At 47.7% G+C, this 60,948-nt stretch overlaps 1 protein-coding gene across 1 annotated transcript; it reads right to left on the bottom strand.

Annotated features, from left to right (window-relative positions):
* Nucleotides 1-1,142: 1,142 nt before the first annotated feature.
* On the bottom strand, nt 1,143-47,227 carry GPR137B (G protein-coupled receptor 137B). The gene is made up of 7 exons (XM_007170775.2): nt 46,630-47,227; nt 26,924-26,973; nt 17,747-17,969; nt 14,992-15,141; nt 12,147-12,275; nt 3,590-3,714; nt 1,143-2,011 (listed from the first exon to the last, which is right to left on the bottom strand). Exons 1-7 carry the CDS (start codon nt 46,996-46,998, stop codon nt 1,900-1,902), a joined length of 1,158 nt encoding a protein of 385 aa, XP_007170837.1. The 5' UTR covers nt 46,999-47,227; the 3' UTR covers nt 1,143-1,899.
* Between the last annotated feature and the right edge of the window lie 13,721 nt (nt 47,228-60,948).

Genomic DNA, 60,948 nt, shown 5'->3' with positions numbered 1-60,948 from the left:
CATAGGATGAGTATAATGATTGCATGATGTTTTGACCTAATATTGAAGAACTGCAGTACTTCCTGAAAGCATGATTTAAAGGATTTTTAAGCATTTGCTGAGTCCGCCTTTAAATTCTTCTAAGTATCACTAACAAAGATAGTATGACAAGTAGGGTGTTCTTAAAGCCATTTAGAATAACAACTTATAATATTTTAAGGTAACCTGAATAATCAGTGCAAATTTTGCTTCAGTGTAGAATTTTCCCTGGCAGTAACTGTTTTAAATACGTGACCCAAATTCTTCCATATACTGAAAAGCAAGAATGTTGTTGTGTGTGATTATGCAGGGTGAAGGTGTTGGTACACATGAAGAACCCAATCATGACCCACTGAAAACTTGAGATCCTGATTTTTAAATACCATCAAGATAAGAGAAGCAGACTTGATGGCTGTGAAATCAGTGCCCGGAGACAAGTTATTCCTGAAGGCCAAACTGGGAAGGAAGACATCAGAAATGGGTTTCATTACGTGGGCAGAACTTACTAATATAAGTTCCTTTTCACCTGCCCCTCCCTCTGTCCCGAGATGTAAGATTTCCTAGGCAGAGCAGAAAGATACTTTCTCTCTGGTAACAATACTTTCTCTAGTACCCTAGCCTCCCTGACAGAGCCACGTACAGTCTCCTATTATAGGCAGTTTTATAACTGCAGGCCACATATATATATAGACTTGGAGATTTTAGAATGACATTTATGGTTGGGGAACTAGTATTTCATGACGTGTTGCACTTAAATGAAAGACAACTTATAAGCAACTGTCTGGAATGCCCTTTTACATGGCTGAGAGGCAGGACTCACGCTATAGGATACTGCAGTGCTACTACCATTTTAAACATGCAGCTTCCAGTGGGCTGCTTTCGGAGCTACTTAAATAAAAAGTATTATTTTAAATATGGTTGGAAACTATAAGAAAACTGTTAGGATTCCACATAGTCTTTTGGCTCAAGGACTCAGGGTTACCTGTTATTAAACCCCTTTTGAGAACCTCTTCGTTGTTCAGTAATGAATGTTCAGTGAGCTGGGAAAGGTGCAGTCTTGCTGAAGTCCTGAGGCGATGGGTATTAGATTCACTGGGCTAACAAACTGTGCAAAAATCTCTGAATACAGCAGAGGAAGTTTAATAGTGTAAGTCAATTCTGTCAATGTTTTTATTAACATCAACTTATCACTGAAGGTATACATTAGTGCCCTGTTGAAAGGAGTACTAAATTTTGGCAAAATTTAGGAGATTCTCTGAGGAACCAACCATCTATGCCTCCACAACTCTAAGGAGCCGATTTACCTACTGTGTAGTCTGCTGACATTCTGCTACAGTGTAACTTTCAACACTGGCGCTGCAATCGGCTTTCTAGCTGTCAACTGTACTTAGAGTCTACCAGAATCTGACCGATCTGAAGAGGTAAGGATTTGAGGAATGCTTTAGTCCAAAAGCCTTTAAAACAAAAAACAAAAAAACAAAAAAAAAACCATCAGACCATGTACTGTATACTTTTAAAGTGAATTATGCATAAAAGTCTGTGCAAACTACAACATATATTGCAGTAACATTCTCAAAAAATCCTAGTATATTTTAGCATTATTAAGTTATATAAAATACATCTTTATAAAAGTACAGAATTTTTTTGAAGTTTAAATTATACTCACTGAAACAGGCAGCCAGGCTCACTTTTTAGTACTAAAATAAGGTTTTTATCAATCTAAATTATTGCTTAGTCCTATGGAGCCATCAGAAACCTGTAACAAAGAAAAATCGAGTCCTATTTCTTAAGGAAACGTGCCCTAAAAATTCAGCTGTCATTAAATTAGTCTTTCTGAAGATTTTCAACTGAGGCATCGTCCATATAACTTGTTAACTGATGCTACCCATGGCTTGGTTTGTCAGGATCCAAAATTGAGTCTGGTTGTAAAGTTCCTACTTGAGCCAGGAAGCTGTTAGTTTGTTGTCCCCAATCATAGCAGTCTGGAGCAAAACTTGAAAAGAAAAAGAGAGATTTCAGTGACGTGAAACATTATGCTGACTGTTGATGACATGCCAATTTTAGGTAGACAGAACTGGGGTTTTGTATAAACTAGACAATCCCAAAGCTGTTCAAAGTAGCTTCTTGAAGCCCGTTTTCCCACTAACAAGTGCTATATGCAGTGGCTAGAAGACCACCTACAAAAGTCACCTGAACTCTATAGAGCCCAGAAGTGTAGTAATACTGCAGCCAATCACTATGTATAACAAAACGCTTTAGCAACAAATTGTATCTGAATCCTAATGGAGAGTATAACTCACTACCTGTGTGTCTTTGGACAAATAACTTCTGTGCCTCGATTTAAAAAATTTTTTTTCTGTGCCTCAATTTTATTATCTGTTAGAATGGGAGTAATATTGGTAACTACCTTGTTGGGCTTCTGTGAGTTAATACCTGTAAAATGTTTATAACAGAATCTCACTATACAGTTAGCTCTCCATAATGTACATTATTGTTGTTCTATCATCATCATTTTCCTCTGTGTAATGGAAAGGGGATCTTTTCTTCTTCCACAGAGGTGGTGAGGGCGCCCTCAGCTGTGTCTCTTCCGGCACGTGAGAGGTTAGGGCTGCTCGAGCAGGTTACAGAGGGACAAACCCAGCGAACAGGCAATGCCATGGGGGACTGGATAAGAGAACAGTTTTAGGGAAGAGAGGTGGGACACCTTTTGACCTCAGAGTCCTGGAGTTCACTGACTCCTTTCCCAATGATCTGTGTTCTTTACACCTGCTGGCGGGGTGGGCTGCTCTGCTCTCTGTTCTCCCCAGCACGATCTTTTATTCTACCATCTGACCAGGATTTCTCTGCTCCCTGATCCACGGAGAAAGCAAGGTATTCTCCCAGCTTTTCCTGTCCCTATAACAAGGACTCCTTTCAGACCTCTTTTAAGGTTTTCTAAGGATTTTACTGTAGTAATAAAGAGCAGAAAAGCAAGCATATCTTTATCATTTTGCCCCAGGGGGAAAAAGAATTTACCTTAATACCTTAACGGTAGGTCTTTAAATTCACAAAGGATTACGTAAGAGAAGCTTTCACTTCTAAAAACCACTCAGCCTGAAGCTGCCCTTTCACAGGAACAGTCCCCGGGGTGCTGGGAGGACAGCAGAGTGAAGAGAGGAGCTTGGCAAGCACTAGGTCAGCCCTTTCTGCTCCCCTCGCCCCTGCTGGCCTTGAAGTCCCAGATTCACAGGCTGAAAGAGGGGACAGGCTGATCGCTGAGCAGTGGAGTGTGGCTGAAGCGTCCCTGGGCTGAGGAGTGGGAAGGGAATCCAATAGCTACCCCACCTCCTGTTTGCAGACCACGACCATGGCCTTGGCAGAGGTCACGAAGCGCACGATCTCAGGAGGTGGGTCTCGACTCTGGCTGCAGTTAGTCTTACTACTCAGATGCATCCCCTCCTTTTTCTGTTGGCCTCACCCTACCTCCGGCTCTGGGGTTTTATGTAGGCATTTCCGTGTAGTCTGAATCCATTTCATTGGCTTGGCCCTCAGCCTCCTAACCACGCCCCTCCAGCATGAACTAGGGTCTTACCTTCCCTGAAGTCCCTGAGGGGCAATGTTCCAGGCAAGGTCATCGTCACTGTCATATCTTCGAGGGTTGTCAAAGAAATAAGATCTGGGACCAAATCCATGGCTGGGGACCATTCCAGGGTTGGTCTAGAAAGACAGTGTAATGGTTCAGTGTATTTTCAGACACTGTGCCTTGCACAAGGCAAAGAGAAATAACATCTCTTTCTCGCAGGAGACTAAAGATGCTCTGTTCACCTGGATGGAGGCACTTGTTCAGCTGGAGTGTTCATTTCAGTTACTTTTTAATTTAAGCGGTATTAACTTTTTCTCTTATCAGTATGGACAAAATCTTCTTTCAGAGTTCTGCTTGCAGCAGTGGATTATCACCGTTTTAATCTCTTATAGAAAAACCAGACAATACCCAAATCAGCCAAACTAGACAGTCCCAAATTAGATATAAACCTGTATAATGATGTGGGCATTCACAACAAATTAAAATAATGAAATGATGAAATTTTGAAAGAGTTTCTTATCCAGTTTCTATAATCTGCTTCTCCTGTTTCTGTCCCCAAGCTGAGTTCACCTCTCAAAAAAAATTACAGTTGTCCACAGGGGATTGGTTCTAGGACCCCCCCCCCCCACAGATACCAAAATCCGAGGATGCTCAAGTCCCTTATATAAAATGATATAGTACAGTCAGTCCTATGTATATGCGGATTCCGCCTTTGTGGATTCAACCTGGCATAAAATCCCACGTTTGTTTGACATCTTTGTACATATCATTAGTGGTCTTTTTTTTTTTTTTGCCACACGGTGCAGCATGTGGGATCTTAGTTCCCCGATCAGGACCTGAACCCGCACTCCCTTCAGTGGAAGCACGGAGTCTTAACCACTGGACCACCACGGAAGTCCCTAGTGGTCTATTTAAAACTTAACCAATAGAGTATGAAAAAAGGTTATCATAGGATGGGTGAATATGTGAATTTCTGCTTTTCTAAGACTCATCTAGCCAAACATAGGAAGCAAAGCAGAACTTATATAAGGTGGGACACCTTCAAATTTACTATTTATAGCAGTTCAAGAATGTCTATACAAAGAATGAAGTTGGACCCTTACCTCACACATATACAAAAAGTAACTCAAAATGGATCACAGACCTAAACGAAAAAGTAAAAATTATAAAACTCTTAGAAGAAAATATAGGGGCAAATCTTCATGACCTACAATTTAGCAAAGGATTCTTAGATATGACACCAAAAACATGAGCGACAAACCAAAAAAACAGATAAACTGGACTTCAAAATTAAAAACGTTTTTCGGTCAAAAGATACCATCAAGTGAAAAGACAGCCACAGAATGAGAAAATATTTGCAAATCATATATCTTTACAAGGGACTTCTATCTAAAATATATAAAGGACTCCTACAACTCAATAGTAAATAGACAACTCAATTTAAATGTGGGCAGGGAATTCCCTGGTGGTCCAGTGGTTAGGACTCTGCGCTCACTGCTAAGCAAAGCACCCAGGTTCTATCCCTGGTTGGGGAGCTAAGATCCCGCCAGCCACGCAGTGCAGCCAATGAAAAATAATTTAAAAATTTTTTAAAAGTGGGCAAAAGATCTGAATAGACATTTTTCCAAGGAAGATATACAAATGGCCAGTAAGTACATAAAAAATGCTTGACATCATTAGTCATCACAGAAATACAAATCAAAAGCCACAATGAAAAAAAAAGAAGCCACAATGAGATCTCTATCAGGGCATCTTTTTTTTTTTTTTTTTTTCACACACACACACTGTATTTTATTTTTACAAGAGATAGATAGACTGACACCAAGCATTGTACATGGATGACCACAACAAATATCAGGGCATCTTGACTCAGAAAGTTAGATAACAGCAAGTGCTGGGGAGGATGGCTGCTGGGAATGCGAAGCGGTGCACTCTCCGTGGGAAGCGGTCTGGCAGTTTCTCAAAAAGTTAAACCTAGAGTGACCAAATGACCCAGCAACTGCACTCCTAGATGTATACCCAAGAGACATGAAGACATACGTACAGAAACTTGTACATGAGTGTTCATAGCAGCATTATTCATAAGTAGCCAGAAGACGGAAACACCCCGCATATCCATCAGTGGATGGATAAACAAGATGTAGCACACCCGTACGAAGAAATGTTAACTGGCCATAAAAAGGAACGAAGTACTAATACATGCTACAATTCGGATGAACCTTGAAAACATTATGCTGAGTAGAAGAAGCCGGTGACAGAAAATGGCATACTGTATGATCCCATTCATATCAAAGTCCAGAACAGGGAAATCTATATTCACAGAAAGTAGATTAGTAGTCGCTTGGGGGCAGGGGGATGGGGAGTGATAGATAAGAGTATGGAGTTTCTTTCTGAGGTGATAAAAATGTTCTAAAAACTGTGGTGATGATTGCACATACCTGAATATACCAAAACCCACTGAATTATACAAGTGAAATGGGTGAATTGTTTGGTATGGGAATTATATCTCAATAAAGCTATTAAAAAATATATATATATATATATGAAATGGAGAGAGATTCTCAAACTTTGCAGTGCATTCAAATCACTTGGGTACTTATTAAATTATTTAAACTGTGGATTCCCAGAACCTATCCCAGAGATTCTGAACTGGGTCCAGAACACGGCCCAAGCATCAGTACTTACACCAAGCACCCCTCGGGATTCTGACGTGGATGGCAAAGAGCCACACCTCGAGTATCCTGTTACACCAGCTCTAGTGACGACAAGTGTGGAGGCTTGTTTATACCAACTGTATTTTGGATACAAATGGTAGTTAACGTTTTTTTAAAATGCCCCACCGACAGTATGTGCCCTTTTAAAGTCAATGAGTATGAGTTAAATTATAAATCTCCCCCCAAAAGAATATTTGACCTTTTTCTCCAAGCAATTACAGAAGTTACAGATAGTAATAGGATTATTATTGAGTCATTAGGAATTTAATTTCTTCTCCAAACGTTATTATGCCAAGTAAAGCCACAGTGCAGCACAGAATTAAAATCATGGACTTCGTATGCTAAGTGAAATAAACAAGTCACAAAAAGAAACAAAAGAAAAATAAATAAAATAAAATCATGGACTTAGGAGCCAGGCTGCCTTGGTTTGAATCCAGGCTCTGCCTCCTACTAGCCGTGGGGATCTTGAGCCTGAGTTTCCTCATCTCAAAATGAGTATAATACTAGATTTTACCTTACAGAGCTATTGTGAGGATTAAAGAATTTAATATATTTAAAGTGCTTAGAACAGTGCCTAGCATCTATAAATGCTATATAACTGTTAGCTATTTTTAGCAAGTTCTGTGTGTAATAATGGCATTAACCCTGGTTGTCTTGCCCAAAGGTATTTTATGAACACTGGTGCTTCACCAAGCCAGATCTGACACTCAGATTACCTGCTAATGAGACTTAACTTCCTGAGCATGATATAAAAATGGGAAAGGGTTTTCTATGTATGATTTTGTATCATGAATTCACTCCCTCAGGATGAATTAGGAGATAATGTCCTTTAGGGCATAAAGAATCATTTTAATTCACTAACATGCTACTGAAGATGAGCAGTTATCAGTGTGGTCCACGGACTGCTGGAGGCCCCCCCCCAGATGCTTTCAAGGATTGACAGGTCATACCTATTTACATAATTAGCATATTAAGATTCGATTTGCCTTTTCCATTGTGTTCACATTGGCACCAATGGCGCAAAAGCAGTAAAAGTGCTGGTGCTTTAGCAGATTTCAAAGCAGTGGCACCAACTGCACTAGTAGCTACCAGGTTCTTCCCCCACTACACAATCACAGTTAGAAAAAGGTTCACTTAAGAAGGTCTTAACGAAGCAGGAAAAACTGACCAATTTTATTATGAGGAAAAGAACCTGTACAACTCTGAGCTGTAGCTACTTTTTTCATGCAACTTGAAAACTCATGACAACCATGGTTTTTCAGAGGTGGGCATCTGGCAGACATTGTCTCAAAAGTGAATGAACTGAGCTGTCAATTCAAGGAAAACATATGACAGTATTTGTTGTCACTTTGTCACTGATCAAATTTGAGCATTGAAGCAAAAATTAAAGCTTTGGAAAACTTGTATTCCCCACCATGAGCTTGGCAGCTTCCCAATATTTAAAGATTTTTCTGATGATCAGTGGTAATATTAATGAATGAGAGATATATTTTTTGATATTGTATTATAAAAACTTAACTTTTGGAAGATCTGTATAACTCAGTAAACCAGAATCTTCCAAATGACCAATGCATGGTATTAAATACAAAACCATGCATGGGTAAAAGATCCATTCAAAGTGCAAGGTAAACCAATGGATGTTAATAACACAACCTGAAAAGTTCAGTGATATGGTTTTAGATTCCATATTGCAGCTAACTTTTAAGAAATCACAACTTGTTGAGTTTGAGTGTATATTAAAGAATATTCACAATTATGCTAATAAAAAAGCTATTAAAATACTCATTTTTGCAACTATGTATCTCTGTGAAGCTGGATCTTCTTCATATACTTCAACCAAAACAACATATCACTACAGACTGAATGCAGAAGCAGATATGAGAATCCAGCTGTCTTCTATTAACCCAGACATTAAAAAGAGTCACAGAATTTTAAAACAATGCTACTCTTCTCACTAATTTGTTTTGGAAAATATAGTTCTTTTTCATAAAAAAATTTTATGGTAACATGCTATGGGTTTATTATTTACAATGAATTAATAAATGAGCATTTAAAATTTTTCTCATACACATACACACCTCCAAACAAACTTTCTGGAGTCCTCAATAATTTATCAGTGTAACCCCAAATAGCCAAAGCAACCTTGAGCAAAAAGAACAAAGCCGGCAGCATCATGTCCCCTGATTTCAAACTACATTATGAAGGTATATCAAAACAGTAAGATATTGGCATAGAAACAGATCAACAGAACAGTATAGAGAGCCCAGAAAGAAACCTAAGAATATATGGTCAATTAATTTACAACAAAGCAGCCAAGAACATACAATGAGGAAAGGACAGTCTCTTAAATAAATGGTGCTGGGAAAACTGGACCACTATCTTACACCATGCACCAAAATTAACTCAAGGGGGATGAAAGGGACTTCCCTGGTGGCACAGTGGTTAAGAATCCTCCTGCCAATGCAGGGGACATGGGTTTGAGCCCTGGTCTGGGAAGATCCCACATGCCGTGGAGCAACTAAGCCCGTGCGCCGCAACTACTGAGCCTGCGCTCTAGAGCCTGCGAGCCACAACTACTGAGCCCGTGCGCCTAGAGCCCGTGCTCCACAACAAGAGAAGCCACTGCAATGAGAAGCCTGTACACTGCAACGAAGAGAGCCCCCGCTCAGCGCAACTAGAGAAAGCCCACGCGCAGCAATGAAGACCCAACACAGCCAAAAATAAATAAATTAATTTTTTTAAAAAAAGGGATGAAAGACTTGAAACCATAAAACTCCTAGAAAAAACATAGGCAATAACCTCCTTGACATCAGTCTTGACAATTTTTGGATCTGACTCCAAAAGCAAAGGAAACAAAAGCAAAAATAAACAAGTGGGACTACATCAAACTAAAAAGCTTCGGCACACCAGAGGAAACCATCAACAAAATGAAAAGGCAACCTACTGAATGGGAGAAAATATTGGCAAATCCTAGATCTGATAAGGGGTTGATATACAAAATATATAAAGAACTCATACAACTCAATAGCAAAACAAAAAACAAACAAAAACAAAAAACCCCACCACAATCTGATTTTAAAATGGGCAGAGGATCTGAACATTTTTCCAAAGAAGATGGCCCACTGGTTACATGAAAAGATGCTCAATATCATTAATGATCAGGGAAATAAAAATCAAAACCACAATCAGTATCACTGCATACCTGTCAGAATGGCTATAATCAAAAAAAAAAAAAGAAAGAAGTGTTGGCAAGGATGCGGAGGAAAGGGAATCCTTGAATCCATGTGCACTGCTGGTGGGAATGTAAATTGGTGCAGCCACTATGGAGGTTCCTCAAAAAATTAAAAACAGAACTACCACGATCCAGCAATTTCTCTTCTGCATATTTATCTGAAGAAAACGAAAACACTAATTCAAAAAGATATATATACCCCCACGTTCACTGCAGCATTATTTACAATAGCCAAGATGTGGGAACAACCCAAGTGTCCACCAATGCATGAATGGATAAAGAAAATGTGATACACACACACTAGAAATATTCAGCCATAAAAAGAATGAAATCTCCTGATAAACCATAATGGAAAAGAATATGAAAAAGAATACATACATGTATAACTGAGTCACTGCTGTACAGCAGAAATTAACACAACATTGTAAATCAACTATACTTCAATCAAATTTAAAAGAAAGAAAAAAGAATGAAATCTCGCCATTTGCAAAAATATGGTTGGACCTTGAGGGCATTATGCTGTGAAATAAGTCAACTAGAAAAAGACAAAAAGAAAAAGGTAAATACCATATGATCTCACTTATATGTGGAATCTAAAAACAAACAAACCCCAAGCTCACAAATATAGAGAACAGACTGGTGGTTGCCTGAGGTGGGAGGTGGGTGAAATGGGTGAAGAAAGTCAAAAGATACAAACTTCCAGTTATAAAATGAATAAGTCATGGGGATTCATGTACAACATGGTGACTATAGTTAATACTGTATTGCATATTTGAAATTAGTTATAAGACTGGATCTTGAAAGTTCCTACTGCAAGAAAAAAAACTGATAAGCTATATGTGGCGACACATTAGTTGGACGTATTGTGGTGATCATTTTGCAATATATATAAATATCAAATTGTTACACTGTAAACCTGAAACGAATAGAATGTTATATCAATTATACCTCAATAAAAACAAACAAAACAACAAATAATAATGTATCAGTGTAAAGTGTCCTGATGCCAAAAAGTTTGGGAACCACTGCTCTAGATAATACCCTAAACAGTAAATATATTCAAACACAATAGCCAAGTAACTCTGTATACATACACAGAGAGTGTGTTAAGGCTGACATGTTTCCCTGGACAATGAGACCTAAGAGTACAAATGAGACCATCCCTATTATTCTGTATTCACGTAATAAAATAGTACTTTGAAACTCAACCAGGATGATTCTTTATACTCTTTTTTTTTTTCTGTCTTTCATTTTAATCAACAGAGATGTGATGGAAAGAACATTAAATATCAAGAGAAAAAAAAACAGTACTTTGAACAATGGTCTTTCACCCCTTAGGACTCAGATGTGCACTCTCTCCTTCAGGCTGCCTTGGGTTTAGGGAGTGTAGTTCCTAAGCCTCTGTCACACTAGGAAGTGGTGAGAAGGCCCATGGAGCCGAGGAGAAGCACAGTGAGCTCAGGGATACTTGTTAAGAGGCTCTTTCCAGAAAGCTTCAACTGTCTGTCTTCAGAGAAGGAAAGAAAACAAGGCACTAGACTCTAGCCTGGAGTCCCCTGCCCACCTTCCCCATGTTTCTCTGCCACTGATGGGGAAGCATTTGGGTCTGACTTTACAGAAGCCTCCAGGTGTTCCCAATGCCAGTAAAGGTCAGACAGAGCACAGAACTGCTGTCCTGAAGCTAAAAACAATAAAAGGTGAGGAAACTGACTCTCAGATCTAGAAAACAGTGCCCACACACTCTGTCTTCAAGGGCCCAGTGGTCAGGCTGTGCTTCTCCACTACCCACCCTGCTCCAGTATTACTTTCTGGGTGTTTTTTCCTATTCCTGGCTCACTAGTGACTATCCAGAGATGAATAAGAAAACAAAACAAAACAAAACAAAATACAAGATAAAACACAAAACAGGTTGGTTACTGTATCTGTGCTTTCCCTGCCACCCACACTGCTTACATTGGCCAAAAACCATTCACTATACTTTTCTGTGGGCTTCACAGATGAGTGATTCAAAATCCTACCACTACTTCCTATGGATGGAATAATTCAGGGAGCAAAGCTTCCAGGAGCCTCTTCACTCTACTGGGTTTGGCATTTTCTGTCCCGCCCCCATAAAGACATTTATATGAAGCTGGTTGAGCAGAAACGTGACCAAACTGGGGGAGTGACTTTAGCATTCTTCACAATAAGGTTGTGTCTCCCTATCACTCCACCCCCCTAATCACCATCCAGCACAACACAGGGGTGAAGAGCTGAATGACCATTCTCTATTTCCCTTTGCTAAAATAAAGCTTCTATCTTTGGTTCACAGCAAGTCAAGGCTCAAATACTAGTGAGTTGGCTGTTTCATTAGAAAACAAAGTTCATCACTGTCTCCAGGCCTCAAGATGCAACTTAAATTTTTTTTTTTTTTTTTGGTAAAATAAAGCTAAACTGAAAAACAAATTGCCCTCAAAAGATACTTAAGGGAAAAGAAAGTCTCAATTAAATAGACAAGGAACTTTTCATATCAGAATAGGATGGAAGAGGCTCTCTGTTGAAAAATCTAAGAAAAAATTCCAACTGTACGCTTTGTGATTAGAATTAGGAGATGTTTTCTGCAAATACAAAGTGGTTTACTTACAAGGTCCTTCGCAGAATTTCTAACTCGAAAGAAGTAGACTACTAAGGTGGTAGGTAGGAGTTCCCACACAAAGAGGACCACTCCGAATACCATGTATCCGGCATCTCCCAGCTGATTCTTCAAATCTGCCTGTTGAAAAGAGAAGAAAATAAGAGAGTCACTAGGTTGAGGGCAGAGGAAATAAGTTTGATTCGATTCTTTCTAACATGACAGAGACTAAATCTAATACAGTGTAATTCTTTCCCCAAAAAATGTGCATGTTGAAATCAGATACTACTAATGGTCCAGGCCTCAGGTGGGGAGTTATTTAAACCAGACAGGATAGATAATTATCTTCTTCAAAATATTCAAAGATAGACACTGCCAACCTCTGATGTTTTATTCCTTCACCCTCCAAGAATCTTCCTTACATCCAAATTAAGTCTCTAAGCTGATTTCCTTTTCTTCAACAACTGAGTAATGAGAATGTTGTGTTGCCTTCTCCCGATTCTCGAGAGCAGTGGAATATGTGTTACCCTTGGGCTCTTCCTTGGGATAAATGTATCAGCTTTTAAACTTCTCTTCACATTAACCACATCCTATGATTTACCCTTTAAAGCTTTACTGCAGGCTAGATTGCCTAGAAAAAAATTCTCTGAGTCCAGGATGTTTACCTGCCGGACCAGTGAGACGGCTGAGCGGATGTGGTGTAGCAGAGCTCTCCTCTCTGTAGGGCAGACGGAAGGTGTGTGAGGTTGTTTCTGGGCAAGTCGATCAGAAAGGCCGTCATTTCAAAGGAAGACTGCGCCAACATCAAACCATAAAGGGCCGATCCCCTGAACGGAATCCTTTTGCCTTCTCTACTACGTCGTGTGTAAAGTACAGTAACCGAAACCAATCATGCTCTGCTTCGGAAAGATTACTCTCACACTCTGCATCTCAAATTCTACTTACATGTCTCAAAAGTGTGTTGTGTGTGCTTCTTCCGTTCTACATAAATAACCCGCAACTTGGGGCCGTCTGTTTTGCTTGCTCCTAGATTATTTTGGTTGCAACACATAGACCTAGATATGTATAAATAAATAGATATACCCAAAACAACAGAATTTTTTTAATTGTGATATTTTAAGTTCATTATAATTATAAGCTCTTAATTGAAAGAAACGTTGAAATAATTATTTTGTTTTAAAACCAGATCTCTGTTGTTTAATGGGGACAGAGTCTCAGTTTGGGAAGATGAAGTTCTGGAGATGGATGGTGGTGATGGCTGCACAACAGTGTCGATGTACTGAATGCCTCTGAACTGGACACTTACAAATGATTAAAACGGTCGACTGGGGCTTCCCTGGTGGCGCAGTGGTTGAGAATCTGCCTGCCAATGCAGGGGACACGGGTTCGAGCCCTGGTCTGGGAAGACCCCACATGCCGCGGAGCAACTGGGCCCGTGAGCCACAATTACTGAGCCTGCGCGTCTGGAGCCTGTGCTCCGCAACAGGAGAGGCCGCGATAGTGAGAGGCACGCGCACCGCGATGAAGAGTGGCCCCCACTTGCCACAACTAGACAAAGCCCTCGCACAGAAACGAAGACCCAACACAGCCAAAAATAAATAAATAAATAAATAAAAAACAAAAAAAAACGGTCGACTGTTTTGTATATTTTACCACAATAAAAATCCTCTATGTGTTATGAATAAGTTTCTAATTTATCATTGTTGAACGTTTAGATCTTTATGTATTTGATTTCTCACAACAGGACACAGCTTCAGCAGTGCTTTGCCCACCTTCCCCCCATCCTATATTTGTGCTGTTCGTTTGGGTGACGGGCGCCGGTGGTTATTGGGGTGGTTTTTATCCTTTCTAATTATAACATCTTGCATGTGCCTCTTCTGGATTTCATCCTGTCCTCACAGTTTTAACTTATCATGGTCATTTTATTCTTTCCTCCAGTCTTAATTCAGTGCAATTCACTGCAAGGTTTGAGCACTGCTGGGATTTTAGAAGTGGATTTGTCTAGAGTTGGGTATTCAGTGTTTTTCCAGGAAAATCTCAGGAGCGTTTGCCATTCAATCCAATAGACTCCTACTATAGACGTTTCTATTTCTTTATCGTAATGGCTTATCTGTGTGGCTCTTTTCCTCAGCAGACACAAACTCCTACTGGGAGGCTTAGGTCTGTTCTTTTTTGTGTCCCCAGCACTTTGCCCAGGGCTGGAGACAAAGAATCGATATTTCTCAAATGAGAGAACACTAATTCTCATTCTTTTTTATTTTGAGCTTTTGTGAACATGGATGCCAGATTATATTTCACTACCTTTGTTCATTTGTTTTATAATTTATGAATTTCTAGAATACATTATAAAAAAGAAAGAGTTTCATATTGAGATATAAAATGGGCTCTTACTAACACCTTAATATTCTTGGTCACTTTTGTCTAGATTTCCTCAAATGCTGTTAGTTTACACGCTCCATTAAAAAAAACTTCATAATTTTATGTATTTTCTGAAACCTGGATACAATTTGTCTTTACCTTTGCAAATTTCACCCTTTAATAACATCATATTACATTTATATGAAAGCACTTAAAAAATTTAAGTACTGCTTGACAAAAGCCCCAGAAAGTAGAAAGGAGAAGTGTGTGTGTGTGTGTGTGTGTGTGTGTTTCCTAGTTTTCTCAGAAGACATGTGAGCTGGGACAAGGCAGGAACTATGATCCCATTTTACAGGTGAGGGTGCAGACACCACCCAGGTAAGTGACTCTCAAGGTCACCCAGCTATTTGGCAGCAGAATCAAGGAGCTTACACCTCTCTGCCACGTGGGATGCTGCAAAGAGCCGCCGATCAGGTGGCCCTCGTCGGCGCCCACTCACCTGGTCTGACACATTGTACCAGTCGTAATCAAAGGAATGGACATTCTTGCTCTGAGAAAACGACAGGATGAACAGGTTGTAGCAGGCTCGGGAGGCGTAGAGCAGGATGACGGTCACACCGATGGCAGTCACCTGACACACGGAGGAGCCCTGAAAGAGCAGGAGCTGTGAGGGGGGCACCCGTTCCGGACCCAGGACCCCAGCCCCCTCCCAGAACACGGGCTGTGTTCGCACCTGCTAAAGCTTCGAGCTCAGAGGCACTGCCGTCTCCTCCGAGCTTCTCCTCCACCCTCAGACCTTAAACCCAACTGCAAACCTCACCTCACGCCACACCCATCCCAAACTTCAAATTATCTTCATAGAGGTGCTTCCAAACCTGGGACTTGATCTGGAGATGCCTGAAAATATGAGCCATTTGCCTAAGGCCTAGGTTTGGAAGAACAAGAAGGTCAGATGGCTTATTTGGTTAAATCTCTAAACGCCGCTGCTCAGCTCCAAGGACCCTGTCAGCTTATGAGCCCAGCGCCCGGCCCCTGGCTTGAGGACAACAAAACCACCTCAGAGGGATGGCGGCTGGCAGACAGCGCTGCTGTGGGCAGTGGGTCTGGGTGGTGAGCACTTCCTCAAGACCCAGCATCTTCTAGGCGGGAGTGCTGGAGTCCCCATGGGACTCAGGGCTTGCAATTCTGTGCAAATGGGTCATCTGTGCCCCTATTCACGAAGCTATCAATTTCCCAAGTCAGTTAAATGACCCCTGGCTAGAAACGGTTAACTAAAAACCTGACATCGATTTTTGAGTTTTGTGTTTGAAAGTCATTAACTAAATCTAAGCTAGTATTTTATTCTGCCAGTGGTAGTTTATTAGCTTGTTTGCCATAGGGGTCATCTAAACGGTACTTTGACAATCTAAAATGTGACCCCTCCTATAAAAATCACAATCCTGTCTTTAAAAAGCCTTCGCTAGCCCTTATACAGGAGACACTATGAATAATAAAGTCAAGGCAAAGTTACGTCTAAAATTTGCTGACATAATCAAAAAACGACGCTGCCACGGTAACTTCTGGGATTCTGCAAGAGTTCAGTCACATCACAGGACGCCCTGATGAAGGCTTTGTATTTTTGAAGTTGGAGGCGCAGACTTTAATCTACTGATCACTCCTGAAGACACAGGATTGTGGAAGGCACGGCTGCTCAAGTCTTCAGACCAAAGATGTTACAGCCACATGGGCCGCGAGGCAAGGAAGGCAGAGGGGATGCCGGGGCACAGCATGACTGAATTTCCGAAGCAGAGGAGCTGTGAAATCACTCAACTGCTTTACACATGAGAAAGCCCAGGCTCCGTGGGGCGACAGGCTGGTGGGCCTGGGGTCGCGCGGCCAGCCAGAGCCCAGGGCGTCCCTCCTGACCTCCACACGCCACCAGGCTTCTCAGGGAGGGAGGGTCGGGGACCAGGCTGGTGAGGGGCACCTCAGAACCCCTGTTCCAGGCAGTGGACCTGCCCCTCTTTGTAACTCTGGGGGAAGAAAAGGAGAAGAGAGGAACCCTAGGGTGGGGGGCACAGCAGCTAAACAAGAGGACGGGCAGGAGCTGCCCTCTCCCAGTGTACGGTCAGGCCACTCAGAGTGGCTGTTCTCTTGTCCTCTGTCCATCCCCTGCCTGACCAGGGCCCGCTTCACCTACACCTACTCACAGGACCGACCTGCCTACATACTTGCCCCAGGGCCGAGCTGGTGACTGTTCTTATCAAGGGGGCGGTGAAGGGCGGGCCCCTCTGCTGGTTTCCCTGGTAACTAAGGAGCCCACCGGATGTCAATCCCCCCCCTTAACTGGTAATCTCCCCTTCCCCCGCCCCGGGAGCGAGCAAAGACTGCCACCAAGTCCCGCCTGCCATCCACTGCACACGGTGGGGTGTTTCTCCAGGACCTTGCTTCACACGTGTAAGCTCCCCCATCTATTAAACCACTGACATCTCTGTTGCTGACTCCGGGCTCTTTCTTTGGTCTTGAAGCTGGTTATGCACAGGGATTGCAGGTCTGTGGGCTGCAGCCCAACACACAGCCTGTCTGGCTCTATCTCTGAACTGTCACCATGAGAGGCCTGATGTCCTGAACCCCGGGAGCAGTTCCCACTCTTAAGGGGGACGCTCTCATGGGCACAGCCAAGGCAGGGGTGAGCCTGGATCTGAGTCTCCCTGCACTAAGACGGGGTGGTGGAGAGGACAGACCCCAGACCCCGGAGCCAGGCTGCGGAGACCGAGTCTTGGCTCTACGTCTCCTGGCTGTGTAACCCGGGGCGAGCCTCCGACCTCTTTTCGCCTCAGTTTCCCTATCTATCAAGTGAGTGATACCTACTCCCATAGAGTTGTGAGGGTTACAGTCGTTTCCACATGCAGCGTGCTTATAAAAGTGCCGGGAACGCAGGGAACGCTAGGTGTGTATTTCTATTAATATTAGGTGCACAATCAATGCCACTGGTCCTTTAAAATGTCACTTGAACCGCTGTATCCATAAACCAGAGTCTTGGCTCTCTGCCAGTAACTCTGCACACCCCCGTACACCGCGAGCCACCCAGAGCCAACTCTCCTCACCTACAAAATTCAAGGAACTACACGGCCCCCTCTTCTGGCCACCACAACCAGGCTCATCATTTGCAGGAGGTCAGGTGTGAGAGGCACTGGGTGAGTTCCGTTTGCAAACCAGGGAACTCTTCTGAGAACCAGTTTAGCGGTGGGATCTCGACCACATGTCCACCTTACCTTAGACTCCAAGTAAATGTTGGCTAAGGACATCTTGGAGATTTTGTAGAGACAGATGGACAGGGAGACGGCACACAGCACGAAGAGCGAGTCGTTGATGGCCACACGCACGGAGACGATCCCTTTCCTCTCCCAGGTGCCCGTCTTCACCAGCACTGCACAGGTTAAATTCACCAGCAGGAAAACGAGGCTGATGAAGAGCGAGGCCAGGTAGAGGGGTAACCTGGGAAGGACCAGAGAGAGACTGAAGGCACCCTTCCACGCATGCTGCCTGTACATTCTGGATCAATCCACAAGGAAACTGTGATTGATTTTTTTTTTTTTTTGGTTAAATGCTAGAAGCAGAACATGCCAAAGTTAACACTTAAGAGCTCAGAGTTTGGGGTTGGTAGATGCAAACTATGACATTTAGAATGGATAAACAACAAAGTCCTACTGTAGAGCACAGGGAACTATATTCAATATCCTGTGATAAACCATAATGGGAAAGAATATAAAAAGAATGTCTATATGTGTATAACTGAGTCACTCTGCTGTACAGCTGAGATCGGCACAACATTGTACATCAACTATATTTCAATTAAAAAAATCAAAAAAAAAAAAAAAAAAAAAAAAAAAGAGCTCGGTTTTTGGAGGGTTCCCGGATGTAAAAGACGAATCAACTACAAACCGTGCTCTCAGGAAGGTCCTTTACCTGGGCCCCGCTTCCCCTGTCCCTGGGAGGCTGTGAGGATCAGAGGAGCTGTATGTACACAGGCTGATGCACCTGCTACTCACAAGGATGCAGAGAGCAGAGCCGGGCTCAGAGGCAGGGCCGGGTTTCGGGGAGAGCGGGAAGCGTCCTGCGCTCTGAGAACCTGGGCAAGATCGCCCTGGGTGAGCCTTAGCGTCACCATCCGAAAGCAGACTAAATAATACCCACCTTGCTGGCTGTTTCTGCAGATCAAGTGAGATCATGCTTAAAAAGGATTTTAGGGAATTCCCTGGCGGTCCAGTGGTTAGGGCTCTGCACTTTCATTGCCGTCCCTGGTCGGGGAACTAAGATCCTGCAAGCGGCGCAGCCGAAAAAGAAAGGGGGTTTTACCGCCACCCCCAAAGTCATCGAGTCCGGGCAGCACCCCCTTTCGCGTGGGAACACTCACTAGCGGACAGTCTGCAGGGAGTAAGCCTCAGCCTCAGCCTCAGCACTTTCCCTGGGGCGGAAGGGGACAGGCTATGCCACTGGCCGTTTTTAACTTGTGGTTTCTCAGAGCTACACGCCGCCTACGTGACCTGTGCAACGTCTAGAGAGAGGCTTCTCAGATTTACCAAAACCGAAATCAGTTCAAGTTTCTCTCTAGGACTGTCCATATCGTGTTTACTTCAGGTAAATATCACTCAAGAGGCAAATAAGGAACAGACTGGTTTGGCTCAAAAACAGACCATTTAAGTTGAATATGTCCGCAAGTCCCAAAGCAGAAAACCAGCAACTAAAAGCGGGCTTGAAGCTAGAAGGTAGTGTTGGGGTCTTCCAAAGCCATCACAGACTGGGGCACAGAAACCTGGATCCTGGTCCCAGCTCCAGACATCACGCCACTGACAGGAGCCGGTGCAGTGACTGGTGGCAGGGGCAGCACAGAGATGGGGCAGCTGCAGTTTGCTTTCCTGCCATCAGATGTCAGGGTGATGGAATAAACCCCCCACTTACCCAAGCTAATCTGAACGGGATTTTATGTCTTGCAGTGAATGATTTACTATCCACTGGCAAAGGCTCTCACGTAATTTTCAGAACCCACATTCTACCAAAGGAACTTGGCCTACCCCATTCCTCCTCAGCCTTCAGATCTTAGCTCAAACATCAGTGCTTCCAAGAAGCTTTTCCTGACACCTCCTGCACACCCAGCCCTCACCAGACGCACACGATCAGGTCTCCCTGAGGTCTGCTTCCTGCTCCCCTGCACTTGAACTTCGCAGACTTATCACCGGTTTATAATGAAGCATATGGACAGCGGTCTGACCACCTGCTGCTTCTACCCGGGCAGTGCGCTCCATGAGGGTCGAGATTTCGGCTCTTTCCTTCACCCCCTCTACCCACACTGTATACCATAGGAGCTCAATAAACATGTCAAAGAGGAAGAGAGGGAAGGAGTCAGCCAGATGAAGAGGTGCACTCTGAATCCAAAAAGCATCAGTTAGCTAACTAAACGAGGGCTGCCCTTTCTTTCCTAAACACACTGCTGCAGCAGATACTAGATCCTCCCCCTTCTTGTGGAAACAATCTAAACTTGAGGGATTGTCTCTTTCAAAGTTAGAGAGAAAGAACTGTGGGTTCTTCCCACTGGAGCCCTGGGCTGGTGGGCTGAGGTAACAAGATGGAGAAGAGGTGGCTCGGGTACCCTGCTCAGGGTGGCTGGGAAGATACTGGAGGGATGGACAAAGCACATGGAAGAGAGAGTATGATCGGTACAAAGTCAGAAATGCAGGAAAGAGTATGCTTGGTTTGGGCTGAAGAGTGTTTGTAGGACTGAGCACCAGCCTTGCAGGGGAGACGGGGGTGGGAGAGAGACCGGAGGGGTGGGCAGGACAGCCGGGGAACACTCGAGGTTGATAAGCAAAGGAGTGACCGACGTGGCCATCTTTGTCTTTGAGAAAGACAGGCTGGCAGAGCAGGGAAGGGAGGAAGAGCCTGCAGTCAGCAGAGACAACGGCCCTGGGGAGCTGAGCAGGGAGGCATGCCAGAGGCAGGGGGACGGGGGGCCGTGGGGATGGACACAGGGCGATGCCATTAAAGGAGATGAGAGATGTGCACAGGGGTGGTGAGAGCTGCCACCCACCGGCCCAGGGCAAGGTCCAGCGTGACCCTCGCCCCTGGAGTTGTGCCACCTGAGGCTGGCGGTGGGCAGCTCTGTTAAGGCTCAGAGATCCATCTTCACATATAGTCACGCATTCAAAGCTTTTCACGCAGAAACAGGTTTGGGGCGGGGGGGATGCACGTGAATTAGTTGCCAAGGACAGGTTCTTTTACAGGACGTGATCACTGGTCCAGGCCCTTGCAATCCACCTCATCTGCTCTGTACCACGTTCTCACAGTGATGGGGGAAATCAGGGGCACAGAGAGAGAGACAAAGGCAGGACCAATTGGGAGTCACCAAAAATCTGCATTCTGGTTCCTCGAAAGCCCTATTTTTTTAATTGTTTTATTATTATCTGCTGTGCTTTTGTGAAGAACACAATTTGGAAACATCCAGAGCCCTCTGGAATCAGCCCTACTGTTCCCGGCCCCTTGGTGGTGTGTGCGCACACTTTGTATCCACATGACGGCGATAAGCCTCCGGAAAAAGCACAATCTGGACATTCAGCTTTTCCAGAGGACTCCTCCTGGGTATTGTTTTAAATACTATGGTGGATATAAATTCTTACTACTCTTTCTTTACCACAATAAATAATACAGGAGCCCTAGAGGACACTGGGGACAGGGAAAGCAAAAGCCAACCAGGCCCAGCTCCCCACCCAGACACACTGCTGGTGTGTGCCCCCGGCCGCCCTCTCTGTCTTGAATGGTCACACGACAGCCTCCGAGCCTCCGCCCCCCCCCCATGCCCTCCCCAGCTCTGCTCTCATCTGCTGGGCGTGACCCAGAGAGCTTGGGTCACAGAGCCACGACACCAGGCGGGTCCTCGGCCGCTTGGGGCTGCCGTGTCCTCCTCTGTAAAACGGAGCTGACCCTTCCTTCCTGCCTCAAAGAGCCGCCGTGAGAATTCAAGGGACCCTGAGCTTCTCCTCTGACATCACCCAGGGAGCAGCGAGGCCTCACCCTCGTCAAGAGCAACTTCTAGAAAAAGGCGTCACCTCCTGCCCCATCACCTCCTCCGCAGGTGCCCCTGCGGCCTCGAGTCCTCCCACCACCTACTCACTGACCTCAAAGGCGTGACCCTCGCCCCATCCTTCCCCCACCTGAGCCTGTCCCTGGAGGCCCCTGGTCCCTCCTCCCCCTCGTCTTCCCCCCGGGGTGACAGCATCTATGGCTCCGGCCCTGCACCCTCTTCCTCGGGAAATACGTTCCCTCCTCCGGCCTCAGTTACAGCTCCCGTACGACCACGTTCAAAAGCGCCTGTCTCACCAACCGGACCATCCCCTCAGTGGACGACGCTCAGAATTACCTCCGGCCTGCATTCCAAGATGTCAACAGTGGCCGCGCGGGAAAGACCCTCCTCCTGAGGCCTGATGTCCCCACGGAGGACGTGTGTCAGCTCTGTGCCGAGAAGTTCCAGGGGGCCGACCCCGAGGAGTACGGGGAAGAAGAGCTCACCGCCTCCCAGGAGACATGCGAGGCTTCCCAGTGGTGCATCCGAAGAGCGGAGTTAGGAACCTGGCCTCTGGCTTCCACGTGCCTGTGCTTGAAAAGCAGTCACCTCCTTGGGGACCGCTCGGTTCAGTGACGGAGCCATCCACAGGCCGACGTGGCCAAGGGCACCTTTAGCCACGACGCCCAAGCAGGGTAGCTGAGGTTCATGAAACAGTAGGAGCCATCCTTCGGAGCTGGAGAACTGCATCGGATGGTTCAGGTGTCCCGAGATCGTTTGCTGCCTACCCCCAGCCAGGTTCTAGGTTGGCTCACGTGTATGTATACGTACTAAATAAACATTTAAGGTACAAGCTCCTGAGTTCAACAGCAGGCTTTTGAGAAGACTGTCCGATGCGGTGCATGAAGGACCTCTCAGTTCAGTGAGTGTCTCCATCCATTCCTCCCTGCCTTCCTTCCTTCCTTCTTTTCTTAATGAAGAGCCTTTGTGTTTTTATATATTTCAGAGAAATTTTTATAGCAGTTGCAGGTAAACTGTCAGGATTGGTTTTTAAAATATTTTTGTAACTTTAAGGTGTTCTATAATTATGCATGTGATTTTAACATTTAATATGCAAAAAGAAATCTCTTGCTGGATTTGAGAGTACTGCATTTTAAAAGTCTCTGTACCGGATGTTTGGGCAACTTTGTAACCGGATGTTTGGGCAACTTTGTGGGGAGAGACGGCTGGGTTTCTTACAGCCATGTATTACTGACACTGGCCACAGAATGCCTTTGGAAATCCAACGTACTGTTATTACCTTGTTCACGCTCAGTGGTGTCGCGTTGTTTTGTGTTTTCACCACGTGATGCTGAGGATCAGGAAAGAAATGAATGTAGAGAGAGGTCGAGAGGGAAATACAGACTCCAACAGAGGGCTAAGGGGTGGAGTCTGCTGCTTCAGGCTCCTTGAAGGAAGATGGGAAAAGGAGATAGAAGGAACCACCTACGCTGAAAATACTGTGAACATGCAGTGAGATTTGCAGAATCTGTCCCATGTTATTTGCTTTCGGAAGCAATTCTGAAAACCCCACGAGGAAAAAAACATAAGAACAATGCTTTTTTTTTTTCCCTTTTCCACATAAATCAAAACTAACAGCATCAAATTATTTTGGGCAGAAACCACGTAATGTGAGTTTCATTGAGCTAAATAAATGCTATTTGGAAAGGAGTTTGCAAATGCACCAAAAAGCCCACCTGTGTTGTAGAATGTGTGGTGAAGTTAAATTTCTGTTTTACGAAACCTCCTTGGGCGGAGGGCAGCTTGCACAGAGGATGAGGGTCTCGTATCAACATAACACAGGTAGTTACAAAAACATGTTATTATACTGTGTAAAGATGCATAGTCATCTAATTTGGTTGGCTTTGTACCTTGTCCCTTTTTAAGCTTTTGCTGTACATCTAGAACCCTCAATACATACTGTGTTGTACTTCCTTTTTTTTTTAAATATTTATTTATTTATTTATTTATTTATTTATTTATGGCTGTGTTGGGTCGTCGTTTCTGTGCGAGGGCTTTCTCTAGTTGTGGCAAGCGGGGGCCACTCTTCATCGCGGTGCGCGGGCCTCTCACTATCGTGGCCTCTCTTGTTGCGGAGCACAGGCTCCAGATGCGCAGGCTCAGTAATTGTGGCTCACGGGCCTAGTTGCTCCGTGGCATGTGGGATCCTCCCAGACCAGGGCTCGAACCCGTGTCCCCTGCATTGGCAGGCGGATTCTCAACCACTGCACCACCAGGGAAGCCCCTGTACTTCCTTTTGTAAATGAGTTTTTGAATGGAATTTTGCACATAATACATTGTAATACTATATGATAATCATCTGTGAAAATTATCCTTGAAATATTTTTTTTAAAAAAGCGCTTGTCTCGAGCCACTGCCTCTGTCCAAGTCGACTCACGTTCCAAACAGCCTCCATTGAGGCCCACGTGCAAGCTTAACTTCTAATGTTCCTCCTCCTGCACGTTCCCAAGTTTTCCTAATACAGCTGTCCCTCGGTATCTGCAAGGGACAGCTTCCAGGATCACCAGCCAATACCAAAATCCAAGGATGCTCAAGTCCATTACAGAGAATAGTGTAGTACATGTCACATAAGGGACTGTCAGCCCCCTCCCACCCTCCAGATCTGCAGGTGCAGAATCTGTGGATACGGAGGGCTGACTGTAAACTATTGCTACTTTAAACTGTCCTTCTTAGAAGCAACATCATTCTATGGTAGACTCTGAAGTCCCAGAGAAATAGTCTGGCAGAAACATGAACTGAACTCCTCAAAAGTAGTGAAGGGACAGACACAGAGAACAGACTTGTGATTGTCAAGGTGGGGTGGGGGAGGGATGGGTTGGGAGTTTGGGACTAGCAGATGCAAGCTATTATATACAGAACGGATAAACAACAAGGTCCTACTGTACAGTACAAGGAACTATTTTCAATATCCTGTGATAAACCATACTGGAGACGAATATGAAAAAGAATGTGTACGTGTATAACGGAGTCACTTTGCTGTACAGCAGGAATTAACACATCGTAAATCAAATATACCTCAATAAAATTTTTTTTAAAAAGCAGTGAAGGGGGCTTCCCTGGTGGTGCAGTGGCTGAGAATCTACCTGCCAATGCAGGGGACACGGGTTCGAGCCCTGGTCTGGGAAGATCCCACATGCAGCGGAGCAACTGGGCCTGTGAGCCACAACTACTGAGCCTGCGCGTCTGGAGCCTGCGCTCCAAGAGAGGCCGCGATAGTGAGAGGCCCGCGCACCGCGATGAAGAGTGGTCCCCGCTTGCCGCAACTAGAGAAAGCCCTTGCACAGAAACGAAGACCCAACACAGCCAAAAATTTTTTTTAAAAATTAATTAATTAATTAATTAATTAAAATTATTTTTTAAAAAAAAGCAGTGAAGGGCTTTCCTGGTGGCACAGTGGTTAAGAATCCACCTGCCAATGCAGGGGACGCGGGTTCGAGCCCTGGTCTGGGAAGATCCCACATGCCGTGGAGCAACTAAGCCCATGCGCCACAACTACTGAGCCTGTGCTCTAGAGCCCGCAAGCTACAACTACTGAGCCCACGTGCCACAACTACTGAAGCCCACACGCCTAGAGCCCGTGCTCCGCAACAAGAGAAGTCACCGCAATGAGAAGCCCGCGCACCGCAACGAAGAGTAGCCCCCGCTCGCCGCAACTAGAGAAAGCCCGCGTGCAGCAACGAGAACCCAACACAGCCAAAAATAAATAAGTAAAATTTTTTTAAAAAGCATTGAAGGGAAACAGCAAGATCAGATGAAAAACAAACACACAGCACACAAGTCTCATCAATTGTATCTTGGCCCATGTACCATCGCCTAACTTTCTGAACTTCAGCTTCCTGAGATACAAAAGGAGGATCAAAACATACACTTTCAGAATTTTAAATAAAAGTCTTTGTAAATTTAAGATGATACATGTTTAAATAAAATATGTATACATTTTTACATGTTTGTAAAGTAACAAAATAACTAAAATTTCATTTTGACTCTAGAAGGTAAGTGGCCAAAGCCACCTTTCCAGAAATGTTTACCCAGGCAGCCGAGCTCTCCCAGGCAGGGACATCAGGACATCTTGACTCATGCGGTGCCCATCTCACATCTTCTGAACACCCTGTCTCCCTTCCCCCTCTGCCCAAGGCTGACCATTCTTGAATTTTGTTTTATGCTTTCTTCTATATAGCGGGTTCTTATTAGTTCTCTATTTTATACATATTAGTGTATACATGTCAATCCCAATCTCCCAATTCATCCCACCACCACCACCCCACCCCCTGCTTTCCCGCCTTGGTGTCTATACATTTGTTCTCTACATCTCAAGGCTGACCACTTTTTTTTTTTTTTTTTTTAAGTCTATTGAATTTGTTACAATATTGCTCCTGTTTTATGTTTTGGTCTTTTGACGTGAGGCATGTGGGATCCCAGCTCCCCAACCAGGGAGCGAACCCACACCCCCTGCATTGGAAGGCGAAGTCCTAACTACTAGACCACCAGGGAAGTCCCCCAAGGCTGACCATTCTTGAAGCCACTGGGGTTCTTTGCTGCTGGGAAGTCAATAGGCCTCTTTGAAAGCTTGGGGAAAGCGATGGACCCACCCCACCCCCCCCCAGGAAAAACACGCATATCTACCTCCTGCCATCAATTCGGCATGTGATTGAAAGCCTCGCCTTCCAGATTACGCCTTCCAGATTACGAGTCTCTCCTGCTCAGCCCTGCATGGGCCTCGCTGGTGAGTTCCAGAAACAGAGCCCGCCAGCAGTCGGCAGGCAGGGACTGGGGGTCAGGCCACCAGGGGGAGGGGGCAGGGCCTCGGGGACAAGGCTCTTCCAGAGCTGCACCTGCACCCAGAGGGTAGGGAGGGGGATGTCTGGCCACGCGGGCATCTTTAGGGAGCTTGCCTTCCTTCTGCTGAGGCCCTTGACCTCGCAAGCGCCTCGGAAAGGTTTAGACGCAGCGTGCGCGACTTAGACTTAATTCCCCTCTCCGTTCTCCCTGGTTAGGAAAGGCAACAGACTCTTGTTTTTTTTTTTTTTGGGCCATGCCACACGGCATGTGGGATCTTAGTTCCCCGACCACGGATCAAACCCACGCCCCCTGCAGTGGAAGCTGGGAGTCTTAACCACTGGGCCGCCAGGGAAGTCCCTACCGGACTCTTGTTTCTTCTAATCAAGGCCAATATGCTGCAAGGCCTGCTAAGCGGTGATTCAGTGAGCAGTGAACGCGACACCCAGCAAGCAGGCCGGTTTCAGGCAGCTCACAGAGGAGTGATGTGTGCAAACCTCGAGGTCACCTGCTGTCACACAGAGATATGTCCCAGGGGAGGGGGGGAGGGTGAACTTACCGGTATTTGAGTAATTCTGGAGAATATTTTGACTTGGCTTTAAAAATCACCTGCAATGACAAAAAAACACGGCAAGTTGGGTACACAATCTGCTGACACTGACAAACTGATATCATTGCTTAGAACTCCCCTTTCCCTTGGTGCCTGGGCGCTGAGGCACGGCCTCTGAGATTGAGACATCTGCTTTGTGAGAAAGTTTGTGAAGCTAAACATTGTTTAGGCTGTGCATACAATTTAAATTTAATTTGAAATTTAAAAGGAAAGGTACTTACAAATGGTTAAAATGTTTTGTTTTTTTAAGGTATTACTGGTCTACCACTAGCCGGTATGTCCCTTATTTTAAGATTTATATTTGAGGGACTTCCCTGGCAGTCCAGTGGTTTAGACTCCACGCTTCCAATGCAGGGGGCGTGGATTCAATCCCTGGTAGGGGAACTAAGATCCCACATGCTGCACAGTGTGGCCAAAAAAAAAAAAAAAAATTTTGTATTTGAGCCCATACTTCCCCCAGAGATAAACAGTTCACTCTCACACTTTATTAGGACTTTCACTGGCACCAAAAGAATGTGGTTTGAATGTACGTGTGTCCATTGACTCAGGTCTCAAACTCTGCAGCTCACTGGACTACAGGAGTGTCAACCTCGATGACATGTTGCCTGTTGGAATTTCCCCAGATTTTCGCAGCCTGCACAGTCTGTTAACAGGCCCACGCGGGGGGCAGAGGCTGGCCTGGCAGAGCCTGTGAGAAGGCGAAGGGGAGACGGAAAGCAGGTGTCAGCTCAGGCTCCAGCCCCACGAGACCCGCGGCTCTTCCCACGGTGCGGGTGTGTGCTCGCGGGAGCCCCGAGGGCGGTCACCGGTCAGGCTCTGGCTCGGGGCGCAGTGGAGCAGCAGGGCAGGGGCCCGTACACTTGCTCTCCCGACCCCCGGTGTTCGCGAGCGGGTGGCGGCAGCACGGGGAGAAGGAAAGGAAGGGTGTGGAAGGGGAGAGGAGTGAGGACAGTTTTTCAGAGATGCTCCTGCTGTGGACGGTGAGGGTCAGACGACCTGCACTCCCTACATCCGGCTCTCCCGCTGCACGGAGCTCCCAAACATGCCCTGGGCACCCCGCCTTTCCTCCTGCTGGCCCTGAGGGCTGCGATGTCCCTCTGGGAACCCAGCATCCTCCGCCATGCGCTGTTCCCCTCTCCTCAGCCCTCCGGGCCCTTGGTACTTCCCTTGGGATTTACTCAGCCCCCAAACGCCTGTCTAAGGGGGAGAAACCCTGCCTGAGCGGTGAGGAGGGAAGGACAAGGGGAAAACAGGGTGGGGAGTAAGGGCACGGTCCTGGCAACAGGGGAGGAGGGGACAGGCAGCCCTGGAACACACGGGGGCTCACGGGGGGGTCCATACTGTCGCCCTCCTGTCTGAGGAGCGAGCAGTGAGAAATCAGTCTGCTGGAGGGTTATGCGAACATAACGCTGGGAAAGCCTTCAGTGGATCCAAGCGCCCTGCCGTGTCTGCAGATGCAGACAGATGTCACGAGGGGCAGCGAGCCTCCAAGTGACCCCAGGGGCCGATTCCCACAAAACACGTGCAAGAGAAGCAGCCATTCCCCCGGGAACCTTTTCAAAGACACACTTCTGAGGACCCTCAGTAGTAATTCTCAGACTTATCCGTGCATAGGAATCACCCAGGGAAACTGCTAAAGATGCAAATCCCAGAGCCCCACCCTCCGAGGTGCCAAGCTGATGGGTCTGGGCTGGGACCCAGGGATCTGCATTTTAATAGACTGCCCACCCAGAGCGAGTGATTCGGATTCGGGTTTGGCTAGCACAAAGACCGCCTCGTAGGAAATACGAAAGAGATGAAACTGCCTGACCTAATATTCTTGAGTAGCTTTGCAATCATTCATTTCAAACACACTGAAACAGTTGTTCACAGCAATGAGACGACACCACAAGAATCCAGGTACAGTGCCAAGAACAGATATCAGGGGACGCTCCAAGTCCACGGACAGCACCCCACGACGTTCACGCTCACGCCTGCCTCAAACTTACAACAACGTGCTACCAACTGAGGACTCTAATCCTCAGAATCAACATCTGGGCGAGAGGGGAACCGCAGACATTCCTACAGACTTTACAACGAGCAAACCCACGCCCCGCTTTTTAAAAACACATTTTCAGAGCTTCACAGGGGAGCATTCCAAACTTATGGAGGAATTATTTTGTTTGTGACATGAGTTTTGTCTCTGTCCTAAATCCTTTTGGGAAGGAGGTAGGAAGTAGGGGTTCACACCACAAATAAAGTACCTGGTAAAAACACAAAGAGATGGCGTGAGTACACTGCCCTTACGTCAAAGGGGCCCCGAGCTCAGCTTTCTCTGACAAGCTCCTGTGGGATTTTAGGCAAGTCACATCAACTTTGGTATTTCTCTGCAGTCCATGAGAAGGAAAAAAGTTACAAAACGACCTCCCTTAGGAATAAGACATAGATTAATACATCACTCCAAAGTTCTGTTACTGATAATACTGAATAATACTGATTCATGCAACCTATAACAACGCTCTCAGAAAAATGCTCTTATGACACACAGTACTTGAAGATCTTGCTTTTAAATAATCAAGAGAATTCTTGGGGCTTCCCTGGTGGCACAGTGGTTAAGAATCCGCCTGCCAATGCAGGGACACGGGTTCGAGCCCTGGTCCGGGAAGATCCCACATGCCACGGAGCAACTAAGCCCGTGCACCACAACTACTGAGCCTGCGTGCCGCAACTACTGAAGCCCGTGCTCCGCAACAAGAGAAGTCACCGCAATGAGAAGCCCGCGCACAGCAACGAAGACCCAGCGCAGCCAAAAATAAATATTAAAAAAAAAAAGAGAGAATTCTTCACAGATATCAAAGTGAGGAGATGAAACTACAGTATTTTTTAACCATGTTTAAATTGAAGTATAGCTAATTTACAATGTTGTGTTAGTTTCAGGTGTACAGCAAAGGGATTAAGTTATACATACACACACGTGTGTGTATATATATACATGCATATATATATTCTTTTTCAGATTCTTTTCCATTATAGGTTATTACAAGATGTGAATATAGTTCCCTGTGCTATACAGTAGGTCCCTGTTGTTTATCTATTTTACATATAGTAGCTTGTATGTGTTAATCCCAAACTCCTAATTGATCCCCCCCTTTCCCCTTCAGTAACCATAAGTTTGTTTTCTATGTCTGTGAGTCTATTTCTGTTTTGTAAATAAGTTAAACTGTTCCATTTTTTTAGATTCCACACATAAGTGATATCATATGATACTGAAACTACAGTATGTTTTAAGAAGTGTTTGAACTTGTCGACAAAATATAGAAATATCGTTTTAATATTTTGCCACCCTTGTGGGGCTTACTCGGTGGCAGGTAACTCAGCTGACTCTCATACGCCAGGGCCATCGCTGGGCTCCCAGAAACCACCCACAGGTGGTCCCGTGCTATGGACTCAGCTCGGTGCAAAGTGCTGTCACGGATGCAAGAAAAATTTGACCCGTTCTGCCTTCAACAGGGTTATGGTCCCTACTGGTGAGGGAAAACCTGGACTGGGAAAATGACAAGAGGAGATGCAACCCAGAAAGGCCAGGGGCTCAGGTGGTCTGGGCACCGGGGGCTGATCTGCAGGTCGGGGGCTCGGCCGCGTGACGGGCACATCAACTCTTCCTGCTCCTCGGCCACATCCTGCCTCGTCTCACCCAGGCGGCTCCTGGTCCCACCAGGACGGCACGAGAGCACAGGCACGGATCAGGGTCAACCCGTGGCCCAGGGGGCAACCAGCTCACTGCCACCACTCGGCCAGCGCTGGGTCCTCAGGGCCCGGGACCTGCAGATCCACACCCACAGCCAAGAGCTGCAGAAGCAGTGAACCCTCCCAAGCGGAAGCATAGCCCAACTGTGCACCATTCTCCTCCATAAATAAAATAAGAGACGTTTCTTTACTTCCCACGGTCCCTGCAGCCCCGAATGCACATGCCAGATGGACGATGAACTGAAAGGAGGCAGGGGTGGGAGGCCAGCCTGGACCCCAGAAGCCCCTTCCTGGAACACAGCGAAGGTCAGGGTTCCCAGCCATGACTATCAAGTATCTGGTCCAGGACTCGAGCTTTATAAACAATCACACGCTTTGCCCCCATAATTCTCCTTGTAAGAACTGACTCTGAGGCTGGGTTTCTCAAGGTGCGCCCACAGAACTGGGAATTCATAAAGGTGACTGGAAATAGGTGTTAGGTCAGCAAACAAATTTAGAAACTTATAGGCTACCCAGCTTTTCCCTGCAAAAATTCCCAGAGCCTTTAAAAGGCTAATTACTCCATGTTGTAAATCTTCAAGGGAAACGCAAGGTATGCAGCAATTTTCCAAACTTATTTGGCCACTGAAGGTGTTCCTAATGAGTGTTCCAGGCAACAGAGTTTGGGAAACACTGCCCTTAAGGTGCTAAGCACAGGTGGAATGTTCACTGCAGCCTTAATAATAGCAATAATAATAATAATAATCACAACAACAAGAAAAAATGACAACTTTAAAATCATACTCAGCCTTCACCCCCATGAACACCAATCAAGCAAGGCATTGAGCACGAGGGGTTCCCCAGGTCAAGCATTCTACCCCAAAAGGAACCCAAAGCCCCATCCTGTAAAAGATGGGGAAACCCCACAAAACTTATATCCTCATTAAGTCCACATCGCAGCCTGGAGGAGAAAAGTCATCATCAGGTAAGGGGACAGTCTGACGTGAAATAAACGATTTGATCCTCTCTAAGCTGAAAGCCAGGGTGACAGAAAACGACATCAAAATAAAAGCCTCAACCATGATTTGTAAAAGCTCTGTCCACTCTTTAAAATTTGTGGCAATTACGGTTGACCCCTGAACGACGAGGGGGTCAGAGGCTCCCTGACCCTCCATGCAGGTGAAAATCCAAGTAGAATTTATCATGGGCCTTCAGCATAAAGGCGGCTTCCCTGTATCCACAGATTCAACCAACCGCAGATCGTGTAGTTCTGTAGTATCCACTGTGGAAAAAAAATCCACATCTAAGTGGACCCATGTTGTTCAAGGGTCAACTGCTTATGTCTTGAATTCACCTGGGCCTTTGCAAGTTGTGCTTAGAAACTCTGCCCTGTCCTTCAAGTTAATCCTTAAACCTAAGTTGCTTAAAGTTGTATTTAAATTCCTGGGATTTTAAACTGACACAGTATACATTTAATTGCAGCGTCATTTTTGCCCTCATTAAAGAAAGTACATAAATGTCTGGACCAAGTTTTCAAAAAAAAAATTCTAAACTCTCCTACTCACCCCTCCCCCACTCCTGTCTGTGTTCCAAGGAAATTCATTAAAGATTGATTAGTGCCCAGAAGTGGAGCTAACCCTCCCGGGCTGACTCCTGCTCTCTTATCGGGCTGCCCATCTCCTGGAGTCTGCGCTGGCTCCCACGGACCGGCTGGGAGGAGGGCAGGGCTCCTGAGGGGGAGGCAGACAAGCATGAATTACTCCTTCATATTTTACAGCCACCGCTACTGACGGTGCGGGCTCTGCCTGCTCCCTGCAGAACCAGACCTACCAGATGGGAGGGACCTGTGAGCGGCTGGGGAACAAGTGAGGCCAGACAAAAATTCAAATTCTCCCCACATTCAGACTGGTGGTATTTGTGATGGGTCAAATGACACTGAGCACCAGACCTGGAATCGAGGATTGTGAAAATAAGGAAACGCTGGTCCCTGACCTCCAGAAACTACAACCAGATACAGACATGGTGTGAGGGGGGTGTGAGGTGTGAGGAGGTGAGACAGCCTGAGGGGAACCTGGGCCCCCTGGGGTGGGCCAGGTGGGCAGCAGGCTAGGCTGGGATACAAGTCCAGGCAGCAGCCTGAAGTCAGGTAAGGCACATGCACTTCCCTGTACGAGAATCAGAAGGCTTTCAGTAGAATCCACACAATCTGAAATCAGAGCTGTGCTTTTAGAGGGGGGCAGGGGTGGGGACAAGAGACAAAGGGCTTGGACTAGGGGTTCAGAAAGAAGGTGAAAACAGAGGTGTATGTTTACAGGCAAATCAAAGACAGAATGTAGCTTAGCAGTTGCCTGGGTCTGGGGGGTTGGGGAGAAGTGTGGGTGACTGCTAAGGGCTCCAGGGTTTCTTCTGGGGGTGACAAAAAAATGTTCTCAACTTTTATAACCCAGAAACAGACTCACAGACATAGAGAACAGACCTGTGGTTGCCAAGGCGGGGTGAGGGTGAGGGAGGGATGGAGTGGGAGTTTGGGGTTAGCAGATGCAAACTATTATCTATAGGATGGATAAACAACAAGGACCTACTGTACAGCACAGGGAACTATATTCAATATCCTGTGATAAACCACAATGGAAAAGAATATGAAAAAGAATGTGTATATATGTATAACTGAATCACTGTGCTGTATGGCAGAAATGAACACAACCTTATAAATCAATTATACTTAAAAAAAAAAAATGTTCTGAAATTGATGGTGGTGATGGTTGGGCAAGTCTGTGGATGTAGAGCTTTAAATGGAGAACAGTACAGAGTGTGAACTGGTCTCAGTCAACATAAAGGAGCAGAACAGCAGGCAAGGAGCTGGCCCGGGGGTGCGGGTGGCACGTAGGCGGGCAAAGGGGGAGAGAGAGGCCTGGGTGAGGGACCATCAGGGTGCCAGATGCTGCTCAGAAGTAGGACAGGATAACCGTGGGGAGCTGGGCAGATGGGGAGGGGCCTGGAGGGGAAGTGGGGGGAGGCAGGAGGAAGTGGGAGCGGGGCGTCTATTCTAGAGCATCAGCTACTCTTTAAAAATGTGTTTGTGAAATGAGAGAGAGATTATTCAAGGGCACTAGGACCTGGTTTAAGATCAGGAGCCTGGGCCCCGGGACCCACCGGGATGGCAGAGCAGAGGGAGGGAGAGGCGGGAGGCAGGGGTGCGGCCAAGAGAGAGGAGCAGAGCAGCAGTTTCCATGGAAACTCCCATCCTGTTGTGGGACTAAAGCATCTTCCCCTCACCCATTCCTGTCTGGTCTCAGCATCACTTCCACGGCCTTGCGGAGTCCTACCTAGAACTGACGCCCAGGACAGGAAAGCCAGGTGACTTTCTGAAGGTTTAATTTCGGTTTGGGGAAGTGGGAGGACGTCCCCACCCCCAAGCTGGCCCCAGGGAGGGAGGCTGGGGTGGGGAGAGCCCTCCTCTGTTCCCAGCCCCCCTCCCACCTCGCCCACACTCCCCACCCGTGGGGCTCTGTGCCCTCTGGGCAACCCCAGGCCCTTCCCGCCACCTCCCGGATGACGCAGGAGGGCCCAGAGAGCCGCCTATGACGTACACGCGTGACAGAAGTACAAAGGTTCTAGAAGCAGCTGCTGCCCTCGGCCTCCCTCCCCTCATAAATCACAGCCCCTGAACGGCTCACCCATTCTGTTCCCACCCTTTGAAGTCCTGCCTGCCTGTTTTTTCCTCCTACCAACCCCAGCTGGCTTTTGCTGCTTTACAGTCATTTCTCCTAATGAAGCACGCTAGCTGCTTCTGGCAGAAACGGCCCAGGCTCTTCCGTGTGGGGATGACGGTGACCCCTGTGCATTCGGCGAAACTAAACAAAAGTAACCTCTTCTGTCCCCAGAAGCAGCGTCCGTGAGAGCTCAATGAAGCGCTATGCCTCCAGACCTGCACTTTATTCACAATTTCTCTATATGGCCATTTTGCTTTATAAATTCCACACCCACCCCCACCCGCCCCAGAGCACGACCCGTGTCGCCGAGTCTCCGCTTTGGTGCCACCTTTTCCTGAAGTGCTGCCCCCTTAGAAGCGAACAGGCAGGTGGACACTTCACAACCCTCCCATCCTGAACAGGCTCCAGACCCCAGGCCCAGGCTGCACACCTGGTCCTGTGTCTGTGGTCCTGCCCGGGGGGCTGACGCCCCTGGAGACCCTCACAGTAACCAAGAGGGTCTGTAACTCTGTGTGCACCAAGCACAGACCCATGTCTAAACCAATCTCTGCCTCCTCCCCCTCTCTCTCTCACATACTATTTTTAAATGTATGTATGCAAATTCGTTTGAAAATGTTACACTTTTATAGTAGGTTTAAACTTTACTATAAACTATGTCACCTATACACAAAGAAATAAAGTAACCAAAATTCACTACCCACCATGCAGTTCAGTCACCTTTGACACTGCCCTGTTTGCTCCAGTTCATTTTATTTCTAATAAATAAAAAGACACCATTGAAGCCCCCAGCGTCTCTCTCCTTGGTTCTGATCCCTCCCTCCTCCGCAGAGGGAATGGCCACCTGACTTTGGTGTTCTGATAGCCAGCAGGCTTCTACTTTTACGAGGATAAACAATATATAGTCCCATCTTGCATGGTTTCTCACTTTGTTTGAGTCAATGCCTTCCATACCCTTCTGCAACTTGTCTGTTCACCTGTCACGAGGTATTTGCAATGTATCGATGCTGAGACACTTGGCTCTCATTCATGTGTTCTCACTAAGGCTGGGTATTCCACCGTCTGCAGGTCACAGCTGTGTGTCCATCTCCAGCAGAGAGACGCCTAAAGATGGTTAAGAGTGTGGACTCTGGGGAATTCCCTGGCGGTCCAGTGGTTAGGACTCAGCTCACTGCCATGGCCCTGGTTCGATCCCTGGTCGGGAAACTAAGATCCTGCAACCCGTGCTGGGCGGGTTATGCATGCATGCATGCAGGCATAAATAAATAAATAAATGTATGTATGTATGTATATGCATACATGATAAAAACTTGAAAAAAAAAAAAAGAGTGTGGACTCCGGAGCTGGCTCCCCTGGGCTTGAATCTTGGCTCCACCAATAATCAGCTGTGTGACTTTAGAAAAGTTACCTAACCTCTCTGTGCTTCAAGTACCTCATCTGTAAAATGAGACTAATAACAGTGCCCATCTCATCGGTTTTTGTGAAGATTAGGTGAATTACCACAGATAGAGCACTCAGCCAAATGCCTGCCACCTACCAGACACTATCTCAGCGTTTATGTGTTTGCTGCCCCCGCTGCTGCTATATTATTACTACCAGTCCCTGCAAATGCTCTCAAACCACGATTCTAAATGCACAGCTACTAAACTGTGATCATAAATGCTCTCTTGACCATAAAAGGAACTTTCGTACTCAAGAAGGTTAGGAACCACTGACACATTCACGATTTGCGTTTGTGATCCCTCTGTGTTGGCCACTTCCTGATATATTGGGGAAATTATGCAAACCCTGAGGCCCTGGTCTCCCTGGGTGGCAGTCATTAGTCTGTGTTTCCACATGCTAAGCATCCTCATTCACCAGAGCAGGGTGACTCGACCTGCAGTTTTTTAATTTTTGGAGCCCGCTGAATTCAAATGCAGGATGTCTCCCTTTGCATAGCAATCCCTGAAGAAGAGCAAGGTCAACTCTCTAAGACAGCAAGGGCGGGGCGATGTCTCTATGTCTGCAGACACTGGCCCTGTTTTGAAAGCCACAGAATACATAAAATAGATAACCAACAAGGACCTACTGTACAGCTCAGGGAACTCTACTCCCTATAAGGGAAAGGAAGCTGAAAGAGAACAGACTTATGGATATGTATAACTGAATCACTTGGCTGGACACCTGAAACTAACACAACACTGTGAATCAACTGTGCTTCAGTGAAAAATAAAATTTCCTCAAAAAAAGCCACGGAACCCCATGAAAGAAAAAGGAGTACGCTGTCCGTGCCAAGTCATTCTGTGGGCAGCAGCCTGGAGCCAAGGCATGCTCTGTGTCCCCACCTGGGCAGGTATGACAGGCCCCCAGGGAGGTGACCGGCTCCCAAGGTCAGGTCTTCAGCCTGTCATCTCCTGTCTTTGAACTTGGCAAGTGCGTGGTTCAAGGAGCGAGTCCTACTCACTGCCTGGCCTCACGCTGACCGTTGGGACAGAGGACCCCCAGCACTTAGGCGAGCTGCTTTCATATGTGATCTCGGGACCAACAATGATTCTGCCTCTCCTCTGAACTCCTGTAAAGCCCAGAACTCCCTGGAAGCACCCTCAGCCTTCTCCCGCTCTCCTGAGAGCTCTGCTGCCCTGTCCTGTCCTGTCCAGCTGAGCCAGCACCGGAGAGCCCTCCTCAGGCGTGTGTGTGTGTGTGTGTTTGTGTGTGTGTGTGTGTGTGTGTGTCCTATGCCCACAGTCAGCCTGGGAGCCCCATGAAGGCAGGAGCTCAGCCTCACACTTCTCTGCCCTGTAGTCTCAGGACCCCTTTGCAAATGATGAAGGGATGAGGTCTCGCGGGATACAGGCGTCTCCACCTGCCCCCTCCCTTCCTGAAGGCTCCTCTCCTGCTCCAGTTCCCAGGGGTCCAGCCAAGCCCCTCTCTCCTCCACCCCCCAGCGGTTCACCAGAGCCTCCGTGTCCCTATCAACTGAACTGCAGCTCCATCCAACATCACCAACACCCGCCCGGCCACCCCACAGGCTCTCGGCTCCACACTGGTCAAGTCAGGCCCACAGGTACCACCCACGACGGGCAGCAGCACCCTGGAGGGCGCGCCTGACCAAAGGCCCTCAAGGTCACCTGACGACACACTGAACGCTGGCCTTCAGGCGCCCTGATTTTTCCTGTGTCATCTCTTGCTACCCGAGCGTCTGGGTTCAGGGGCGCGCAGCTGGCCAGACTGCCATGAACCTGCCTTTTTTTTTTTTTTGGCCGCGCTCGGCTGATGGGATCTTAGTTCCCCGACCAGGGATTGAATCCAGGCCCACGGCAGTGAAAACGCCAAGCCCTAACCACTGGACCACCAGGGAATTCCCTGAACCTGCTTTTTTGCTCACCCCTGATAAACTCTCTTTATGCTCCTGGGCCTCAGGGTCCCCCTGTAAGATAAGAGGGTCAGTACAAATGTTTATCACGGTGACTTCTGCTTTCAAAACTATGACACGAAGTTCCCAGAGGGATCCCAGCCCCACAGGGATCGCTGAAGCCTTGCTTCTAAGTGGGGGTGGGCCTGACTTGTAGGGGAGGGGAGGGACGTGGGCCCAGCCGCCCCCAGGGCAGCCCGGGTCACCTCACTGGTGCAGCTGGAGGTGAACAACGCCCATCAGCCTCCCTGGCAGGCGTCTCCCTCCGCGGGCTCATGAATGGGAAGGGCTGTGGCCACACAAGCTACCATGATCGGTATGATGTTTCTGAACTGCTCCTGCCACGACGGCAGTTCACAGTTTACCTGCCAGGGCCCTGCCCATAATTGTTCTAAACGGGCTTAAATAAGGTAACACACCATAGCACGGAAGACACATTTCTCCACCTAGGAAGCTTAGCTGGGGTACCAGCCAGCCGGGCCCCAAGGCTTCAGGCTTTCCCGTGGCTGCAGCATCGGGCCACGGCTCGCCACTGGACCCCAATCCTCTCGGCAAACGATGTACGAGCTACAGAATAGGTAGTGAAGATGCCTCAGGGTTTTTTTTCCCTCCAGAAAATAACTTTCTGCCTCGGAAGGAAGGACAATTCTGAGGTTTCCTGGAACTCTTGCCCTCGCTGGGAGCAGTGTGGTATTTTTTATGGACTACATGTTTGTGTCCGCCCCAAATTCACATGTTGAAATCCTAACCCCCACTGTGATGGTATCAGGAGGTCAGGCCTCTGAGCACTTAGGGTCAAGAGGGTGGAGTCCTCGTGGGTGGGATTGGTGCTCTTATCAAAGGGACCCCAAGGAGCCTCCCTCTGTTCCCTACCACGTGAGGACGCGAAGGGAAGCCGGCTGTCTGCAAGCAGGAAGAGGCCCTCGCCAGAGCCCGACCCTACTGACACCCTGCCCTCAGGCGACCAGCCTCCTGAGAGAGCGAAGTGTCTAGTGTTAGTCAGAACGGCCATCATCAAAAAGTCTACAAACAATAAATGCTGGAGAGGGTGTGGAGAGAAGGGAACCCTCCTACACTGTTGGTGGGAATGTAAACTGGTGCAGCCACTATGGAGAACAGTATGGAGGTTCCTTAAAAAACTAAAAATAGAGCTACCACACAATCCAGCAATCCCACTCCTGGGCATATATCCAGAGAAAACTATAATTTGAAAACATACACACACCCCAATGTTCATAGCAGCACTATTTACAATAGCCAAGACATAGAAGCAACCTGAATGTCCATCAACAGATGAATGGATAAAGAAGATGTGGTATATATATACAATGGAATAGTACTCAGCCATAAAAAAGAATGAAATAATGCCATTTGCAGCAACATGGATGGACCCAGAGATTATCATACTAAGGAAAGTCAGTCAGACAGAGAAAGACAAATATGATATCACTCATATGTGAAATCTAAAAAAAATGATACAGAAGAACTTATTTACAAAACAGAAACAGACTCACAGGCATAGAAAACAAACTTATGGTTACCAAAGGGGAGAGGTGGAGGTGGGGATAAATTAGGAGTTTGGGACTGACATATACACACCACTATAGATAAAACAGATTACCAACAAGGACCTACTGTATAGCACAGGGGACTCAATATCCTGTAATAATCTTAAATGTGAAAAGAATTTGAAAAAGAACAGATATATGTATACGTATAACTGAATCACTCTGCTGCACACCTGAAACTAACAACACTGTAAATCAACTCTACTCCAATATAAAATAAAAATTTTTTAAAGAAAGAAAAGAAAGCAATGGATTGTTAAAAAAAGAAGAAAGAAAGAAAGAAAAGAAAAGGAAAAAGAAATTCCTGGTGTTGAAGCTGTCCAGTCTGTCGTGTTTCATTGTAGCAGCCAAACAGACTCAGACAAGGTCAGAGAATGCTCCTGTATCCTGTCCAAGAGGACTGCCGGCGGTACCTCCTCCAGGGGAAGGAACGTGGTGACAGAAACTGCTCTCGGGGAGCGAGACACGGGTCTGCTGCTGTGCTGCCCCCAGCTCACTGAAGGACACTGGATGGAGACACCTGGGATAATGACCAGGATGGTGAGGGACAAACCCACATCCCATCAGAAGCAATGAAGGGAACTGAGAATGTCCCACCCAGAGCAGGGAGGACCCAAGAGGAAGCAACATATGCCGCCAAGTCTGTCGTGGGAGGGGTGACACCGCTCCGCATGGCCCCAAGGGTCGGGGCCAGCCCTCCCCCAGCTTCACTTTTCCATCCTGGTGGTGGCCTGGACCCCAAGAGGCTGCCGTGAACAAAGCAGGGCGAAAGGATTTGACTTACACTTAAATAGTAGCAAAGCCATTGGTTCTGTTTAAAGCGTGTGTCCTAGAGGGAGAATTACAGAGATGACGGAGTGAATTAAGCCCCCAGTCTTCTTATCAGAAACATCTCGCACCTGGTGTCACCACAGTAAGGACTGTCACTAAGTCACATGGGCCACTGGCACCATGGAGACGGAATTTACGTGGTCTCTTCTTCTCCCTGTTCAACGCCAAGTTCCCTGAAAGCAGGAACTACGTGTGACCTTCACCCAATCTGCACAGCCTCCAGGGAATAACAGGCACTCAGAAGCACGTGCTGAAGCAACCTTCGTGTCCCTCTGCAGATGAGTGGGTAAGCGAACTGTGGAACACACTTGTGATGGAACATCAGCCAGCCTTAAAAACGAATGAGCTAGTGACATACCCTACGACACGGATGAACCTCGAAAACATCATGCTAAGTGAAAGAAGCCAGACACAAAAGGCCACTTAGTGTATGATTCCTTTGATGTGAAGTATCCAGAACAGGCCAATCCACAGAAAGCAGATCGGTGTTCGCCAGGGACTGGGGTGAGGGGGGAAAAGGGACTGACTGCTTAATGGGCGTGGAGAGTCTTTTTGGAGTGATGAAAATGTTCTGGAACTGAACAGAGGTGATCGTTGCATAATAATGTGAATGTACTAAATGCCACTAAGTCATACATATTAAAATGGTTAATTTTACGGGATGTGAATTTCACCCCAATTTTAAGAACATACTTGTCAAGTGAATGAAATGTGTCTCCAAGTTCACGTCCGTAGACTGTGCGACTGAAAGCTGGGAGGACCAGGACCTCTGTGTGGACGTTGATGCCGTCTCATCAGGACAGGGCTGTGGTCCCGCCGGGGCTGGGCCCACAGGAGCCAGCCGGGCTCACATTCGGCCCACGTCCCTCCCTGTCTGCCCCCGGTCACACACAACCAACAGACCGTCACATGGCCTGATGGGCAACGTGACCTCTGACGGCTCTTAGGTCTGGGGAGCGAGGAGAGCAGCGTGTGCAGACATTTACCCTGTGCTTTACACACTACGTAGCCTGACAGGTGTGTCTTAAAGGGGGGGAGCAGGTGACATCACAAGATGTCCAGCCCAGGGCCCCTCATCTGTGTCTCCCCAGCTCCCCCGTGCCCCGCAGGCCGGGACAGGTCCCCCCTCCCCCAGGTGCTGTGGGTGGCATGTGGCTCCCGGCACTGCCGCCTCCATTTGTCTGTCTTTCCCTACAGTCTGTGGCCCCTCAGGGCACAAATTTCAGCTTACTGTCTCTGAGCCCAGACACCTGTGTGCAGGTGATTGATGAGATCTGTTCGCTGAGTGAACGACACTCTTTAACCACAAGCTGAGAAGCCACGGCCCGTTTCCAATGTGCCCGAAGGACCTGTCACAGTAAAAATAACAGCAAGGTGGGATGGGAGCTTGGTGACACATGCCGGCTTTGTCCTAACCTTGTGCCGAGGACCAAGTTCATCCTGTAGCCTGTTACCGTATGGCCTGTGAGCTAAGAATCGTTTTTATCTTTTTAAAGAGATGTCTAAAAAAGAAAAAACAATATGCAACAGAGACCATACGCGACTCACAAGGCTTAAAATACTGACTCGGGCACCGTCTGGACTTCCTTTCCTGCGTCCTCCACGCCCAAGTTTGAGGAAATAACCCACTCAGAGTAAAACCACTTGGACCTCCTCTGTCCTCAGAGGTTAACAGGCTCTAAACTTTAGCCACAGGATGAATCAAAAGTAAAATATTTACAAGCCTCTGCGGACCTCCGGGGGTGCCTACGTGCCAGGTATGGTCACCTGTGTGCTGAGGCCATTTCCGTCCTGAGATAACCGACCTGCCAGACCCATAACAGGGAAGAGGCTTCTCTCCTCTCCCTGGAACTGCAAGGCGACCAGGAATCAGTGGATGAAAACAGATCCTGGGATCACACACTATGATGTTTCCAAAAACCTGACACTCTTAGGGATGTCATTCGGATGAGTGGCATCAATTTCATCAGTGCTCTTCTCCAATCAGCCCACCCCTCACTGCTCCAGCCGGCACCTCCGAGCTGACGTCTCTGGGGGCTGGCAGATGGGAGCACATCACAGCCCTCTGGCGGGACGGGCACTGCCGCACACGACCCACCCGAGCAATGAAAAGGGCCTTAGGATGACGCTCTCTTTCTGCCTCCCTGCGAGTCCCCGCTCGTCTGACCCAGGGAAAGGCAGGGGAGCAAAAGGATGCAGCAAAAACCTATAGGCTGAGGGTGTGTGGGACCAGACCCAGGCTCCAGTGGGAATGGGAGCCACAGGTCTGGGTTCACAGCACAGGGACAACACAGGGACAACGCTGACCGTTCTCAGCTCAGCCTCTGCTGTTGAGAATTCGCGGCTTCCTGGGCAATGGGCTGGAGCTCAGATATGCTGAGAAGAGGCTAACTGTTCCCACGAGTGCGGAGGCCGTGAAGGAAATTTGGTTCCCCTGATGTTGGCAGGCGAGCCCTTTGGCACTGAAGCCACAAGAGTGGAGGACAGAGAGAACAAAGAGGTAGTGCTTCGAGGACCAATCTTGGGAAATCGGGCTGTAAAATTGGAAAGCTTCTTCTTGGGGGGCAGTCTTTAGAAGTAAAATTAGGAAGTGACTTCCTGGGGAGTGCTGGTGGTAGATGGTAGACTGAACGCTAATAAAGAAACTTCTCCTGGTCCTGCGTGTGTGTGCACACACATGCACACACACACACACACACACACACAGAGCTCTGGCGGCTGGGAGTCCACTGAGTGACCACAAGGAGCCGTTGCCAGGGGCCGGGCAGCCACGGTATGGTGCAGAGGTGAGGATTCCCGGCCCCTGTGCGACTGTGTGCTCCTAGCTTTGAAATAAGGTACTTGGGGACCAGCAAAGGCTTGCCTTGTATGTTCCTAAGCTTCTTACTTCTTCATAATCATCAAGAGGCCTAGAAGCTTCCCTCTTCACAACTCCTAGATTAGGGCCTGGCACACAACAGATTCGGTAAACATTTCTTGATTAAATTGACTGCCAAGAGCCACAGCGAGATCCACTTATGCCTGAGGTCACCACCTCCCTTTTCCTGGTGGGGTGGAGACAGGGTCCCTGGATTAGCTCTTCAGCTGCCTCCTCGTTCCCGGTCAGCAGAGACGAGGACCAGGCTGCGTTCTGAGTTGCGGGGTGTTGTGTGCAGCAAGCACTCTTCCCGGCTCTGCGTGCCTGGCTGGGGGACCCAGCACAAGTCACCAGAATCTTCGAGGCCTCGGCTGCCTCATCTGCAGAATGAAGGGCGGACCCCCCAGTCCCTTCGACTCTCAGCGTGGGGAGCTACAGCTGTGAGGAACTGGTGACCTCCATCCTCCCCGCAACGGGAGGCCCAGGGCCACTGCCATTTGACAAACATAAAAGTTGCAGGTTGGTGGGAAAAATTATTTCAGTGACACAGTGGGCTGATAACGGGCCGAGCCAGTGCTGGGGCCTGACGTTCAGGACTGTGGTTTGGCCAGAGCCTGGGCTCCGACGATTAGGAGATGATGCAGAAAGAGCACCTTAACTGAGGGAGAGGAGGGGCCGAAAGACGCAGCACAGACGGCACCTCCTTTAACCTGCTCCAACCCTGGGGAGAGCACTAGGGCTGCCCTTGTCCTGCAGCAGGTGGGTAACTGGCCCTGGGAGACACGTGAGGGGCCGACCCAGCTCTGCCCACAGGGTCCCTGCTCCTTCCACTCCCGGCCGACCCAGCTCTGCCCACAGGGTCCCTGCTCCTTCCACTCCCGGCGCTGCCCGGATTCACAGGCCTTTGCTGGCCCACCATGAGCCCCGGGCGCCCACAGTAACCCCCCTGCAGCTTCCCCGCCGCGCTCTAAGGCGCGGTAGGTGCTGGCTCCTGCGTCAGTGTCCATTAATCACACCACCTCTTCCCCACCGAGAGGCCTCACTTCTCCTTTTCCTTCCTCAAACCAGCCTGTAGTGGCAGGAATCTGTCCCAGGGCTCAAGACAAGGCTGAACCAGGGGGCAGCTGAGCCCGCCGCATTCGGTCACACCCAGGAACCCCAGGAGTCTGAGGGCCAGACCCCAAATTAGGAGAGAGAACAGCTGGGGGAGACGGCTGCCCAGGCACCGCTGAACTCACCCCCGCCCTGGCCCTTCCCCCAACTCCCCCCCCCCCCGCCCACCCCGCCCAGACCCTCCACCCCAGCTCTGCAGACAGACCTGCCTCGTGCAGGGCTGCCCTGGCCCAGAAGCTGGCAGCCTTGGCCTCGGAGCCTCTGCTGTACAGCCTGGTCTGGACGCGGGGGGGCGGGGGGGGGCCTCCTGGCTCCAGGGCTCATTGGTCGTGTGACCTTGAGTGAGTCATACAACCTCCCTGACCCCCCTCCGAAAAATGGGGACACCATCCGTACTTCCTTCAGAGGGTTGTTGGGAAGAATAAATAAGACAAACCGCTTAGAACCGTGCCTAGCACATAGCACATGCTTCTTCATTGTTAGCCACTACCCGCCACCCTCCGAAATCGGATTTATGTGTTCTAAGAGGGGGCCCAGGCCGCAGTAATCCTTAAAGGTCCCCCGGCCATTCCAGTGGTTGAGAACCCTGCCTAAGAGAAGGCATGTGGGGGGGGGGGGGGAGAGGAGAGGGGAGAGGGGCGTCTGAGCGGGGAGTCAAAGGGCGACCCCTTTATAACACCCCAGAAGTATCAGAGTATTTGCCAGGAAGCCAGAGAATGGCTTCTCTGCCAGGGTCTGAGATGCCACCAGTTAGTACCACTTTCCCCTGCCAGCCACCCTGGAGATATAAAGAAAACAAGTCCTGACAGTTACAAAGAAGCCAGAGTGGTGGCTTGCGGCCTCTTGGCTTGCAAGGCTGTCGGCCTGGTCACTCTTCCCCTCGCTCAGCATTTACTCCCCAGCCAGCAGATGGTGCAGAACATGTGAAGCCCTGCCCCTCGTCCAGCTCTGAGTGCAGAATTTGCACGCGAGTGCCAGAGAGCCATGGCAGTGCTCTACGCTGTCCTTTTTTTCTCAGAAAGGGACCAGAATGAAGATCTCAATATGCAATCAGATCATCGTCACAGTTCTTGAAGGAACATCAACCTACCTGACTTAGGTATCTTGCTGCAATCAGCCCTTTCCATCCAATGAACAAGCCGGAGTGTCTGCAATGTAGCTGACTGCCTGAACTGGTTTTCGGGTTTAAAAGTTGTATTTGGACAGATGATACACATTACTTGTGGACTGGAAAATATGCTGATACACTGGACCGAGGAGAAGGCTTTGAGTATAGATCCCTTTTGATAAGATTATAATAGCTACTAAAGAGTACATATGTTAGTTTTTAGCCAAAGGTATTTCCTCCAAATTTTCAGTCAGGGGCTCCCACTACACCAGGGCAATCCGTTTTCTAACTTTTCTTTTCTTCCTTTTTTTTTTTTTTTTTTAAAAATCAACAGCATTTTCTTTTAATAAATAAGGACACTATTAAAAGGAATGGAATGCTTGCTGGCACAAAGCCTCTACCTAAGCTACAGCTCTTAAATTCCCCTTACTAGGTGACGTGGTTGGTGCCTTCCCCCTGGGCAGGGTCCTAGTGAAAATGGACATTTTAGTGCTTGGAAAGCTAATGAGAAGCAGAGATGACGATGATGATGACGACGGTATTCTGCTATTACACCTTTATGCAATGCTCTACACAGTATTTGCAAAGTACTTTCCAATTACTGTACTTCATTAAGCCAACCGTCACAGCAGCCAAGTCAATTCGCACGTTCTCCCACTAGCTTATTAACAATCTGCCTCATAAAACGACTCCCGTGTGCCTGTAAAAGGGCCCCAGCAAACTTTTACGGCTTTTTCTCGGCAACCCTGACCTCACGCCGCATCAGCTCAGGAGCTAGGTGTTGCCGCGACTGCTGTTTAGCAATCCCGTAGAATGAGTTAGCAAGCTGCACTTCAGCAGGGCTCCCACTCTGGAGGCTCAGAACATCCCATGCAAACCAGGGCAGTCCCACCCTGCCTCGCAAAGCCAGTGTCTGGCCCCAACCTGGAGGCCAACGTGTAGATGATCTTTCCGGGCTGGGGGTTACATCCTTTGGGATGAGGGGATAGAGGGAAAACTCCAGGGTTCGAGTGTCCCTGGGGGGCACACCTCCCATCAGTTCGATTCTCCTGCGTGCACGGAGATGCTGCTCCCCGCGCACGGAGGGCCATACCCACTGGCTGATGCTGAGCTGAGGGCAGAGGCTGCGGGTGGCCTCCAGCCCTCACTTTCCTGTCCCTGCTCCTTCGCCTCCCTTGGGAATGGGAGGGCGTTACCTGGGACAAAGGCCTGCAGGTAGGACAGGGCTCGGACCACCCCAGAACCAATGCTTCTTCCCCGGACCCTCTCAGGCCGGTGGCTCTGTGACCCGCCCCGGCGGCTGCCATCGCCCCCTCCAGGTGAGCGCCCTCCAGGTGCCTCCCGCCCGCGGGGGCGGCCTCCCGCGACTCACCTGCGTGAAATACAAGTTCATCAGCGTGAGGGTGAAGAACTGGAGGCACACGGGGAAGCAGTAGAGCAGCCAGAAGACGAAGGGGCTGAGCGCATTGGCCGCCACGAAGTCTTTGAAGTAGAAGGAGAAGAGAACCGTCCGCAGGGAGGCCCAGAAGAGGCAGAGGAAGAGGAAGACGCTCTGGTAGCTGAGCCGCTTGTGGCGGTAGCGCAGCACCAGCCAGAGCTGCACGTAGATGAACAAGAAGAGCAGCGAATAGAACACGGTGTAGACGATAGTGAGGCCGAGCTTCACGTAGGGGGGTACGGCCGGGGTCAGCGTGGGCGGCAGCGAGTCGTTGCGCAGGGGGTCCCACGGCGGGGCCTCCATCGGGCCGGGGGCGCTACGGCACGGCCGGGGCGCTCGGGCTTCATCGGGGCTCGCGGCCGCCGCCGCCCCCGCGGGGGTCTCCGAGCATCGCGCTCCACCCAGAGCCCGGCGACTGGAGGAAAGAAAATAAGCCGCACTTCCTCCCCCGGCACCACATGATTCACTGGGGCGGCCTTTTGTCTGCGATTGGCAGCGCCGCGCCCGCCGCCCCCGCGCGCCCGCCAGCCCCGCGCGCCCGGGCTGTGCACCGCGCGCCCCTAGGAGTCCCGCCCCCCGCGCCGCGCCGCGCCGCGCGCCCCCACGTCGCCCACTGCCCCGCGCCGCACGCCCCCCGGAGCCCCGCCCCTGCCGCGCGCCCCCGCGCCGCCCCGCCCCCTGCCCTGCGCGGCCCCTGCGCCGCAGGTCCCCACCCCGCCCCCTGCCCCGCGCCGCACGCCCCCCGGAGCCCCGCCCCCTGCCGCGCGCCCCCGCGCCGCTCGGCCACCCGACGCCCCCCGAGCCGCCCGACGGGTGCCGCGTCTCCCCCTTCTCCTGGGACGGAGCCCCACGCCTCGCGCTCTCTGCGGATGATTACTTGTTGTTTTGCAGAAGTTAGCTATTTTATTTCAACAGCGACAAACGTTGCAATCTTTTTAAACATTAAAAATAAACTTTACGACTCTGTGGCTATGAACTAATTGGCGTTTTTCCTTGAAAATGTCATGCTGGGGTGATGTTTATTTCTAAATCCAGAAATGCCAAAGACAGGGTTTGTGTTTTTGAGGTTAAGTGTGTGTACGCAGAGTGAGGAAAAGAATGGTCCCTATGGCTGCCGCCTGGTCTCGGTGGTAAGCGAGGCTGTTTTCTCCCGGAAATCCTCATAGTGCGCCCCACACGGTGCTCCCTCGGTGGGCTGGGGGATGCTCGCCCCTCACCTCCCAGGAAAGCAGCTGGTGCGGCGGACAGCGCGGGGGCGGGGCAGCGGAGGGAGCCCGCGGGACCTCAGAGAGCGGGTGGCCGCTCTCGGCGTGCTGCCTCCCGTTCCAATCCGGCCCATCCAGCAGGACGGCCTGCCCATCAGACAGACAAGCTCTCTCGTTTGCTGTGGCTGAGGGGTCGCTCTTCCGAGGCTTTGACTGAGTTTACGCCCCAGGGAGCTTCTCTAGCATCACCTTGGCGGGGGGTGGGGTGGGGTGGGGGAGGGGTGGGCGGGAATTGTAGAGTGCTGTGGGCAGAGAGGGCTGGCCAAGCTGCCGTATGGGAGCACTTCTAGGTAAGCAGTTCGGGTAAACAAAAGAAAGGGACCCGAAATCTCCAAGACTCCGGTAGTATCTTGTGATTTATTTTTTCACCTGAAGTTAATAGTCAACTTCGTGCCTAATTGTGTGTTCTCTTTCCTTAAACGAATCCGTCCTCCCCCACGGTGGAGCCTGGACCAGCGCTGCTTTTCCAACAAATTATTTAGTGCTTACACCCTCCTAATACATTTCAGGTGCTTCATCAGGGCCAGGTGTGCCTTTGGTGTCACGCTCCTCTCTAGTTCCTCAATCCTTTCCCTCTCTCACTTGCCCCTCATTGTTCTGAGGAAAGTCCAAACTCCTACCCTGGCTGACCTCCCAGACTTGTCTCTTGAGGTGTTAATGAGTGTTAACACCGCTTAACTCCCGTTGCCAAGGAAACTCTTTCAACCCCTTCTTCCAACAATTGGCCAAATCCCATTCATTTGTAAGGGGGTTACTTCCTCCAGAAAGACTTCCCAGACCACACCATCATCCACTCAGTATTAGGTTAGGTGCACCACCTGTGTGCTTACAGAGCATCCTTGCATAATTGTCACTCACCCCACTTGTTTATAAGTTTCCTTAGTATGGAAACATGCCTTGCTTATATTGGTCTTCCCTGTGCTTGCCTGGACAATCAAAAAAATATCTGTTTATATTTTATTTTACTGAAAGAATATAATGTCATCAAAGGCCTGTGCTCTGATATTTCTCCTCCACCATGCAAGACCTCTAGTCACAAGACAACCTTATGATCCTGGATGGCTGCTGGCTCTGCAACCATTGCATCCACCTAATGCCAGGATGGCATTAGGAGGAACAGGGAAGGACTAAAGGGCACTTGTTCTCTCTAGTTCAAGGAGCCTTCCCAGAAATAGCACACAATGCATCTGCTACTCATTGGTAGAACTTAGTTACCTACAAGAGAGACTGGGAAATGTAATTTTTATTCCATATGTCAATATGCACAGCTAAAAGTCAAGGTTCTGTTATTATGGATGAAGGGGAGATGGATTTGGGGAGGAACTAGCAGTCTTCACCATACTTCCAAAGCAGCCCCCCAAAATGTCAAATGTCGACAATAGTCTGTCCCTTGACCACCCAGCATCAAATGTGCTTCTCACTATTCTTACAATTCTGAAAATAAAAACTATATAAAATAAAAATGCTCCCACTTAATATAATGCAATATTCCTTATAGAATTGAAAAATACCTTCACTCCTTCCTCCAAAGGGGGTCACACTGAAGGATCATTTTCTGTGTACAGCTTGAAGTCCAGGATCTCTGGGTGATAGTAATTCCTCCTTTAATTCTGCCACAGTCCCATCTCAATATTCTGATCACAAAGATTAAATTGTTATGATATCTTTCACCAATTTATCCTACATAAAATAGAAGAAAGTTAAAAGAAAAGGATAATTAGTTAAAATAGATATAAATATACATATAACACAGCAAATAAGAAAATATAAGTAGACGTTAGAGTTCTTATTTTTCCAGTTGGTCTCAAGGCTTTAATTGATATATCATTATATCAGTTTATGACTCCACTCTTTAATGCACATTACAAATCCCCCTTTCCCTTTATCAAGAATCTTAGCTAATCAGGGGATGACCCTTAGGTCTGAGGGGTCTGAGTATGTTAATTTTTTTAACAAAAAATTGTTTTTCACTGGACATGCCAGTAACATGAGGCACCACCATGGCTGGATTCTATCTATTGGCCTCTTTTATTTTTTTAAGTAAATTTATTTATTTATTTATTTTTGGCTGTGTTGGGTCTTCGTCGCTGCGCGCGGGCTTTCTCTAGTTGCAGTGAGCGGGGGCTACTCTTCGATGTGGTGCACAGTCTTCTCATTTCAGTGGCTTCTCTTGTTGCGGAGTGTGGGCTCTAGGTGCAAGGGCTTCAGTAGTTGTGGCACTCGGGCTCAGTAGTTGTGGTGCACAGGCTTTGTTGCTCCGTGGCATGTGGGATCTTCCTGGACCAGGGCTTGAACCCATGTCCCCTGCATTGGCAGGAGGATTCTTAACCACTGTGCCACCAGGGAAGTCCCATATTGGCCTCTTTTGCCCATCATATGACAGCTACCCTGCATCCCCTGATTGTCACTACCATCACGCTCTTTTTGCACTCTTACCCACTGGCACAGGGAGTCTGAAATAGCCAGGGTCTCAATTTCAATCTTAAGGGAACTATGCTTGATTTCCCCTGGTGGAAGAATTCCTTGCTAATTGCTAAGACCTTCAAACTAGCAGAGCCCAGAGGTAAAGGGAACAGAAACAAAAAAATTTGCAAGTGGGTCATTGGGTGTATTCATGAGAGATGCCATCCTCTTGGATCTATAGCCATGTATCCTGGCTGCAGGAGAAGCAACACCATACACTGGCCTTGAGTTCAGAACATATTCTATGTGCTATAGGACAGTCATACTGTCTTTACAGATGTGTCTTTCAGCAGGCGCTATAACTAAGTCAACAATTAGTTGTTCCACTATTCTATAAGGCCAGCTGCTACTGAGGGACAGAAATTAACCCACTGCATTTCTTTTTCTGGTGTAAAGTGAGACCTTGGTCAGAAGTGATACTGTATAGGATACCATGATGATGAACAAGGCATTTGGAAAGCCCAAGGATCATAGCTGGGTAAAAAAAGTAAATCGAAGTTCAGAAGCATTGTCTATTCCCGTGAGGACAAATTGCTGATCCCCTCCATGAATAAAGAAGTCCAATCTATATAATCTGCTTCCAGGTGGCTGAATCTGGTACCTTTAGGAAGAACTCATAGTTGGTTAGTAAATGCTGGTAAGGAGTCAGGTTAGCCTTGATAGGGGAAGTCTAGATTGTTAAAAACATGGGTGGTCTCAGTCTCTGCCTGCACGGTCACTGTGTCCATAAATCCATTGAATAAGCAGTGGGCCAACTGGGGAGAGAAGTTGACTTGCATCCATGGGGCATGTTAACCTGTCCTCCTGAGTATTGAGACTCTCCAGTGTAGTTGGGTCTTTTGCTGAACCTGACTTGGTGGCTTAATGGATCAAAATAACATCCAGCTCACGACGGACAGCTCAGACTGCATGGGTCATGCATTCAATCTCTTCTATGGTGCAGTAGCGAGCCAAAGAAAATAGCTGTTTGACAAAGAAGGTGTGTGTTTGCTCCAAACACTAATAGCTGACACTGTGATTCTCCTAACACGGCTTGTCACAAGCACCATACATCTCTCCAATCTGCCGCTGGAGCACCAATTGGATCCACGGAGTCGCAGGTGGCAGGACAGATTGCACCACAGCCTGAGCCACATGAAAAGTCTCTTCTGCCTCTGGGTCTCTCCTCAAAATTAGCACCCACTGAGTCACCCAGTCTGAGAAGCACAGGCGAATGGGACAAATGTTACTTCCATAAAGAGGGCCATCAAGCATTGTATCACTCTTTCCTGTAGGAAGTGGCATAAGGTGCAAAAGTTCATCCTTCACTTTGGAGGAGACATCTCAACCTAGACCACTGGACCTTCTAAAAAGCTTCCCTAAGGTCACAAGCCTCTGTAGATGAGTGAGAGATATTTCCCACACAACAATTTGCATGTTTCTTACTAATGTTATCTAGAATAGCTACTATTTCTGCTCTTCAGATCTTCAGAACATATCATCAGTGTAGTAGTCACCGTAGTCATCAGTGTAGTAGTCACCGTAGTCATCAGTGTAGTAGTCACCGTGTCACCGTGTCCTAAAGATGATGGAGGTGATGAAGATTTCTAAAGATCACATTGGCATAATCAAGTTGCCGTCGAAAGCAAGATGGGTAGTCGTCCTTGCCAGATGAGACAAAGCAGCGTTTGGAGTTTTTGCTCATTGGGAATGAGAAAAAAGCACTTTCCTCCAGGGGCTGTGTGGTTTGCTGTATTGAAGTCATCACCTTATGAAGTTTATGATAAGCCATTGTCACTATCCCGGACCTGTCCATCTTCTACATCAGTAGGACAGTACAATTGGGATGTTCCAGGAATTTGCCACTTCCGTAGCATTCAAATTCAGGTCTAAGCATTGGATATGGGTATAATGTTGTCTGTTGATGACTTAAGTCAGACCCAGAGAGTTTTGGTTTGCTTCTGTCATATGAATCATATAGGGCCATAGAGGGCTGCTCATCTATTTTGGTTCCAGGGGCCCCGGATCAATTTGTTTCTGCCAAAGACACCTGATGCGCAGACCGTTCTGAGTCCCAGGCTGACCCTGCGAATGGTCATGGTCACCATGTCTTCTACCAAGATGACCTTGCCTCTTCTGTTGGTTGTGCCACTGCTGGCCTCTGGCTCCTGGGATCCTGGCAAACGTGACAGAGTCTGTTTAACTCCAGCAGCTCTCAACAGCATCCCTGATGTACATAAAATAGCCATGACAGTGCTTTTCAGAGGTGGTGGCCTTTCCCTCACCAAATGTATTTCTCAATGCCTTGATGAAGGGAGTATCTTCCGGTCCCTTTCAGGGGACAGAGTTAGGGGATTTGTGGGTGGGTCATACACAATATATTCATACCAACCTTCCCACTTCCTTGGATCCCTGCTCTTACATGATGCCAAAGAAATGCAGGCATCTCAACTTCTCTTGGTATATGGATTATACCAGGTTTCATAGCAAGAAGCAAACAGTTAGAACCACTCCTCCTGCTCCAGGAAGCACATTGAGCTGGAATCTCTTGGAAAGGAAACATCCTGTTCTTCCCTCCCTGGTTTAGCACCCTCAGAATTAATTCCCATGTGTTTTACCGATAAAAAGAGCAAAACTGTGCAGTTACTTTGGTGTATCAATCTCCTCCAGCCAGGTCTGGCTTTACAACATGAGGGGTATGTTGGTACCTAGCTCTGGTTTTGGTCTGAAGACACTGAGAAGAGGGGAGGTCCAAAGGGCCTAGAATTCCGTTTGCAAAATGACTTCCTCAGGCAAGATTACACTAGGTCATCAAGGAAGTGAGGAAGAGCTTCTTTATACAGAAGGAGGGGTTACTGCGGAAGCTGTGTGTTCTTAGTCCTCAGGCCACCTGTCCCCATTCAGAATCTCCCAGTTCTCACTCTTTCCAGTCGGTCCCCTAACTATCTGTGGGAGAAAAGAGGAGGTCGTGACTTTAACAGATATGGTAAATCAGGAACCCAGAGAATCTCCCTTTTGGTTTAGTTGTGGTTGCAAAAGATAAGATATGCTTTCGGCATAGTCAGTGAAAGTCCCTGGTTCTCAGACTGCCTTGAACTACAATTTAAGACTCTGCCAATCGCTTCTTAAGCTTTCCTGCCTTAGCATCAACCACTCCACCCCACAGTTTTTGAATCCGTTGTGCCTTTCATGCTGTTCTCTGGCAGTAACCACTTGGTTTCTCAATGCCTTAACTTCGGTGGGACCTTCACTGTGCTGGGTGACCTTCATGCAAGCCACTACAAGTGACACTGTGCTGTGAACTGTCTTAATACTACTTGAATTTTCACTGTCCTTAGATCCAACCAGACCAGACAATCAATCTCAAATCCTCCCCTATTCCCTGAGGGTATTTTGCTGCCACCTCTCCTGATTGTCAGTTTCTGTATTTCTCAGGATTCTTGATTGCAAGCAAAGGAAATAAATTTTGTTTAATTTCTTTTACCCCCGTCTCTGCCTTCGTCTTCACATGGTGTTCTCTCTGTGTCCAAATTTCCTCTTTTGATACAGACTCCAGTCATATTGGATTAGGACCCCCCTAATGACCTCATCTTTTATTATTATTATTAAACTTTGGTAAATTTAAGCAGAAAAAGAATGTATTAAAAGGTACTTTATGTAGCTCACGAAATCCTCAGGAGTTCTGGAGGAGTTTGGAGGCTAAGAAAGAAGAATGACACCCAAAATAGTGCTGCAGAACTGGTTCTGTAACAACACTACTGCTGCCACCCCTGGCTCGGATGTGGTAGTTTTGCACCACAGACCTCCCCAGTGCTGGACACTGGAAATTGCCTATATCAGTTAGGAGTGAAGACAGTTGCAAACAATAGAAATCCTGGCTAATAATAGGTTAAACATAAGTGCTTATTTTTCTCATTTATCTAGGAATTAGTAGTTGCAAACATGGATTCAACTATCTAAAAAATCTGCCAGGGATCCATCCTGGCTCTTTCGGTCTGCTTCACCACCCTTAGCGTACTGGCTTTAATCTCCAGAGTTGTTCCCTTGTGGTTGCAAGATGGCTGCTGCAGCCCTAGATATTGCATATACATTCAAGGCAGAAATTGAGAAAAGACAGAAAAGGTGATTCCTGTATCAGGAAGGCAAAAGTTTTCCAGAAATCTCAAGACAAACCTCTTTCTGTATCTTCCCAGCCAGAAGTGTGCCGTATAACCATCTAGAGATACAAAAGAAGTTAGGAATGCATGCCCAGCCTGGATGGTAGGGGCAGGCTAGGGAAAGGTAAAGGGTGGTAAAGGGTGTTGGGTGAGTGAATCCCTCTCTGGAATAGAGTCTGTAGTTCATGCTGCTTTGAATCAAGAGCTTCCAATTCAAAGTCTGGGGCAGAGCCATCTAATTGGCTGAGACTAGACCATGTGCCCACATCCCAGCAGCAATAGCGGCTGAGAACGTGAGAATCTAGCATCTTCAGCTTCCATGGTGGGTGCTTCTACTTCCTAGAGTAGGAAATTCCCCAATGTGGGAAGGGAGTTCAGATGCTGGGGAGACAAAATGGTGACAAATAGCTTCCCACACTGTTATAGATTTCCCCAGATGATTATATGCATATAGTTAAAAGTTTAGAGGTAAATTTTTGGAAAAGGGATATAACATTTGCAAGAAATTTATCTTTTTTTAAGTTATCTGCCAGCTACCCTCAGAAATTCTTTCAAATATTTAAGGGATGAGAAGAAGGCAGGCCAAAGAAGGAATTTCTGTTTTGCCCCTTGGCTGGTCACTGAGATCCAACTATCACTAGGCATCTCTCCCAGCTCTGAATTTCCTGTCCTGACTGAGCGCTCAGGTAGCCAGGAACCCCCAGCTGTGTGGTTGTCCCGAGCCTACTGACCCCAGCATGCCCAGCCTCCAGACCTTTACCACACCTCCACCCAGGCTCCACGCCAGGTTAAACGTGTCTGTCTGTGTTCCACTTCAGAGAACTAGAATTTCCAAGGTGGTAAGTAGCTCATTTCGATAAACAAATCCTTGCTGGTATTTTCCTGGAAAAGAGCACTCCTGGGTACTGCTGATTCCAGCTAGAGAAATGTAGGATAGAAACAACAGAATGAACCACAGCCTGCTCAATCTAGGATGTTAAGAAAGGCCCCTAAAAGGAACACACAAACCAGGAGTCTCAGTCAACTAAAGAGGGCAAGCTCCCGGACAACAGAAACTCTGCTTATTTGCATTAATGGATGTACGTTGTGAGATGAAACTGTTCAGCTGTTACAGTAGCCACAGAATTATTGCTTTTTTACATTTTTTATACTCAACCCCTGAAAACTTTGTGTCATGTGGCTTTCAGCCTCCAGATTCCACTCCTAACAAGACTGGTTTTATTGGTTTGGTTTTGTTTTAGCTCTAAGTGATGTGTCCTGCTTTGCCAAATGTAAAGTGACAGAAAAACATGACAATCTCTTCATTTCCGTGATCAACACATATTTAGGTGTGTTTGATTCATTATCGAATGAGCAACTGATTCGCTGGCTATAGGTTTTGTTCTCAGCGATTCAGGACAAAGTCAACATCGCTTGTGGGTTTTTTTTTTTTTTTTTTTGGTCTAAATTGCAGTCTTAAACTTTGAAAGCTAAGGGTGTCAAAGGTTTCAGGAATGCTAAGAGATTCAAGGGATGAGATAGCATAAGTGATAAGGGTTTTGCAAGCTAAGATGATTCTTGTGGGAAAGTTCCTGTTTCAACAAATACATCTTACATATCTATTTTCATTGATCTCATTTTTGTAATTCCTAAATGTAGACCATGAAGCATATCAGAGTTTTAAAACAACTTCGTTGGATCATAAAATTCACCCATTTCAAGTGTACAATTCAGTGATTTTTAGTAACTTCACCTCGTGGGGCAACTATCACCATAAATCTGTGTTGGATTTCAACACAGATTTCATCCCCACCCCCATAATAAGCATATAAGATTTCAATTCGGTCAGGTATGGGATTATTTACAGCAAACTATAAATCTACGACAATCCTGAATGCTGTCTAAGCAAACAGGCAGGTGGTGGTGCAGCCCTCCTAGGGTTGCTCAGATGTGCTCTTTTAATGATTCAATAACCTCATTAAAATTTTGGTATTAAGTGGATCTGGGGTAAAAAGGGAACTTAGGGGTTTCCCTGGTGGCGCAGTGGTTGAGAATCTGCCTGCCAATGCAGGGGACACGGGTTCGAGCCCTGGTCTGGGAAGATCCCACATGCCGCGGAGCAACTAGGCCCGTGAGCCACAATTACTGAGCCTGCGCGTCTGGAGCCTGTGCTCCGCAACAAGAGAGGCCGTGATGGTGAGAGGCCCGCGCACCGCGATGAGGAGGGGCCCCCGCTTGCCACATCTAGAGAAAGCCCTCGCACAGAGACGAAGACCCAACACAGCGAAAAATAAATAATAAATAAATTAAAAAAAAAAAAAAAAAGGGAACTTAGTGTAAATTGAAGCCCGCAGTGGTCAAGAGCATGGAATATTACCTATTTACCGGAAAGCAGAATGGAATGTTTCCTACCAACAAATCCCCCAAAGCGCATTCACCTCATACTCTGCTCCAGGGAAAGTATTGTCAGTGGTTTGCTCAAGTTTCTGGGCAGGAAACTAGATCCAGTTCTTTCCAGGAGTTTTGTTTGTTTGTTTGTTTCATTTTGGCCACGAAGCATGTGGGATCTTAGTTCCCCAACCAGGAATCGAACCCGTGTCCCCTGCATTGCAAGAGTGGAGTCTTAACCACTGGACCGCCAGGGGAGTCCTTTCCAGGAATTCTTGAAAAGGCATTTAAGCTGCTGGCTATTGCTCCGTGTTCTTCTTATAGGTTCCCATTTTCATCTCCAGAAATAGTACTTCAAGTAGCTAGAGCCCAAGAGGACACTGATTCTAGCCGTGGAACTTCATGGTGTCTCAAGGTCTGAGAATGACCACATCTTATTTTCAGGGGTGTGTGCACCACAGGGAAATGAGCCATTATGATGGCAACGTTGGTCTCCCTGGCGCACACGTGGTCAGCCACTGACAGTGGTCGGAACTTCCAGGTCCAGTGAACTATGAAGGTAGGCTGACTGATACCCCCCGGAGCAGGACCAAAAGAATGAAGGTGAGAGGTGTGTTGAAAATCCTTCTGAGAAAGCAGTTCAAGAGGCCGCACCACATCCAATTTTGTGAGTCCTGAAGCTTCTTCTTCATTGTTAGAGACCCTCTTTAGGAAAAGAAAAACAGAACTACAAACGCAAAACTAGGTACCAAAATGAATCATTTCTTTAGAATAACACATCACACATTTAAAGAAGCTGGGCAGTCCTACAAACACCACAAAATCCAGAAGAGTCGTGCAATATTTTTACTTATTCATTGTCTGAGGCATCTCTAAATTCCTTTTTCCCTACACTTCTTTGGTCTTCATACTCCTCTTCGTGTAAGAGTGATTCTGCAATTAATTTTCTGTAGAGAGAATAGACAGAGAAATCTTTTCTCCAGCACGATTGATCAAACACTTATTATTGGGGCTTCCCTGGTGGCGCAGTGGTTGAGAATCTGCCTGCCAATGCAGGGGACACGGGTTCGAGCCCTGGTCTGGGAAGATCCCACATGCCGCGGAGCATCTGGGCCCGTGAGCCACAATTACTGCGCCTGCGCGTCTGGAGCCTGTGCTCCGCAACAAGAGAGGCCGCGACAGTGAGAGGCCTGCGCACTGCGATGAAGAGTGGCCCCCGCTTGCCGCAACTAGAGAAAGCCCTCGCACAGAAACGAAGACCCAACACAGCCAAAAATAAATAAATAAATAATTTTTTTAAAAAAACCCACTTATTATTGAAGTTCAGGAGAGTTTCAAGCTCAGAACTCGTTATTGTTAGTCATGGGGATTTTTAGGATTGTTGTCAGCTTGGGAAAACCTCAGTGAGCTTTTTTCACTTATGATCCATAGCTTTCAGGGTATCTCAAGTTTTCTTGTGGGGTGATTCATCTTAAGGAGTCTTTGAGTTGGTGACACTCCTTACCCAGTTTATTGTGAATTCCGGGTCGTGGTATATTAAGAGTTTTGAGGTGCTCCGTATTTCAGGCCAGTCTGCTGAAAGGGAAGACAAAGGCCTCCCTAAGAAAAAATGCCTACCAGCTCCTGCAGCCTGGACTGGCCACACCCAGAGCCTCATTTGCAGTTTTCCTCTGTGAGGCAGTGCATAGAGATTGCTTTGTGTTTCTCGAAAGGGAAGAATGAGTTCCCTGCCCACGGTGCCAGGGAGCAGCCTCCTGCGTCCTCTGGTCCTCTGTCTGGAGGCCAGGGAAAGGGGAGGAAGAGGACGCAGGGAAAGCAGACCAGGTGGGAAGGCCAGGCTCTGGGGGTCCTGGTGGTCTGGACGGGTAGGATCTCAGAGATCCCTGGGAATGGACCTGTAGGCGAAAGTGGGGTCCTGGGTCTGGCTGCTCGCCGGTCAAAAGCCAATAAAGAGGCAAGGGTGGTGGAAAGGAAAGTTTGCTTTGTTTTGGATGCCGGCAACTGGCGGGGGGAGGGGTGGGGGAGGGGGACGCTTGTCCCGAAGGCCGACTTCCCACCCCCGCCAATCGGGGGGCAAGAGCTCGTATAGACAGAGGGAGGGGCTCCACGCAGAGCGGCACAGTCAGCTCTGACGGTCGTCTTGAAATTGGTCCTGCGGCGGTCTGCTCAGCACCATCTTGGCTGTTTCAGGTACAGTTAATCTTCAGTTCCAGGGTCGGTTTGCTCCCATTTCCTTGAGGCCAATTCTTGGAATTGTGGCAGCTTATGTCATGGCTACAGTCTGGTCATCATGCAGTTAACGTCTTCCACCTGGTGGCGGTTTCAGTATCTATAAGACAGCTCACAGGATACGGCTCAGAATATTATCTATAGCCCTTGAGGAGGGACTAAAAGTCCTTGACTTGGCTTACTGACTGAACTATTTTTATTTTGTCCTGTCTGACTGCTTTTCTTTGCTTTTGCATTTTCTCACTTCTCTGATTAAACTTATTCTTTGGCTGAAGTTTTTCCACACACAAAAGGCAGGTGGGGAACACGGGGCGGGGGGGAAGGACCATAATGTCCTGCTCCATTTCAGCCAAACTTTCCAGAGTAGACAGAGAATTTAAACTTGGTCCCAGAGCATCCAGAAGCAGATCCTTCACAAAGTGCTTGCTAATAGTGCTCTCCAAATGTGAAAACAGCACCTGGGATAATAACTGCAACAGTAGTCACGTTTGATATCTCATCTTGGACTGAGAATAAGGAAACTAACGGTATTAGTTTGTGAGGGCTGTCATAACAAGGTACCACAGACAGGAGGCTTCAATGACAGAAATTTATTGCTCAGTTCTGGAGGCTGGAAAGTCCAAGGTCAGGGTGCCAGTGTGGTGAGGTTCTGGAGAGGCTCTCCTTCTGGTTTGTACGTGGTCGTCTTCTCTGTGTCCTCACACGGTGGAGAGACAGCTGTCTCTTCTGATAAGGGCACTAATCCCATCAGGAGGGCCCCACCAGCCCAGGGCACACAGTGAGCTGAGTAGGTGCCCAAGCTGGAGACGTAGGGCCCTTGAGCAGGAGGCAGGCCACTAGCACACCCGGTGCCAAGCTGCTGGGGCAAGAAATGGGTCACTCTGGGCTCTGCCTGGGATAGCCACGTGCTGTGCCTCATTGATTTAAACACAGCCTTGCTGATAACCATGGCTCCTCCCATCCAGACTAAGTGATCAACCTCATAGGGCTGTTGTGAACACGAAATAAAATAACGCATAGGAGCACTTAGACCTGGATCTGGAAGAGCCCACCCATTGGGAGTGGTGAGAGGTGCTGATGCTGACCGTTTAGTGATGGTGGTGGTAGACCGGGAGCCATCTTCACCTTGGCAGTGAGGGGGGTTCGCTGGCCCGCCCACCTCCTCTTGTCTGGTTCCCCATTGTAACAAAAGTGGCTCAGCAGCAGGTGGCCCTGAGATGAGTAGGCACTTAGGAGATGTGTCATCTCCCTGCTCCAGGACTGAGAGTCACAAGGTCAGGATGGAAGAAGAAGGAAGTGTCTAGAGTTAGCTCAGGAAACAAGCGGGAACTAGGAGTGTGAACAGAAAAAGACAGATTTGGTAGACAGCAGAGTAGAGGGGTCAGATATCACAGGTCGTGATGGCTGTGACAGGGGACAGCAGGCAGCTCTGGGATTATCCTGAGGAGGTCAGAACATGAGGAGGTGGGGTGGGGAGGGCTAGGGATGGAATTAAATAGGCTCGAGGAAAACCAAACCAACCAAACAACCACAAACACTTTTGGTTTTTTTTACTCCCTAAATTTTATTTATTTATTTTTTTATCCAGCAGGTTCTTATTAGTTCTCTATTTTATACATATTAGTGTATATATGTCAATCCCAATCTCCCAATTCACACCACCACCACCGCCCCTCCCCCCTTGGTGTCCATGCGCACAAACACTTTCAAGGTGTTCGAATGAAACACTTTCACGCCTAGTATTTCATGCATTCCTAAGCATGCCCCTATTAATTTATAACATGGTTCTCTCT

This window comes from Balaenoptera acutorostrata, chromosome 16 (assembly GCF_949987535.1).
Source record: "Balaenoptera acutorostrata chromosome 16, mBalAcu1.1, whole genome shotgun sequence".
Classification (NCBI taxonomy): Eukaryota; Metazoa; Chordata; class Mammalia; order Artiodactyla; family Balaenopteridae; genus Balaenoptera; species Balaenoptera acutorostrata.
Note: the sequence above shows the minus strand (reverse complement) of the source record. Positions and strands in the feature narration are given on the sequence as shown.

Coding starts and splice junctions, on each gene's coding strand:
- GPR137B (XM_007170775.2), bottom strand. CDS start 46,998: ATGGAGGCCCCGCCGTGGGACCCCCTGCGCAACGACTCGCTGCCGCCC. Junction 26,974..46,629: donor TGAACTTGTATTTCACGCAG/GTGAGTCGCGGG, acceptor TTGTCATTGCAG/GTGATTTTTAAAGCCAAGTC. Junction 17,970..26,923: donor CCAGAATTACTCAAATACCG/GTAAGTTCACCC, acceptor GGTCCTTCCCAG/GTTACCCCTCTACCTGGCCT.